We start from the raw sequence: 61,888 nt of genomic DNA, 5'->3' as shown, positions 1-61,888 counted from the left end.
ATATATTTGTATACATGTGTGTATGTAGAATTCCTCATATTAACTTCAGAGGGCAATTACAAAAGCATATATGTATTCATATATATGTATGAATATGTGTGTTTGAGATTTTTACACAAGCTCATTACATTAGACTGATTACTAATGAAATCCTTGAAATGATTATAGAAGCATTTACATTATTTCTCGTATTTCCACAGACTCATCTACAAGGTTTTAAAATAGATTACAAAAATAATTTTTATGAGGTAAAGATTCAGGGTATGTGAAATTTGAACTTAGTTACAAAGAAAAAATTGATTTAAGCAATCAGGGGAAGCAAGGAAAAACACTCAAGTTAGAAAGGAACGTGTGGGAAGAAATGTAAGTGTGAGAGAAAATAGCATGGCCAGGAAAGTGTGAGAAAGCTCATCTTTCTGGAGTGCAAAGGGCATGTGAGAGAGTCATGTGAGGTAAGGTTGTAAGGGCTTTTATGAGTCAGGTTATGAGTGTCCTTAATATGCAAAATAGATGCATAGATATTAGGGCTGATTAGTTGAAGAAAGGGGAATTCTTCAAATTCATAAATGCATGAACATATTTTCTCAATGACTTACCTCCTCTCACCTTCCTTCTGTACCAGAATTAGATGGCAATGTGCTCATTGGATCAGATTCCTGGCTCCATGTTTGGTATAAATAGAAATAAGTGTGGAACTACTTAGTTCCCACAAACAGTTGGTAAAATTACTATAGCATCACCTCTTTATCTCAGGCACATACTGACCTCTGAGGGACCAGAGCCTGGAAGATAAAAGATAGTATCATTGAATACATTTTGCCTTCCAAGTAGTTGGTTATGGAGCACTCTGGAGGAAGAGGGCAGAAGGAAAGAATGATGCATGTACAGAATATACAAACACCTGCATGTAAGTGCGTGATGCTTTCTGCCTAGCTTCCCTCCTACTCTACTGTCTCACCATGCACATTTGTGTGTGGGCGTTCACATTTACAGTTGATGGCCCGGTCTTCATGTCTCACTGTATTTCTCAGGTGCTGTTCACAGTACTGTTTGCAGGTTAAAACCTTGAAGTATTTACCAAGATACTGTAATAAATGACAAGCATGAACCATCTCTAAGACACAACTGCTTTCCTTTTTAGTGATTGACATTTTATATTTCCAAAGGAGACTTGAGCTTCCACTACTGTTGATAAGGTGAGGCCTACAAGGCAGAGTGAGTCAGCGAAGAGAGTGTGTGGAGTCCCGAAGCTGCTGCTACAATTTCAAATCTGTATTTTTATGTCCAACTATATCCTTAGAAGGCAATCTAGTCTGTAAAGAACTCTTGCTTAAAGGATTATTGTTCTTAGAATGATAAACAACTTTAAGAAATTACTTTATCTTAAGGAAAAAAGGTAGTGTTCATGAATGACTATTGTCTCTGCTATTAATAAACTCTACATAGTGATTTCAGAGTGGATATAAATATAGAAATTTCTATTTTGAGGTAATGGAATTCATGCTCTAAGGCAGTGCTGCCCAATAAAAATGGAATAAGAGCCATATATGTCATTTTGAAATTTGTACTGGTTTAATAGCTACATTAAAACAAGTAAAAAGGAACAGATGAAATTAATTTTAATGTTTTACTTAACACTACTGAAAAATAGCAAAATAATATATCCATAATATTATTTCAACATTTAATCAATTAGCAATATTAATAAGATATTTACATATTTTTTAAAAATTAAATTCTCTCACTCTGGATGATTGGACTGTTGTTCTGTACACCAAAAAGTTGTGGATTCAATCCCGGTCAGTGTACATGCCTGGATTGCAGATTCCATCCTGCTTAGAGCACATACAGAAGGCAGCTGATCAGTGTTTCTCTTACATCTATGTTTCTCTCCTCTCTCTCTCTCTCTTTCTCTCTCTCTCTCCTTCCCTCCCTCTCTCTAAAAAATTAATAGAAAGCATATCCTCAGATGAAGATAAAAATAAATTAAATATCTAAATCGAGTGTGTATTTGATATTTATAACACATCTCAATTTAGACTAACCATATTTCAAGTGTTCAACAGCCACATATGGCTAGTGGCTACCATATTAGACAAACAGCTCTAAAGTGAGAGAGCTGAACACATGATTATGGCATGCTAGCTTGAAGGAACATTTGAAATTGATGTATACCTCTGTGTTCTAGTCCTCAGAGCAACATCGCAATGACATTCCCCACAGAAGACTTTTTTCAGATACTTAATTCATTTAGATTTATCTACATACTTACCATGATTTTTATTCTTTATTTCTTCTTGAATTTCTGAGTTTCCCTCAGAGGTAAATTTTATTCAGCCTGAAAAATATTCTAAGTGCAACTCTGTTGGAGATGGATTCTCTCAGTTTTTGTTTGTCTGAAAAATGTCTTAATTTGATCTTAATTTTTGGACGGTATTTTTTTGCTATGCATATACATAAAATTTAGATTGATATTTTATCTAAATCATTTAAATCTAGTATTTTTGTTTTTCTTTTGCTTGCGTTGTTTCTGTTGAGGAGTTAGCTGTCAGCCATCAGGCTAATCATTGCCCTTGTAAGGTAATCTGTTTTTGTTTTTTTCTTTTAATTGCTTTCAAGATTTTTTTTGTTTGTTTTGGATTGGTTTTCTGCATGATTTTCTTTCTTTCTTTTTTTAAAAAATCATCGCCTGAGGATATTTTTATTGATTTTAGAAGGAGGAAAGGAGAGAAAGAGAGAGTGACTAAAAGAAAGAGAGAGAGAGAGAGAGAGAGAGAAGGAGAGAGAGAGCAATATTGATGTGAGAGAGAAACATCAATGGGTTACCTCTCCTGATAGGAGAAAAAACCTGCAACATAGATATATGCCCTGACTAGGAATCGGACCCTCAGCCTTTGGTATTTGGGAGGACACTCCAACTAACTGAGTCACAAACCAGGGCAGCATGATTTTCAACATCAGTTTTACCATGATGTGAATAGGATGTTAAATTTTTAAAGTTTTTTCCTACTTGTGCTTTGCATGGCTTCTTGACTATGTAGCTTGATTTATTCCATTTGTTTGGGAACATTCTCAGCCATTTTCTCTTTAAACATAATTGCTATTCCATTCTCTTTCTGTTCTTCTTCTGGGATTTTTATTATAATTATGTTAGACTTTTAAACTATATCTCTTTACAATTCTTTTTTTTTTGTATTTTTTTATTCTTTAGTCTCTCCACGCTTCATTCTGAAAATTTTCTTCTGACCTACATCTCAGTTTACGAATTCTCTACTTAATCATCTTTAATTTACTATAAGACCTGTTCATTGAGATTTTAACTTTGCTAATTGTCTTATAGTTGATCTGGAATTTCTACTTAGTTTTTTGCTAAAATTTGAAGCCTTATCTTTTATGTCTTTGAACAAAATAAGCTTAACTCCAAATTTAGAGTTCCTATGGGTCTGTTTCTTTTTGCTATTTTTCAGTAGAGTTACTTTTCTTTGTCTGCTTCTTTCCCTCCACGTCACTCCCTAGCAATGAGTTTAGAGATTTCCCTTAAAGGATTCTGGGGAAGAGGATAATGTTAAAATTTCTACAGAGGATTTACTTTTTCCTCCACCTGGAATCTGGGAATACTGGCAAGTTGGGGATCATCTTACTCCATTTTCATGTATTGAGATGATTTTAGTTGAGCTGTGGTTCCTGCAAGTGCTGTACACTACACTTCACACTTATCCTTATCCTTATCCTTATCCTTATCCTTATCCTTATCCTTATCCTTATCCTTATCCTTATCCTTGACACTTATCATCTGAAGGTGCATTTTCTTTAAAGTCCCAACTAAAAGGAAGGGGATTCAACCTCCTTTGGCAGGCTCTGGACTGTTTCTATTCTCTGCCGAAGGCCCCACTGATTCTCTCACCCTTCCTCTCTTAATTAAGAAAAAAGAAGGTTGGGTCCTAGCCGGTTTGGCTCAGTGGATAGAGCATCAGCCTGCAGATTCAAGGGTCCTGGATTGGATTCCAGTCCAGGGCACATACCTCGGCTGCAGGGTCCTCCCTGGGCCAAGGCCCTGGTCAGTGCTTGTGCAGGAGGCAACCCATCGATGTGTTTCTCTCATATCGATGTTTTTCATGTTTCTCTCTGTATTTCCCTCTCTCTTCCACTCTCTCTAAAATCAATGGGAAAATATCCTTAGGTGAGGATTAAAAAAAGAAGAAGAAGAAGGATGGAAAGTGGTCACAGAGCTTGGCTCACTTTCCTGGTTTTCTTTTGTACGTCAAGGTCCTGAACTAGTAGCTTTTCACTAACGTGTTAGCTCTCCCATATCTTAAAGCAGTCGTTTTGCCCAGTTTTTCTAGTACATTGCAGAGGTCCATTTCAAATGATCTAGCCTACCATTCTCCCTGTAATTCTTTCTAATTCCTAAAACCAATGTTATTGTTGCCCATGTTATGATCAAATTTACCTCACTTCAGTGGCAATTTATTTACTGTTGGCTGAAGCTGATCTAACAGATCAGAGCAGAATACCTGTGGGCTAAACACCATCTTTTAAAAATATTCATAGTTTTCTCCCCCAACATTTAACTTTAACCAAATACACCTCAAAACTTTGCCTATTATTTTATGTTTTGTTTGAGATAGATATTTTTCAGTTATATGAAATGCCTCCAAATAACTTTGGTTTACATCTTGGGATCATGATATATCAGTAAAATATATGTCAAATATTAACTTGTGCAGAGCCCAAATGATACTTTTTCTAAATATTATTCAATATGAGGAATTTTCAGTATAGCTTTTGAAAATAATAATTGGCAAGGTTTTTTCCTTCATGTATACTTGTTTTCTAACTGCACTGTTAGAGCTTGTTTTAGCTAATTTGTGTGTGTGTGTGTGGGGGCGGGGGGGTTGACTTTGGTTATTTTGCTCATTTACATGCCAGGGAATAAAATGGTATTTGAAAAAGAAAAAAAAAGAAATGGTATTTGAAAAGACTGAAGATCAACTACAGAAGTAGATTTCTTGGAGTCTAATGAAGATGTTCAGAGTCCATTTGTAAGTGCTTTAGATATTCAGAGAACTTGATATACACCCCAGTCTCATCTAATTTAGAATTGAAAGAGATGTGATTCATCTAGGAATTCATTCCTGCTTCCCTTACTTCTGAGCTCCCTTAGCTGGTGTGGCAGAGGCAGCCTGCACACCACTTCAGATCCATGTAGTTGCCTTGCTCTCTGACAGGAGGTGTCCCTGCTTCTATCGAGGAACGGGCTTATTATGGCAGCTGCTCCCTATTTCCTCCTGTTGCTCCTGGGCATTCCTTAAAGCACCAGCTGACCCAGGGGTGGGCAAACTTTTTGACTCGAGGGCCACAATGGGTTCTCAAACTGGACCGGAGGGCCGGAACAAAAGCATGGATGGAGTGTTTGTGTGAACTAATATAAATTCAAAGTAAACATCATTACATAAAAGGGTACGGTCTTTTTTTTTTTTTTAGTTTTATTCATTTCAAACGGGCCGGATCCAGCCCGCGGGCCGTAGTTTGCCCACGGCTGACCCTTCCTCAAGGAGCACCTCTTGCTTTGGCCCTGTGGCTTCCTGTTACTGAGAAGCAAGATACCAGGGCATCCATTGGGAACCAATTGTAGGTGCAACCCATAAGTGTTAATGACCTTGGGGCAAACTTTGAACAATGGGAGGACTGATAGATAAATACTTACCTCTTCTTCCATCATAAAAGAATTGTTTAGAGCAGTGGTAGGCAAACTGCGGCTCACAGCCACATGCGGCTCTTTGGCCCCTTGAGTGTGGCCACGAAGTTTCAATGGCACGGTAAGCGCGTGCCCGCACATGGTATTTTGTGGAAGAGCCACGCTCAAGGGGCCGCAGTTTGCCGACCCCTGGTTTAGAGACTTAATAGCTTTATGACTGCATACTGGAGATATCTCTCTTGTAAAAATGAGCAATCTGCTCACCATGAAGCTGTGTCCAGCATTACTCATATTGATCTCCTTCACCCTTTCGCTCCTTGTGCCTGTTTCTGGATCTACTCCTCAACAAAGTGCTAGCACATCTGCTTTTGCCTGGAATTCTGTTTCTAGGGAACTGGGCTAAGATAGGCTGTATCAGCAACATAATGAATATTTATGACTGTGATACTGCTAGCTCTTAGTAGACTAATAGACTCTTAGTAAACACATGTGGAATATTGATTACAGACTTACATTTACCAGCAGATATTTTGATAAAGTTGTTTAGCCAATTAAAGTTTAAAATGGCAACAAGAGCAAAGATTTAGTGAGAATTTACTACCTGCCAGACGTTGATAAATGCAGTGTTATCTCTTTTAGCCTTCCCAACAGTCCAATGGATGGGTGTTACTATTTACACAATTTTTACATATGAAGAGACAAAAGCTTTTAGTAGTTAAATAACTTATTTAGAATTATGAATTAGTGTCAAAATTGGATCCAAATGACACAATTCCAGAACGCATGTTCTTGACCACAAACTGTACTGCGTATCCAAACTTTTCTTTTTGTTTATATACGTCCATTTTATTTAGGTAGGTTTATCATACTATTATTTATTACTGTAGTAACTTCTAGAAAGGACATCTTGGGAAGGCACATTTTTCAATATCTTCATCTACCTACTCTTTCTCTAACAAAGCTTCTTTTGGGAACACTTTTGGTCCATGTCCCCATTTATATTAGCATTACTTTTCCCAAAGTGTTAACATTCTCATTCTCATTCTTTTTTTCTTTTTTTTTACATTTGTGTGTGTGTGTGTGTGTGTTTAAAAAAATATATTTTTAGTGATTTCAGAGAGGAAGGAAGAGGGAGAGAGAGATAGAAACATCAATGATGAGAAAGAATCATTGATCGGCTGCCTCCTGCAAGCCCCCCACTGGGGATCAAGCCCACAACCTGTGCATGTGCTCTTGACAGGAATTGAACCTGGGACCTTTCAGTTCTCAGGCCAATGCTCTATCCACTGAGCCAAACCGGCTAGGGTGTCATCCTCATACTTAAAGGCAAAGTGAAAAAGAGTGTATAGTTGTTTCTATGAGGGATGAAGAAACAAGAGGAATAAGTCAGAATTTTAAAAAATTGTATAGTACTGAAATTTGAGTTATAAATTCCAAGAAATATGTATTCACTGGCCCTTATATTAAGAAGTAGAGAAAGTTTCAAAAAGCTATTCCATTTTATATATCAAACATCATAGAAAATATAAAAAACGATTAATGTTATTGCTACAACTAGTAAATAATACATCTGTTATTTCAGGTTAATTGCCAAAACCAATAAACTGATATTTTCCTGAGGGAAAACAAATGAGCAAATTATAAACATTATTTTTCTGAAGCAATGAATGCAGTACAGTCATATTGACTTTATTTTATTTTATTTTTTTAACTTAAAAGCATTATTTGAAATGACATCATCTTTAGCAAAGTACCTCTAAATGAGGAAATGGATGATATTTAAATTACAAGTAAGAAACACTTTTGAAATCCATTTGACCAAAATGGATTCTAAGTAGGGAAGCATTCATCTCAGTAGGAAATCTGACAAATCAAGTATTTTCATAATTAAACAGTAACACCCAACAAGTATCTATCTTGTGCTTATTATCTACTAGGCACAATTGTAGGTGCTAGGAAAATGGCAGTGAAAAAGACAAAATCCCTGTCCTCATGAAGCCTATATCTACTGAGGGAAATTAAAAAAAGTGAAATATATATTTAAATTGAGATAAATACTGTAAGAAATAATACATCAATATGAGATGACAGCCCTTGATGAGGTGGTGATGGTGGAAATCAGTCATTTTAGCCAAAGTGGTCAGTTTAGAGAGTCTAGATTCCCAAGTATAGGATGTTATTGATGATGAGCATCTGAAGATTTACTCTTAAGTGCCATGAACTTCTGCAGGTACGGATTAACATGGAATCACAGAGACTGAAAGATTTTCCTAACTCACCTTGTCTAATATCTTCATGCTAGACAACATTGAGAATGGGAAATCCAGCCTGGCCAATGTTGCTCAGTGGTTGAGCACTGACCTATGAGCCAGGAGGTCATGGTTTGATTCCAGGTCAGGGCACATGCCTGGGTTGTGGGCTTAATCCCCAGTAGGGGTTGGGCAGGAGGTAGCTGATCAATGATTCTCACTCATCATTGATGTTTCTATCCCTCTTTCCCTTCTTCTCTGAAATCCATTAAAAAGAGAGAGAGAAAGAGAGAGAGAGAGAGAGAGAGAGAGAGAGAGAATTCCAGTTGATTTTACTAGTTTTACAATATGGTCATGAGCAAGGCTAGTCCTCTAACCCAGGCTTGCCAGTTCTCAGTTAAGTATTCTTTAGCAATTTCTTATTTACTCTGTATCTGTAAGAATAAAAGAATATGATTCAACTTCATATAGCCACAAAGCTCCTAATATTACAGTCTTTGGGTCTTTATTTCAATTTCTCAGTCTTTCCCTGATACTCTATCGAAAATTGCAACCCTAAATGTTGGGAGATAATTCTCCACAAGTTGGCTTCATTTTGGAACATTGCACAAGTCACTGCTTTTTGTTCCAGATTATTCTTTCAAGAATGTCCTTGAAAGATTAAAATTGTGTCACTTCCAGAGCAAAGAGCAGGTTTGCTTAACTAGGGCCTTGGAAGATAGTAACAGTGTCATCCTTTTGATCAAAGGGTGTGTGGTCAGATCCTTAAGCTCAAGATTTCTGTCCTGTAACACAGCCCAAGTTTGAAAGTAGATCGTGTTAGGGACTCCTGGGCTTGTCTCCTGAGTGAGTCAGGCTTTAATATGACTGCCTCTGCTCTTTGATGTCCAAAGCTCTCACTATCCAAGTGCTTACTGATTGGTTGGCAGGGAAGGAGCCTGAGTCTTAACGGCCCAAATAGTGGTGTTATGACTCCTTCACTAGCAAGGGTGACTAATAAATCTCAACAAAATTCAGGGGCCTGCTCACCAAGAAAAGGTTCTTGTTACTCTGTGGGTAGATTCATACAGCTCAGTCCCTCTGTAAGTCAACATTTGTTCTCACAGCTCTGGTCAATACCTTGATGGAGTTGTATTTTTACCAACCTTTGGGTTATTGCCACTGGCCTACGTGTTTGGTCTGCTACCTGGAAAACTAAAGGTTGGCAGGAGTTGGCTGATTAAAGTCTTTCTTTGGGGCCACAAACTCTGGAAACAAATCCTGACTGGACTGTCTGGGTCACTGGTATAGATAGCCACAGTAAGAGTCTGTTCTCTGATTATACTAACTTGCTTCTCTCTCTTCAAAATGGTAAATTGAATCATCAGGGTGATTATTCATTCAAGGATTTAAAGAAACAACACCAGTAGATTATATAGGACCTAAGATCTCAGTGAAGATCTCTCCAAATGAGACTACTCTTTATAGGGTATATGGCAGAGGGATAACTGACTTACTATGTGCACCCTGTGGGAAGTCGTTCCTACCCTGGGGATCATCCATTTAGAAAAGGTGAAATTACCAGTAAATTGGTGCCTAACTTTAGCTGAAGTGATTAATGACATTAGTTTGGCCCTGGAAATCATTTAGGCTAGCCTCAACTCACTGGTCAGGATGGTTATGCATAATATAATTGCCCTAGACGTTCTCCCATTGTACCTGGCTTAATGCCTTAGGCAAAGTAGAGAGATCATCAACAACAACAAAAAACTTTAGCAGAAGGCTACCTGACTTTCTTGGGTAGACCTTTATGGTTTGTGTGATTTGTTCATGTGATTGGGTCTTGGGTATGGGGTGGCATGTTCTAGTCATTTTGTTGGAGTAGTCTTAATAAAATGCTGTATGAGATAAATTGAACACATTTGATAAAAGGAGGGGTTGATATTATTGGGAGATAATTCTCCATGTGTGTCTCATATTTCTGTACATCCTCTGACTGAAACACTGATAGCCTTTTATTCTGGACTATCTTTTTAAGGATGTTAGTATAGCTAACAGTCCTGGAAGACAAAAATAATTTCAACCCACACAGCAAAAGGAGGCATGATTTCTTCCAATATAGAAAAAGCAATGTTCCCTCTGGAAGAAAGGTCAGACAGGTCCACTGCCTGTTGTAAATAATTTGGTTTCCCTGTGCTTGGAGTTCCTGTCCTATACTGTAACCCATTGTATGCATAGGCATCACTTGGCCACCTTCTCATCACCTGTGGTAATTCAGTCTTGAGGAAATGGTGCAGTCTGATACCCTGCCTGCTGTGAGTAACACAATTCTTTGTCTTTGACCCAGGAGTCTTGTGTCCTGCTGGCATCCATGAAACTATTCCAGCTTAATTTTTTAGCTTGCAAATAGAGTATATTCTCAGACCCTTCACAGTTCTTGACAGTGCCCTCCCTGCCACTTTTATGTTTTCTTCCTAGCATACATCACCATCTAATATATCATGCTTAAATTTGACTTATTTACCCTGTTGATTGTTTCTCTCCCCTAGCAGGGAGTTTTGTCTATTTTGTTCGCTGCTGAGGCCCTAGTGCAGCGGTTCTCAACCTGTGGGTCGCGACCCCTTTGGGGGTCGAAAGACCCTTTCACAGGGGTCGCCTAAGACCATCGGAAAACACATATATAATTTCATATTGCTTTTGTGATTAATCACTATGCTTTAATTTTTTTTTTTTAAATCTTTATTGTTCAGATTATTACATTTGTTCCTCTTTTTTCCCCCCATAACTCCCCTCCTTCCAGCTCCCACCCCACCCTCCACCCTCACTCCCCACCCACTGAGTTCATCCATAGGTGCATGATTTTTGTCCAGTCTCTTCCCGAATCTCCCATTCCCCTTTCCCCCCCCAAGAATAGTCAGTCCATTCCCTTTCTATGTCCCTGATTCATTATAGTCACCAGTTCATTCTGTACATCAGGTTATTTATTCACTTGATTCTTAGATTCATTTGTTGATAGATGCATATTTGTTGTTCATAATTTGTATCTTTACCTTTTTCTTCTTCCTCTTCTTAAAGGATACCTTTCAGCATTTCATATAATACTGGTTTGGCGGTGATGAACTCCTTTAGTTTTTCCTTATCTGTGAAGCTCTTTATCTGACCTTCAATTCTGAATGATAGCTTTGCTGGATAAAGTAATCTTGGTTGTAGGTTCTTGGTATTCAGCACTTTGAATATTTCTTGCCATTCCCTTCTGGCCTGCAAAGTTTCTGTTGAGAAATCAGCTGACAGTCGTATGGGTATTCCCTTGTAGGTAATTGAGCCTCTTTCTCTTGCTGCTTTTAAGATTCTCTCTTTGTCTTTTGCTCTTGGCATTTTAATGATGATGTGTCTTGGTGTGGTCCTCTTTGGATTCCTTTTGTTTGGGGTTCTCTGCGCTTCCTGGACCTGTAAGTCCATTTCTTTCTCCAGATGGGGGAAGTTTTCTGCCATTATTTCTTGAAATAGGTTTTCAATATCTTGCTGTCTCTCATCTTCTGGGACTCCAATGACTCTGATATTAGTCCGCTTAAAGCTGTCCCAGAGGCTCCTTACACTATCTTCACATTTTCGGATTCTTTTTTCATTATGCTTTTCCAATTGGGTGTTTTTTGTCGAATCTTTGGTTTGATTCTTGCACTCCTCTGGTCTGCTATTGGGTATAATATTCTTTATTTCAGTCCGTGTATGCTTACTTTCTAATTTCTTTATCGTAGCATCGAGGGTCTCATTAGTTTTCGTGAGGCTCTGCACAAATTTATGGCAAGCCCTCAAAATTGCGATTCTTAGCTCCATATCCTCCATTTCTGTCATGTTTTTTTGTCTCCGCATCTTTTATGCTTTCTTGGTGCACCCCCTTGTGGTCTCTGTGCGCAGTCTTGTTCTAGTGAAGCCTTAATTGTTGTAGTTAACACTAGAGGGATTTGACCAACAGGCCGACTGGCGGTGGAAATCAGCTGTGGGAAAACTTCAGTCCTCAGGGGAGGTGCTAGTCCAGCCCTTGCCTGAGGCGGTCGGCAAATGGTTGTGCACAGGGTTTGGGCGGGGCGGGCTCAACAGGGCGGTGGGGGGGGGGGGGGAGGGAGCAGCTATGGCCGCTCTCAGTCCGTCCCCAGGGGCTCTGCCTCTCTGTCCCAGCAATCGCTGCAAACCTCGGAGGGGCCGTAGCCAGACAGTCCCGCTTCTCCCGTTTGAGTCTGGGTCCCTAGAGACTCGCCCGGATCTGTAGCCCAGAGTCTGAGATTCGCTCCTGATTGAAAACGACAATCGCGCCCTCAGCCGCCAGCCCGCTTTGCGCGCGCACCCTCACCACCGCACCGCCGTACCTTTAAATTTTCCACACTGCGCCTCCGCTGAGCGTCGGAATGCTGTTGTTTTTGCTTCTAGTTGAAGAGACTCTCCTCAGCCAGCCTTCCCGTGGTTCTGGTTGATGTCCGCTCCGACTTTTAGTTGTATTTTTGAAGTGGTTGTCCACGGCGGCAGTCTCCGGTGTTTTACCTATGCCGCCATCTTCGATTCTGGCACTATGCTTTAATTATGTTCAATTTGTAACAATGAAATTGGGGGTCACCACAACATGAGGAATTGTATTAAAGGGTCGAGGCATTAGGAAGGTTGAGAACCACTGCCCTAGTGCCTAGAACAGAGAAGGTCTAGAGTTGATAGTTCACAAATACCTTTGAACAAATGAACTTGCTTATTGCATCTTCAGCATCCCTGCAGGCAGAAAGTAGCCAAGTAAAGTATGCTGTGATCCAGCTTCATGATTAATATTGTTGATAATATTTATGGGTGAACAGAATAGTATGTATGGACATGAGCTGATTTAGCTTCAATTATGCACAGAAAACTGCATTATACAGCATGAACTCTTGTATTGTCTTCATTTCTCTGAAACAAGTTGTCTGTATAGCACTTGCCTTATCTTTTTTATTATGTTTTAGAGGAAGAAGTTGGCCGACTACCTGGAAAGGTTAAGCCTATTGGTGCTCTTTGTTATCATCACTGTCTGTCTCCTCTGGGTCTCCTCCCCCTTCAATATTATTTTTCATCTTTTGTCCCTTCCTTTTTAACATTATTTTCCTGCATCCTACCAAATGGCCATTTGTCCCTTGTCATTTGCCTTAAAATCATCTACAACTTTTTCATCTCTGTTACCACCTTGAATTTCTTTTTCATTGCTCTTACTATTTGCCACTAATTTATCAAAAGGGTGGTTTATGTTAGATGTCATTTCCTTTCTTAACATTGACTTCATTTTCAAACTTTGCTATCTGATTCCTTCACTCACCACCATAGAAAGTGTTCTGTAATGATCTGAATTTACTAAATCCAGAAATCTCTTCTCATATCCCTTCTTCCTAAAATACTTCACAGTTATCCTAATTCCTACCTACCCACTACTTATTAAAATTCTTTCTCTTCTTGTTTTTACCATATAAGGTGATCTTATGTTTATCTTCCTATATAATGATTGCTTTATTTGGTATTTCTTTATTTCTCTCTTTCTCTTTGGAGAGAGTGGAAGGGAGAGGGAGAGACAAAGAGAGAGAAATATCGATGTGAGAGAGAGACACATCAATTGATTGCCTCCCATATGCTCCCAGACTAGGACTGGAGATCAAGCCTGCAACTGAGGTACGTAACCTTGACCACAATTGAACCCAGGACCCCTTCAGTCTGTGGGCTGACCCTCTATCCACTGAGCCAAATTGGCTAGGGTAGTATTTCTCTTCTTCCTTATTTAACATCCTAAATATAGATAGTTATCCATTAATTCAACAAATATTGATTGAGTGCTTACTGTGTTCTAAGAATTTAGGCTGCATTAGTGAACAGAATAGTCAAGGATCATGAACTTACATTCTAACAAAGAGTGTTGGGCAATAATAAGTATAATAAATAAGTAAAAAATTACATATCATGTTAAAAGTCATTAGAAAAAAAGAAAACTCAAGCATAATAAGGGGCATCCTGAGTGTGGGTGAGGTTGCAAAGGTTGGAAGCAGAAAGCATGTATTATCAATAAGGTTAGGCCTCATTGGGAATATAGTTCACCAAGGACTCAGGGGCTCATCTCATTTTCTTCTTACCATAGCCCTTGGGGAGCTCATACACTTTAAAGTCTATAACTAGCAGCTCTATGCTGGTGACTTCTATATCTGTAACACTACCTCTCCTCTGAGGTGTGGTCCTGTTTAAATCTTAGCATTATTCACCAATTCAACAAAGTTTTGAGCACCTACACTGTGCCAGGATTTCAAAAACATGGCAAAGATAACAGTCAACTCCCTGCAATCCAATGAACTCATACACTAGGAAATACTGTGATTTAGCAGCATCGTTTTAGAATCACCAGAAGGGCATTACCAGAGAAGTAGGCGTACTAAGAATGGCCATGGAACTCACTCTTAGGGAGGGAGTCATGGAAAAATTCCTGGAGAGGGTGACACTTCATTTGAGACTTAGTAGGAGGTATCCTAAGGCCTATTGCCCTATCCCAAATGCCATAACTTTATAAATTCCATCCCAGTTGAATAATATCAGTTCTTTCTTTGACTCTCATCTCCAACCCAATAGCACTTACATTTTCTTTCATTTCTTGGAGAGAATCTTTTACTACAATGCATTACAGTCATCCATGTGTTTTTCTCTTCACCAGACTTTAACGGCAAATCTATGACTTACTCATATTTGTATCCACCGTGTACACACGTGTATACACATGGTGCTTGTTTGTGGATTCAAATTCTGCAAAGACGTAAGCTAATGAACCAAGTGGAAAATGAAAAATTGGCATGTATTTTTGACTTCCTTGTATAGAGGTCCAAATGTGCTCAAAGGTAAGGAATCTTATACAGTGTAGACAAGGGTATAAGTTTAATATTAGGAATACGAAGCAAAGATTTCTAAATTTTCTCTTCTTTTGGTTCATTCTCCTCAGACGTTCCATCATCACTTACCCGAGGAAACCACACTTTTTGCCGAATCCTTGACTATTCCAAGGGCTTGCTCTATAACAACCATTTCTATGTGATCTGGCGATTATAAGTTGCAGGTTAGGTTTCTCTAGGCCAGACCAATGTCTAGGATAATTTGCATGGAAATTGCCGTGATTATATAGCTCTATTTCAAATGACTATGTCATATCATAGTGGTCATTATGCGTAGTAGCTGAACATGAAAGTAACCCTATGCTGGCTTTACAAGTAGTATCAGTGGCATAAATGACTCATCTTAGAGAAAAGTACTTAGGCATAAGTAATTATTTCAAAAGGTATATTTTATTTGCATAAGGACCTATGTAAGATGGCCACATTAAAAACAAACAATTTGCCGAAACCGGATTGGCTCAGTGGATAGAGCGTTGGCCTGTGGACTGAAGGGTCCCAGGTTCGATTCCGGTCAAGGGCATGTACCTGGGTTGCGGGCACATCCCCAGTGGGAGATGTGCAGGAGGCAGCTGATCGATGTTTCTCTCTCATCGATGTTTCTGACTCTCTCTCTCTCTCCTTCCTCTCTGTAAAAAATCAATAAAATATATTAAAAATAAATAAATAAAAACAAACAATTTAAACTGTCACCATCCGGCAGCATCTATGTGTCGTCCCCCCCCAACCCCTCTCACCAGAGCATGCACAGTGCTGTGGAGAAGTGTCGGTTGTACTGAAGTATTAACTCCTGGGACTTCCCCATAGCCTGGTCAGCCTATTCCTTGCCTGCCTGGATGTATGTCAGGGTTGGCTGTAGCTCCCTGTACCTTCTGAGTACCAATGACCAGAGGTTTTTCTTGCTTTAGAGCCAGAATCGCAGGAGTCCATATCTAAGTCCCAAGTTTGGTGAACTTAAGATAGTAGGGGAAGAGGCATAAAATGATTTCTGTGACCACCTTGGTGTTTAGAAATTCATGTCATCTAGTGACCTGAGTAAAATTCTCAGTTCTTGAAGTGATCAAGAGCATTTTTATTTCCTTAGTGTTGTCTCCATGAAGTACCAGTCAGAATTGAGATATTAAAAAGTCAACACAATTTCTAGAGGGTGAAGTTATCTGATATTAGAGAGTCAATGGAATGTTTAGGGGCTTTGACTTTGGATTCAGACAGAGCTGTATATCAATCCCCAGTAGGCTATCCACTAGCAGGTCCTTTGGACGAGGTGTTTCATTTCTCTAAGCTCTAGTGCTCTCACCTGAGAAATGGGGTTGTTAATGGGACCGGTTTCATAAGGTTGTTTTGAATATTAACTAAAATGATGCTGCTTTAAAAACATCCTTATCTTCCAGACATTATATATGGAAATATGTGTAGGTGAAATCATAAGAAGGTTCAGATTTACTTCAAATAGTACAGATGAGAGGAAATGTGTGGGAATATAGACATAAGTTTATTATTGGCCATGAATTTGTAATTATAGAGGATGGGTTATGAGATACATGGGAGTTCATGATACTGCTTTATTTTATTTATCTTATTTTTTAGTTAATCCTCACCCAAGGATATTTTTCCATTAATTATTTAAAGAGAGTGGAGGGAGGGGGAGAGACACACAGAGAGAAACATCAATGTGAGAGAGACACATCAATTGGTTGCCTCCCTCATGTACACTGACCAGTGACGGGGATAGAGCCTGCCACCGAGGTACATGCCCTTGACCGAATCAAACCCGGGACTCTTCAGTCTGCAGGCCAATACTCTATTCACTAAGCCAAACCGGCTAGGGCTGATACTATTTTATTTAATATATTATTGAACTTTTTCATAATTGAAATGTTTTAAAAGATAGAAGATAATGAAAGTAAAGCTCTTAGCATAGTGTTTGGCACATAGTACTGTATTAAATAAATGAATTATTATAATATTCATCTTCATAAAGTAATGGTTAGCATCGTGGAAATAGTGAAATAGAGATCAATGTTTGTCACCTTTAATATGAATGGTTCTAACTTTTCCGAGGTGTTTTTTTAATAGGATAACAATCAAGCATGTTCCTGCTAGTTATGAATTTTTTTCTGTTAATTGATTAAAAGTATAGCTACTTTGTTATTTATCACAAACCAATAAAGGACCTACTAAGAGCTATTTTTTCAATCTTCTCATACCCAAGTCTAGTAGAATGGGTGAAAATAAATAAAAAAAAAAACTAGGTGATTTCTGAATGATATGACATGATTGTAACAAAATTAAAAGTAACTGCAAAATTTTAAGTAAATGAAGAACTTTTTTTAACCCTCCCCCGAAGATATTTTTCTATTGATTTTTAGAGAAAGTGGAAGGGAAAGGGAGAGACAGAGAGAAATATCGATGTTAGAGAAGTACATTGATTAGTTGCCTCCTGCACAAGCCCCGTCCAAGGCCCAGGCTGGGGAGGAGCCTGCAAATGAGGTATGTGTCCTTGACCTGAATCAAACCCGGGACCCTTTGGTCTGCAGGCCAGCACTCCATCCACTGAGCCAGACTGGCTAGGGCTCAAGAACTATTTTTATTTGCTTAATTAGGAAAAAGAAATTCAATAATTACGTGCTAGGATTAGCACAACTATATCGAGGTCTCAACATTGTTAACAGAAATATCTAATGTTCATTGTTAAAATCCATCTCTTCTTGTTCCTATGGGGCTATGTGCAGCCCTGTGCCCAGGCCAGAGCCCTGTTACCTCCCGAGGCTGTTCAGTATTGCAGGACCGGTTTTCCTCTCCCTCTTTGGATACCCGTAGAGCTCTTCAAATCCCCGAAATGACTGCTGAACCGCCTGTTCCTCCTGCCCTCGTGGGATTTCCTGTCGTGTAGTCGATGTCTCCTCCTCTAAGACAAAAACCGAACTGTGAAACACACACTTCCTGTAGGATTTCACAAATCCTTCTTTTCGGAAATTTTCACTTTTTCTCACTGTCTGAAAGTCAAGCAAATCTCTGACACCCATGTTCTCCAATGGTCCTGCCCCTTTCTGTGACTTCTGGAAATAATTATCTTTGCACTTCAGAGATGAAAGCTTGGTTATATATGTGAGAGACCAAGCAGATGTGGCAGAACAGATTACGCTGCACATTGTCTCATGTCACAGCTGTACAGCTGATGGAGAGCTTGCCTGTGATGATGTCGTTTAGAGCTGTTAGCAAAGATGGTTCTTTGGAGAAAGAGGATGAACATCCCTTCTATCGCATGATCTAGCCGTGAAACCTCGGTGCATGCGTCCAAATGATTTGGGGCTTTTATTTTCCTTTTAAAATTTATATAAGTAAAACATGGATACAAAGTAAAGCAAAGTAGGAAATAGACAGCAAGTGTTTAGAAAACTCCCTTTGCCAGTAGCCACAATGACACAGAAAGCAATCTATATATATAAAAGCCTAAGCCACTATTACAACCAGTCAACCGAATGACCCGTCGACAGGTCGCTATGACATGCACTGACCACCAGGGGGCAGACACTCAATGCAGGAGCTGCCCCCTGGTGGTCAGTGCACTCCCACAGCCAATCTCCCATAGCCGGCCAACCTCCCGCAGTCCCTCCCCCTGGCCAGCCCTGATCGGCCCCAATTGGGACTGAGCAAGATGGCCCTGATCGGTCCTGATTGCTGGCAAGGCTGAGGGACCCCACCCGTGCATGAATTCTAGTTTTTAAATAAGAAACAATTGTGCCATTAGTTTAATAAGGAGTAGAGTGTATCATACTGTGACAAATACTTCTCATTATCAGATTTTTTTTTTTCATGGAGCCTATGATTAAAAAGCATTTTTAATCTTGCTTTTTAATTCTCTAAAGAAGACTTTTTTGTTCTTTGAAGAATTCCACAATTCAGATAGTAACCTGCAACTAGATAGTGCTTTACATTATTCAAATAATCTCATGTCTACCAGGTGACAAGGTAATTTTAAAACTAGTTTTAAAAATGTGATGCAGAGTAAGGAAGCGTTCCATATGTGCCCCTCATGTCACATAGCACGCATCAACCCTCCACTCTCATTCCTAATTCACGATGGTTGCAATGGAATGAAATGAATCCTGTTTTCTCAAGGCTGCAAAGAAGAAGGAAGAAAAACACATGTAGTTCTTGATATCTAGATGAGAAATCTCCTGGTGAAGTTTGAGGACCTGGTGGCCGTGCTTCTGGAGGGCATCAAAACTTTGACTCAAATAGCCAATCTAGAACCCTGCAAGTCATGATGGACCTTCAGGAGTTCAATGAAAGGAGGACAAAAATTCATTTTGATGGAAAATGAAGTTAAAAAAGTATCAAACACCCGTGTGTGTGTGTGTGTGTGTGTGTGTGCGCATGCAAATGGATGGCAGGATTCATATTAGAACTGTGTATGGATCCTAGTCTGTTTTACTGTGTTCACATTAAAATAAACATTATTTCTTGTGCTTGGTATTTAAAGCAGAAATGTAGAAAAGGTTTATATTTTATTAATTTTTTATTATTTTATTTTTATTTTTCAAGTAAAACTGTGCTCTCTCTTTAATTCATGTTTCCTTCTTCGTTGCAAGTAGGTCCCCACCTCTCATGAATATTGCATCTGAACAGACTGAACCAGAGCCAGTCTGAACACAGGCCCCAAACCAGGGCTTTTGGAATAACACGAACAGCAAAACCAGCTTCTTCTTCATGTAGAAAGGTCCTATGAGCAGGTGGGTCCAAAGCTCCACTCTCTAAAAAGAAAACCTGGAGCTCAATATAAAAATGGAAACCAAAATGTATCAGATACGAAGCATAGTGCCTCATTTACTCAAAGTCAAGATGGTTTCTGGAGAAATAAGTATCTGATTATCTGGCCTCTTGTATGAGGAAGGGCCCCATGCCGGGAAGACGTTTTTGTTTCTATTTCATTTCCCAAACCGGTATAAAATCTACTAACAGGGAGATAATGAATCAGAATAAATCAGCTCACTCACAAGAGACACTCCTAGATAATGATTTTGGTTGCTGAGAGTATTCAGCACATTATTTCAAATTGGCAAACTTAGAGGTAACTTCAAAGGAGAATTCGAAAGAGGCAGCCACAGTCACTGGTCGAGTGATGTGAGATACACAGACAGTTTTCATTGTATATGTCAAGGGGCCCAAACCCCTGATCATCAAAATAAGTTATTTTGTACATTACAGCGCATGGAACAATAGAGGGAAAGACTTTCTTGGAGAGTGACCGAAAGGCATTTGCAAAAGGTTCATCTCACTCTGAGTGGAAGGCCTGGAGCCAGTGCTGCAGCATGGCCTTCATTAGCTTCATCCCTTCTCTTCTTCCGTTGCCTGGCCTCAGTAGGAGCTGCCTTTTCTAAACGTTCTGCAGGCTTCTTCTCTTCCTCTTCCTCCTCCTCTTCCTCATCTTGGGGATAGAGGTCTGGGTACTTCTGCATGCATTCCTGCAAGGCCTGGAACAGGTCTGCACAGTCAGATTCCTTGAGATCCTCCGTGCTGTAGTGGAAGCAGGAGAAGGCTGACTTGAACTGTTCCCCACAGGGGCCACCAGCCATTCCCGCAAGGCAAGGGGCAGTTCCCATTAATGTCTCCATTCGGCAGGATCAATCCAGGCTCCTCGTATGGGTCATTGGGATCGTCAGTCACCAGCTCTGCACTGCTTGGAGGTTCATGGTCTTCTTTGGTCACAAATATGATTCGATCCTTCCCTTCCTGCCCGCAGTAGGCCATGGCTGCCGCCCAGCGCTCAGACCTCGCCATGGTTCACGCCATGACCTCTTCTCGGGTAGCTTATCGATTATTTTAGATGGTTGATGCCGGGCGCTCACACACTTCATGTGCATTTTAAAAAGGACCTCCCTTGCCACAAGACTTGCAGGGTCTGTGAGCACTTGAGGATTATGATTGAGGGCATTTTGCATTTTCTAGATAAGTAATTTCACACTACCTCTCAGTTCCTGAGCGTGGAGGGACTGCTTTGCTCTATTCGATCACATTCTGACCAAACTGGAGGCCCTGCTGAACGGGCACTTCATTGTAAAATTATCTTGATGTCTTTCAGGAAAGGCTTGTGTGTTCCACTTTTGAGCTCATGTAAACCTTTCTCTCTACTGTCCTTTAGTCAGTTTCTCCAGTACAGTGGTCATTCATGTCTCATTCTCTTTACATTTCCTGATGACTTTACATGATCATATCCTCCTGAAGAATCGATTGGTATTTTAGTGGGTGATTGCCACGTATGTGTTGCCTAGATAGAGCAGAGAGAGCATCATTCATGTACTTGGAAGAACAGAAAGATCAACCTGGTCTCTGCTATTACTGTCCAAAATGTATAAAAGGATCCATAGTCCATAACAAAAATAATAACTACATTATTTGGGGAATTAAGAGACATTTTTGGAAGCATTTAATGATAGGATCGATCTTTATCTTTCACAAGTTTAAATGAGAATTCAGCCAGATTTTCCATGGAAGCTCCTTTATTGCATAATAAGTTATATCTGCTCTGGAATATTTCTGAGCACTGAGACATTTAGCATATCCTACAAGTAAACAATTACATTTTTAGTGAACGTTTTAATGTTCTACTGTGATGAAAACTGTTAGCTACTTTTTTCTTTGGCTTGTGGTTTGTCTGCAGTTTGTAATATCCCTTTCTGGAATCCTAGACGCTCTCTGTCACCCCTTCTTTCAAAGATTTAGAAGCAATCCTATTGGGAGGCGTAGAAGAAAAGAAGGACAAACTTTAAAAATAAAAGATATGAAAATAATTAATTGTGATGACCCAATGTATCAGGAACTAGATAAGAATCCTTTTTCTTTTCAATTTCTTTTCTTCTTTTTTTCCCTTTTGTTTTCCTTGCATACCCACCCCATTTTTAAAATGTGAAAGTGTGACTAATGAAAGACCTAAGAAGCAGCATCTAAAAATGAGATTACTGGGTAAGACTTAGAACTCGGCATATTATATAACACATTCCCCAAACCTTACTCTATTCACTGATAATCAAGCCAACATACCCTACTGAAAAATAAGTACATGGTGCTGTATAAAAGCAAAAACACATACTTTTATGTATTTGAGATTTCAACTGAACTGACACTAACTGAAATGGGAGCTGGTTTTGACTGACATTTGGTTTGACTGGATTTTTTAATGAACTTTTAAAGCAATTTGATGGATGATTGTGACATTTGTAGGCACAGCACTGGTAATTATAATAAAATGGGGAAAACAAAAAAACCCCATTATTTATAATTGAAATATATCTGCATGTTCCAGTCTGAGATGAGTATATATTATATAATGTAAAATTTGTTTTTAAACTATATTTTAAATATATTTTTTATTTATTTCAGAAAAGAAGGGAGAGGGAGAGACAGAGAGAGAGAGAAAAACATCAGTGTTGAGAGAGGATCATTGATCAGCTGCCTCCTGCATGGGATTGAGCCCAAAACCTAGGCATGTGCCCTGACTGGGAATTGAACCATGATCCCCTGGGTTGACGCTCAACCACTGGGCACACTGGCCAGGCTAAATTTTGTTTTTTTAAAGGGGGTTTTAAAAGGATAATAAAATCTGGCCTTGCCGAAACCGGTTTGGCTCAGTGGATAGAGCGTCAGCCTGCGGACTGAAAGGTCCCAGGTTCGATTCAGGTCAGGGGCATGTACCTGGATTGCGGGCACATCCCCAGTGGGGAGTGTGCAGGAGGCAGCTGATCGATGTTTCTCTCTCATCGATGTTTCTGACTCTCTATCTCTCTCCCTTCCTCTCTGTAAAAAACCAATAAAATATATTTAAAAAAAAAATCTGGCCTGGTAATTTTTAATTACTTTGGCCATTCTGAAATACTTTTATTTCTGAGTAAATCACGAACAAGACATATATCTTGGGTAAAGATGTAAAAGCTTGGTTGCACTGATGTTCATAAGTCACAATTAGAAAAGTCAACAAAATCAAAGAACTACTCATAGAAGAAAATTTTCACATCTTTCAAAACTTTAAATATATTTAAGTGACACGTGAACTCACTCTTCTCTCTTAAAATTTATTAATTTTTTAATCATGAAAGATAGTTGTAGCAGGATAATAATTTTGAGTTGTTGACAGAGATAATTTTTTCTTACATTTACTGGATCCAGGTGTCTTGGCTCCCATGACTCCTCCACTCCTCCAAAAAGTAAAGAATCCACCTTCATAGCTTTGTGAGTTTTGAAAAAGATTCTTGCAACCCAACACTCTATTTGTATATTTGGAAACTTGGGTTTGGGTATTAAAAATAAAAGCTCTGAGGAAATTAAATTCAAGTACATTTCTTTACCTCGTAGACAATGTTGAGGTGGAAGGTAAGAGAAGAGTTCAAATAGGAATTTAGCAAGTTGGATGCACTGAAAAATAATACTGAAACTAATTGACCACCCTTGACCCTTGGCAGTGTGTCCAGGGCATAATGTGATGGAACTGCTTTGGAGGCTTAGGACTAAAGAGAAGAGAGGCCTTGCCCCTCACTATTCAGGTAAAGACAGGATGACAGAGAGCCTCACTGCAAAGGCCCTGCACCATTCCTTCACTTGTTGACTTGAACATGAGAAGGTAGAGTTGCCTGCTTAGTTTCCCGTAGTTCCAAGGTAACCTAGGAAAGCATCTGCTCACCCAAGATTAGGGCACAGAACGAAAGCATGAAGAATTAGGGAGGGAGGGAAGGACAGAAGGTGAGATTGAGTTTTGGGGATTTTTCTGCAGATGGAAGAAAAGCCAGCTGAGAACTAGGAGTGCTTACCTTGCTGGAAACTGGATGAGTCACAGTTACATCTTAGCAGGTGCCAATATTAAGGGGACCTGTGTGATGGTCAGGTGGGGCAAATAAAAGAGAATGTCAATACAGAACAGGGGCATGTGACACCTGAGAGGTAGCGGGTCTCTTCTGTCTACCGTAAAGGTAGCATTGGCTTAAGCCACCTAGGGTTTAACACCAATCTCAGGAAGAAAAAAGTGGAAGGGATGCTATTCTCAATTAGTTCAAAATCAAACCTGAGATGATTGAAAAAAATAACAAATTGGATTTCTTAAAAGTGACTGCTAGATGAGATAAAATGGGGCCTTGATTACTACAATAGTTACATTTTTACACTCTTATTTTTGTGGCTAAAATTTATACCAGCTCCATATCTATACTTTATTTATAGATCAGATCATCTTTTATTTGTTTTTTTTTTGCAAAGGCAGATGAAAGAGAACTATGATGCCAGCTTATACATGAAATAAAAAAGAACAATAGGAAATCACTATTAGCAAGTTTGATGTACTGAAAGTAATTGACCAAAATATATATATATATTTTTGACATATTGCACTTTAGTTTGAAGTACAAAGCCATAGAAATTGTTCCTTCTTTGAATTCATTTTTAACAATTTGGAAATTCCTCCCAACACTGTAATTTTTTTAATGAAATAAGGATGATATGATACTCTTTTTCAACACATGTACTGAAACGTTGTGCAAAAGGGTTGAAATGGTTAATATCAGGAGTAAAAAGTTGTGATAAAATTAATCATGTGTGTTTTATTCCATAAAGATGCATGTTTCTACTTATGTGGTTAATCTATGAATTGGTATAGTTGTCATGATTAATGGCTACAAAGCATAAAACCCATTTTGGTATAAAACTTGCTACTGAAAATGACAAAAACAGAAATAATTTACTCAAGAGTTAATAAAAAATAAAGAACGACAAAATCAGAAATAAACTATTCAAGAACTAAAGCAGTCATTTACATGTTTAATATATTATACTAGAGGCCCGGTGCACGCATTTGTGCACCAGTGGGGTCCCTTGGCCAAAACCAGGCTCTCCGACATCCTCCAAGGGGTCCCGGATTGCGTGAGGGCACAGGCCAGGCCAAGGGACTCCATTGGTACACAATCTGGACTGGGGAGGGACGGAGGAGGTTTATCATCCAAGGAGGAACTGCAGAAGAATCCCAGGGTGTGTCCGGCCCATCTTGCTCAGTCCCGATTGGGTGGACCCCAGCAGCAAGCTAACCTACCAGTTGGAGCGTCTTCCCCCTGGTGGTCAGTGCACATCATAGAGAGTGGTTGAACAGCCTTAGCATATCATTAACATATTATGTTTTGATTGGTTGAACAAACAACTGGATGACCGAACACTTAGCATATTAGGCTTTTATTATATAGGATTATACTTATTACTAGAGGCCCAGTGCATGGATTTGTACACATTGAAAGGAAATTAATTAGAAGAATATTTTAGAGGCCAGGGAGGGACTGCAGGAGGTTGGCTTCAGGGCATGTCCAGCCCATCTTGCCCAGTCCTGATCAGCCGGATCTCAGCAGCAAGCTAACCTATCAGTCGGAGCGTCTGCCCCCTGGTGGTCAGTGCACATCATAGGGACTGGTCAAACGGTTGAACCAATGGACACTTAGCATATTAGGCTTTTATTATATAGGACTAGAGGCCCAGTGCACAAAATTCGTGCACTCAGGGAGGGGGTCCCTCAGCCTGGCCTGTGCCCTCTTGCAGTCTGGGAGCCCTTGGGGGATGTCCGACTGCTGGTTTAGGCCCACTCAGGGGAGCAGGCCTAAGCCAGGAGTCAGACATCCTTAGCACTGCATTGGAGGTGGGAGCAGCTCCTGCCACCGCCACTGTGCTCACCAGCCGTGAGCCCAGCTTTTGGCTGAGTGGTGCTCCCGCTGTGGGAGCTCACTGACCACCAGTGGGCAGCTCCTGCATTGAGCATCTGCCCCTTGGTGGTCAATGCATGTCATAGTGACCGGTCATTCCACTGTTTGGTCAATTTGTATATTAGCCTTTTATTATATAGGATTATATGTAAGTAATAGTATAATAGATATGTATATGTATATATGCAAATACATATTATAGATGACATGTTATATTAATAATGGTAGTTATTTAGTATGTAGAAGATTGATTTTAAATAATGTTAAAACTAAATGTTAAGGTTATGAAATTAATTTACAATTTTAATTGGTACAATAAATATAAATTTATTTATAGCACCAAAGTTTTAATTAACAAAGTAGAAAAACATAATTTCAGTGGGACTTTGTAGAGAATAGTAAGTACACTAATAGACATGCTGTTGAGTGTCCAAAATAATAACTGAAGCAATCATCAATAGAGTAATATGATTGAAAATTACTTATATAATATCTCATCTACATAAGTGATGATGAAATTAAAATTCATACTTTAAATCCTAAAAAATGCAACAAACCTGTAAGAAAGCTATTTTCTCCTTGGTTGCTTAACCTAAGACCATTATGGTTTCAAAGTATATTATAAAAGAGGAAAATTAAAATGGGAGAAGCTAAAATTCTAGTTTTTAAACATATTTCAAACTCATGTGCACAATAGCTTTAACGTTAGCATTTAAAACCTGGATGTGAGTGTCTCATTTTTGCTTTTGTGCCAACTGAAAATATTTGTAGCTGCATCTGGAAGATGTAGGGAAGGTTCAGCCATTTGATTTATGAATCCTACAAGTGGAGTGTCTAGGGCAGGGGCTTTTAATCCCCAGTAAAGTCTTTGAATTCATAAACATCTTGCAAAACCCTATTCACATACACAGAAAGTGTATTTAATCAACATTGGTTTACAGGAAGTGGAGCAGAACAAAAGCAGTTAGTGAATAATTAGGGCTCAAATACTCAAAATCGGGCAATGTTGTAAAGTTGTGTTCTACTGTGAGTATTCTCTTGTCTGAACTCCCTTTTGTTTGAATTTGCCTTAAATTTTAGCCATAAAGGCAAGCATCCAAGTTTGCTGAAGAGTTTCTTGGGATATGAAATGTCATGGTCCTAATAACTCTTAAACACATTCCAAAGCTTAACTCACCACGATTTTTGTGTTTTATGAGGGCACATTTTGCCTGGTAAAAAGTGCCATTCCCATCAGATGCCTCACACATGTCTAGATATCAGCAGGTGTTATGAGTCAGCAGGTGAACAAACACATTTGTGCAAGTTGAAAGTTTTTCTATGGATGAAGGCAACCATGTGGTCAGCTGGTGGCTTCATGGTGGGAATATTCCCAGGATGTGTTAAATATATAGTTGGGTGGGGATGGGGCAGCCAGGGTTGCAAGAAAGGGAATCATTTACTAGCTGAGAATCAAATAAGTATGTTCGCATGTGTGTGGAATCAGACCTAAGTCCTTTATTTGGATGGAGAACAGAAGAAAGATAGGAAGAATAAGAGTGTTTTGATGGGAGTTAGTTCGACCAATTTCCAGATGGTAGGTTAGGTCTTCAGTGTCATTTCCTCTGCCTCTTTCCTCTTTGCACTTTCCACTTGCCTTCATTCTCTGGCCTGGATGAGTAACAACACCAGCGCAGGGCCTTGGTTTCCCATGTTTATTAGTCAGGAATTTCACTATCCTTAGTTCATCTGTCCTAGAACCTTGGGGTATAGTGTAATGAGAATGGGCTCAGAACCTGGAGGAAGGGGGATCAGGATTGATGTATGGTTTGACCATTCCTACAAGACCTTGAGCAAGATACCTAACCTCTCTGAACTTAAGTTCGTCATTAGTAAATTGAGGATTAACCTATATTTATTCCTATACCCTAAGGTCACTAAGGCTGGTTATATATCACAGAACACACTGAGTGTTTAACTCAGTAGTCTAGTACAAAGGATTACTCACTTAATGACAGTGTTTCTCTTTTTATCACTCCAGACCTGAAACACTGTTCCATGTCATAAGTACCTTATCCCATCCTCCTCAGGCCCAGAAATTATTTTCTTGAGTGAACTCAGTGCCCAGCACCTCCCCCTGTCCTTCTAGCACCCAGCTCCTTCCTGACAACTTCATAGTCCTACATCAGGTTCTGCCTCAACTTGGTAACTGGCCTTCATTTGAGGTCAGGTATCTGGGTGGTCTGTGAGAAGCACTGGTATAGAGAACCTTGGATATTTGGGGCAGCAGAGAAGAGGAAGAAGAGGGTAAAACTGAAAAGACTAGAGCAAAGGAGAATAGACTTTAATGGGCCTGTATTAATCTACTAGAGCCGCTCTAGCAAAGTACCACAGAATGGGTGGCTTAAACACAGAAATTTATTTACTTAAGAACTAGAGGCTAGATGTCCAAGATCAAGGTGTTGGCAGGGTCTGAAGCTTCTGTTTTTGGCTTATAGATAGCAGTGTTTTACTAGTATCTTCACATGGTCTTCCCTCTTTGCCTGTGTCCTCATCTCTTCTTACAATGACACCAGTCATATTGGTTCGGGGCCACCCTAATGACCTCATTTATCCTCAACTCTTAAAAGATCCTATTGCCAAATGTGGTCACATTCTGAGGTACTGGGGTTAGGACTTCAAGCAGCACATGCATTTTTGGAGAATCAAATTCCCCCCAGAACCAGAGGCTGAATAACATGGGGGAAGAGAATGGACCAGGTACACTTTGGAAGAGGTGAAAGGCTGGTCAAACTTAGCCTGAGGACAGTCTCAGCAGGGGTCTCAGCCAGAGAAGTCATAGTCCAGTATGTAAGTAAGTGAAAAGCTAAGCATCTCAAGAAATTTCCAAAGTGGAAGTAGCAACATAGTTTAAATTCTTCTTTCTCACCTCAACCTCCTGCGTGCAGGGTGGTTTTCCTTTACATCCTTTCTGCTCATTGCAAATTTTCTCAATCCTTACCCCAATGGGATCCTACTCTTTTGTCTCTTTTATCTCACTTCCCTGCCTGGTTCTGTTGCCCCACTTTGTTCCTTCAGAGGGACTCAGCCATTTTCAGTATAATCAATGTGTTCTCTGTATCTTCCCCAGTTCTCTTTTCATTAGCATAATAAATGAACCCCAGAGCTAAAGATGCTATGTAGACAAGGGAAGAGATGAGACTTAAGATCTCCCGCTCCCCATCCTCCACTCCATGGGGCAGAGCAGATGTCATCCCATATTATTGATAAACAACTGTTTCAACCACTGTTTGTGAATATTTGTACTTGATGCTGACTTGGTTGATAAATCTTCCCTTGGGAGAGTTTGTCTCTGGACATAATCAAACTTATAACTACTGTAAAAGCCATTTCCATGTTCAAAGGAAAAACAGCTGTATTTGCTCTTCATTTGACTTCTTAGAAGAGGAAAATCTTAACATTTAAAGTGAAAACAATTTAAGAAGAAAAATAATACTTTGAGTTCAAATAATTACTTTCTTTTAATTTTTTTATTAAAGCACAAATTATTTTTCCACCAAATGTAAACTGGGGTGTTTGAAGATTATTTTCTCATCCTACTCTGGTCTCCTTCCAAATAACAAAAAAATTAGCCACCCAAATTGTAGATTTCTACCAGCATTTAAGGAAGCCTCTACCGGGTGTTTTTGCTTGAATTGTGAGGTAACTATCTAATTTTTATACTGACCCATCTCATATTCATTAAAAGTATTTTCTGCCAGACCTTGTACTTTGAAAATGTACTTTATTTAATGCTCATTTTATTATCTGGCAGAGTATTGGTCTAAAAGTTGAACAGAATTTTAAAAATCAAAGCCGTTATTGGGGAGTCAATGGAGAATTTACTTATTGTTCACATTTTGATACTCACTGGAAATATCCTGTTATCTTGAGGTGATTAATACACACTTTAGTGTTTCTAAAAAGTTATAGATTGTGTTTTAAAGTAAACATGTCATTTCGTGATTGTCCAAAATTAAAGAAAAAAACATGTTTCTTAGAAGGTTAGATAAACACATTTTACTTGATCTGGCATTATTTTATACACATCTAGAAAACACAACTAGTAGCATGTTATAAAGGAATTGTTCTCTACCTTAGTAGACATATATTTTAGTTTAACAATATATGAGTGCATTTATAATGGACAAATTTATTTAAGACGATGACAGTGTTCATTGAATTAATTTTTGATAACATAGCAGTTGAAAATGTAGTGAGAAGGTAATATCTCAGGTTTTGATAGTGTATTAAGTAGCATAATTTTAGAATTTTAATGATGTTGACACTGATTATGTTGTTTATATGAGCGATTTGTGTGACTTACTTGTATCTTTTCCTTGACAAAATGATGCATGCCACTGTCAACTTTAAAATTTGCTCTTTAAAATTATTATATCTCATTAAATTCAGCTATTTGAGTGGCTGGCAGAGCATTGTGATTGCTCATATACATTCTTTCTCAAAGCTCAACTTTATAGAAGAATTTATAAAGATGATAAAGAGTGCCTATACTTTTAGGAAATGAAGGGAACAAACTGTTTGGATTAAAGACATGTTATAATTTAAAAATGTTAAGAAGAGTCTTTTGGGTATGAATATATATAAAATTGTGCTACAGTGTATAGAGAAGACGTTACTCCAGATTTGCAAATATTGGTTTTCTGTTTTTAAATACTTTTTAATTTTTTAATTATATTAGTTTTGGGTGTTTTATCTAGTCACCATTCAGTTTTTCATTCTTTGTATGTGGTTTGATATATCTTTATCTCTATATCTATCAATCATCTATCTATCTCTATATCTATCTATCTATCTATCTATCTACAATCTTAATAACCAATAACCATTAGATGTGGCAACATGTCAACATAGGGACATGTTTGTTCATATTTACAGATATAAAACCTACCAAATTGTTTTTCTCATTGATATAGAATGAGGTATTTTCTTACTGTGTCTTTTTACAATAAAATGCTTTATTAACAAAGGAATATCATCCCCATGGGTCAAGTGGCCCGCCCAGAAATACCTCGCAGCCTCAGAGCCCCTCGCTCTGACTCCAACAGGGTGTGCATGTGCCCCTCGCGCACCTGGGCCTTTCACGTAGGGAGCCGGTCCTGCCCAGCACCTTGGTGACTGGCTGGCTTGGTAGGTTGCACATGGCTCATGTCCATGATGGCAGTGCGGTGGTGGTCCCACAGAGACTACTTCTTTTTTTGGATTAGAACTTTAAAAAAAGAATTACTGGCTTGCCTTTAATTAGTTTTAACCCCTAAGCCTTTTAAAATGGAATCAATCAGAAGGCAATGGTGTAGGGAATACTTTTCCAACACTTCTCTTGTAAACTCACATTTTATTCTTCTTTGGGGTAACACAGTCTCTTCACTGTTTACAAAGTTATTGCTGAGTTGCAAAAATTCCATGTTTTTTTCCTGTATCCCCCATTCAGTCTTGGCCGCCACATTCAGGCGGAGAGTGTGGGGACCCTTTTTTCTTGCATCTGCAGCGGAAATCTTCGCAGCAGCCAGTAATTGCTCCAGGTTTGCCAAATAAGTGTGCTGATTAGAACTTTTGCTCAACTAATAAATGCACTTTCTTTCTTTAAATCTTTAAGGTGAATTTAACTTAATTTTTTCCCCATGAGACACCTTTAGAAGTAGAGAATACTCCTTTCTGTTCTTCTGGGGAGATTGGTTTCGAAACCCCTTTCATTCGTTTACTCTTGGGCAGGGGCAATAAAATGTAAAAAGTATTTCTGGGGACTGCTCTGTCCCTGGGCACCTGTGAGGCACTGTGATGTCCTAGCAGGGCTGTGCACGTCGTGCACTAAATTAGGACAGTCTGTGCTTTGATGCTCTTAACTCTCTTCTCTCCTCTTCATTTATACTCTTGTTTGGTATTCTGTAGCCTGAAATATAACCAGATCCTCTCTCTGCCCCCTCCTTGCCCCAGTGAGTTTGTCAAACTTTCCCCAACACTTTCTTCCATTTCTCAAAAACCGCCAGCCATTTTTCTGTCTCTGTTATTCTTCAAAACTCAGGTCTTACCCTAGCCGGTTTGGATAGAGCATTGGCCCACGGACTGAAGGGTCCTGGTTTGATTCTGGTCAAGGACATGTACCTTGGTTGCAGGCTTGATCCCCCGCCCTGGTCAGGGCACATGCAAGAGGCAACCAACTGATGTATCTCTCTCACATTGGTGTTTCTCTCTCTGTCTCTCCCCCTCCCTTCCACTCTCTCTAAAAATCAATGGAAAAATATCCTTGGGTGAGGATTAAAAAAAAGAAAGAAAAAAAAAAACACCTCAGGTCTTTACAACAAACCTTATTTATCTTATTTTCATATATTGGAATTACTGATAAAAAAGAATGTTAAATTCTCATTAGCGTCTTTCTTTTTATTTACCCCTTGTTTTAAGACTGCTCCCTCCCTCCAAAAGATCCCAGCCATGCATATTATTGGGTCAAAAAACTATGGCAAGTGAAACTTTATTCCCCGCAAGTGACAATGGATTGCTGTGCTGCTTGAGGTCCTTGTCAGATGCTGGAACTCCTACTTATGCTACTGCCTTTGGAAAATATAACTGTTAAGACTGATTGAAGATACTGAGATAACATCCTATAGCTGAAATACCTCCTCTGCATCAATTAGATGGAAGTAATTCACTGCAAGTCACTCAATGGACAGGCAATAGTCATGCAATTCCCACTTCTTGTGTAGCTTAGGAAAACATGGCAAACAGAATTTATTTTATTAAATTTTTATGAGTTTATTTGAACCAAACTAACAACATATGCTGGGGAGCAAGATCTCAATTATTCCCATGACATTCAAACTTTAAAAAGTAAAGGTATACAATGATCAATACAGACGGAGGCACACTTCTAGGTGTGTGTGTGTGTGTGTGTGTGTGTGTTTGTGTGTGGTCAAGTGCCACGTTTGACCTATGTGTGTACCTTATTGTAAGACCTTGCAAATGATCAAGATGCTTCACAGTGTGAAATCCCCTCCCTGGATGGCAGTTCCGGACAGGACCAGAAATCGTGTAGTCAGACTGCACTTTGATTTTTAAAGAGGATCCAAAATTCTTTTGTAAAAAGGTAAAAAAATAAAATAAAATTAAGCCCCACCACATTGCTGTGGTCCTTTAAGACCTCCCACATGGCTACTCTGACTGACAGGCCTGACATCCTTCAGTATTCCCACAGGATTCCGGCTAATTACTTAGAAACAGTTAAGCCCACCAAAAGCCGACCAGTAAACAGGAACGTATGTGAGGAGTGATCTCATCCTGGGTTTCTCAAGGAGACAACACAGACATGGAAAAAGAAAGAGGCAAAAATAGTAATTGATGGATTTTATTCCAACCATCTTTCCTCTTCCCGCTCTGCCCCTCTGTTTTGATCTTTGGGATTTCAGAGTAAATGCATGCTCTCTGAAAGATGTTAGTGTATGTTCACGGTACAGGTATTTGATTTATCACTGAACTTTATCAGGAGTGAATGAATCACATTTTTAATAGGCAGCATCCTAGGCTGATAGTTACACTATTGAGAATGTCTTTGGAAAGCTGAAAAAAAAGCTTAATTGTAGGCAGTTGTTTGGGGAAAGATTTTTTGAAGGCAGCGGATGATGGTCTTCAAGACTTTTTAACATAGAAGTTAAAAAAAATTGCCAATCTTTCTTTTGTGTGTGCGCCTTAACAGTTCTTTCCTATCTAGACGTGTCATACAGATATTTTTCATATTATCTTTAAAAATTTGAGCTTTGCGTTTTCACATTTATGAATTCATAATCTAGATTTTATTGTTGTCTGTGGTGTGAGAGACTTTAAGTTCATTTTTTTTTCAGCTAAAAGAAAATAGGTCAGCAGCATTATTGCTCTCATGATTTGTTAGATGAAAGCTGTGTGTAACAAGCGATGCTTCCATGCACACCTGCTTCTATTTCTGAACTCTCCAGGTTGTTTACATACCTGGAGGCAGACGACCAGGATTCCCGTTTCAGCACCACCTCTCACGGGCAGTGTGGTCAGCTGGGCTGTGTTAGTTTTCAGGTCCTCTAGTGGAGAAAATCATGACTAGATTCTTGGGTGTTATGTGTGCAGGCTGAGTGGTGCTGGTGGAGCACAGGGGGCTGAGGTGATGCTCTGGCTGTTCTCCAGAAAAGACACACCCTTTGAGCATCCAGTAGGGCTCTTTCGGACGTTAACGCTTGAGGCGCTGCAAAGAAACCTCTGCTCTGTAAGGAAAGCCTCCCAGGATGCCGCTGCCTGTTGACTGGCACTTCAGTTATAAAGATACTGTATACTCCTTGCATCTTTTTTCCCCAAGTGTATATTTCAATTTCCCCATTTGTTCCCTCACTGTCTCCTATAGCTGTTTTTATTTTTATGTTTTGATTGTTTGTTTTATGTCTCTGTCTCTAAAATGATCAGTCTCCCTCCTTTTTGAAGGCCAAAGTGAATTCGCTATCTTACCTGTCAGAGCTTACATATAAGACGCCATCTCTCATTTTAAGGTTGTCACTGCAAATGGAACAAATATGTATTTATACCAGTGAAAACAAGTAATTCTCATTAAAACAAAACTTCTCTCTATTCTACTTACGAGAAAACACACACACACACACACACACTAAAAACAAACAAAAAAACCCTACACAAGAGATTTACTTCTACCATTTAAAAAATTCTTCTGCATGTTAAGTATGATCATTTCACTTAAAGGTTCATTAATTTTACATTTTCATACTTCTATCAAAGTATAGAAAGTAAGCATATAAATATCATACAATAATAATTTTTCTTGTCTTGCAGTGGGAAGGGCTGAGGAATTATTCACTGATTTTATTTGCCAGTATTCACATACATGTCAGAATATATAGAAAAATATCAGAAAATAACAAATATAATTCTTATTTATTTTTTTATAATTTACATACCAAATCTAATTTTAAATATATTTTAAAATCGATTTCAGAGAGGAAGGGAGAGGAAGAGAGAGAGAAATATCAATGTTGAGAGAGAATCATTGATCAGCTGCCTCTTGCACACCCCACACGAGATTGAGCCCCTAACCCTAACATGTGTCCTGACCAGGAATTCTTATATACTTGCACTAGATGCTTATTTAATGAAAAATATTTATAAATGTAATATGTACATTTCAATATTTTAAATTAAACATTAGGAATCCAATACCTTTGTTAGTCACATTTTCTCTATCAAGTATATTATTTGAATTACTAGTCATTATATTGACTTTTTGAAGAAAACAGTCAAAAGCCCAGAATGGCTGGAAGTTTTAGTAGCTGAAACTTACTGGAAATTTTATGTGACTGGTAAGAATAAAGTCATGTTCTGTTTGCTCCTTCTGACTCAAGCTCATTTAATGAATTGAGCAAAACTATATCCCACAAAAATATAATACTGAATTAATTTCTGTAAAACATCTAGAAAGGAATGAATATATTCTTAAGTACTAATTATGGAGATAAGTTCACTATTAGCCCTCTATATTTTATAGATAAACCAGTAATATCATGCTTGCTAATCTCCCAGGAGGTAGGTATGAGCCTTTTTCCTAGAGTTTACTTTATGCCATGAGGATTTACACCTTCTCCTCTGAAATAGAATTTGTATATCATCTGTAACAGGGTGAAACTATGCTACAGCCAGAAAAAAGGTAGAAGATGAACATACTCAAGGACCAATCTTTCAATGAGGCTAAAAAGCATTCCTGAGGTTCTTTAAAGTTTCAAAGAAATATGATTTTTGGTAAAGATGCATGGAAAGATAGAAACGTGTCAGAAACATTAGAGTGACTCTAGATCCTAGGCCTTGTAAAGTCAGAATAATTCTAATTTATTATTGTATGATTATTATTTAAATTTTTAATTTTGCCATAACTACAGTTCTAATTTAGCTGCAGTAGCAGCCCCCCCTTACTTTGTCATTTGTGTTTTTTACCCAAGAGGGTACCTGTAGCTTTCTGCTACCACCTCTTTAGTTTCTTCCATGTGGATCTTACAGCCATACTCCCCCATAACCAGAGGCTTTCCCAGAGGAAGAATAGAGAACAAGGAGAATCAAGTAACCTAAGTAAGCAGAGACAAAGATCTTCAAATAAGGTTTTAAATTATATTTCCACACTCTGAAAGACAAAGATGAAAAAGAAACGTTGATGGTAAAGAATAAACTTAAAGGTAAAATTGTGGTAAAAATCAAGTATTCATGAATGCCAAAACCTGAAGAAACTGAAAATAACTGTTACCCTAAAGATATTTTTTGCTAAGAATGTAGCAAAAAAAAAAAAAAAAAAAAAAAAGTAAGAAAAAGGGTGGGAGAATTATGAGCAATGTCTAATACCCCATATTAGATGTCATAAATGGGTATGATTGGATTAGCCTGTCCTATCAAATTGGTTAGATTATCTCATGAAGATGTCGCAAAGGCAGGCGACCCTTCTTTTTTCTTTTAAAAAATATTTTTATTGATTTCAGAGAGGGAGAGAGAGAAATATCATTGATGAGAATCATTGATTGGCTGCCTCTTGCACGCCCCCTACTGGGGATTGAGCCACAACCCAGGCATGTGCCCTTAACTGGAATCGAACCCGGGACCCTTCAGTCTGCAGGCCAATGCCCTATTCACTCAGCCAAACCAGCAAGGCCAGGTGACCCTTCATATGTCTAGTTTCTTCAGAGAGCCCTTTGGGTAAGCCAGTCCTTTGTCCAAATAGCCTGGTAGAGATTATACAGCATGAGGAAGGACATCTTTCTGTGGCCATTATCCAACGAATGCGGATGTGAATAGGACACTTAGAATTTCATGGATTAGCTAGAACAGGCATCAGTGTTGGAGATATTTGCTATCAATTTAATTAAAAAGAGGTTTAATGAGGCAACTGTGTTACTGAAAATAGAAATGAAATAACATTAAGAGAGACATGAGGATGAAGCCTGGATTGGATTTGAGTTGAGCCAAAGAGAAAGGAGAAAGTTATGCTGAGGAAAATATGAGATAGATTTTCTTTGTTTTGTGACGTTTTCTTCCAATTGTATATTAGTGTCATCCAGAAAGAAGCTTTGGATATTGGACTTTAAGTCTGACACAAAGATCTGTAGGAAAAAAGTAACAGCACCTTTCTTAGGGAAGAAAAGAGGAAAGAGAAGGAGGAACATTTGTACCAGAGACAAAAATATTCAAAAAAGATTTTACTTTAATTTTCTCTACTCAGAAAGACAGGAAAGGACAAACTTAAAGGTAAAATTGAATGATGAAAACCAAGTCCTCATAAATGCTGTAGGTGGAGGGGTTGAGAATAATGAGGTTACCACAAACATGTGGTTGGAAATGGAGCAAGAGAAAGTTTGGGGGGAAAAAATGGTAGAAGCCAGTGCCAGCAGCCGGGGGAAGGAAGGCCTACTCTTGCATGAATTTCATGCATCGGGCCTCTAGTTCCTATATATTTTTGTTAAGAGGAATATAGCAAATTAAAAAAATAAACCCTTCTTTCCAATTGGGATAGCTTCTACTATCATTATGAAAAAACTTACCCAGACTGAGTTCTGTGCATTGACATTGAAGAGAGTTTTCTTAAGAAGACTTTTTAATGCTGACCTCTACAATAGCCAAGTTTTATGTTTTGTTTTGTTTGTTGATGAGAAAAGCCATGTTGTTGTACATGCACAGACCACTTTCTAATGCTCTTTAACCTTATGCCATTTGGACTTGCCTCTCTGAAGAGAGATATTTCAGTAAGTGGCCCATTACCGTTCCATAGAGGAAGAGCCTCATTTTTTTCCACAACCACTGAACCCCTTGTGAGACGTCTCTGGAGTTTGTACTGATATAACAACCATGAAGCTCTTCAGCAAATGGCAACTCTAAACCAGAGCCTGTTCCAACCCTCAATCATGCAACCCCCAGCTCGCAGCAGACATTGTTTACACAGTGGTAATCAACAGGGTAAATTTAGAATATCCTAGAATAAATTATGATAAATTCCCTGCTTTCGGATGATAACTTAATGGAGCAGACAGTGACTATCTCCACAAGAGAGAGTGAATTGATGAACATTCTCTTCAGGGAACAATTAGGATAGAGCTCGTTTGCTGTAAAATTCAAATGCGTTTATTTTCAATGAGCTTGCACCCATTTCTTCTCTTTTAATTCCAAGTTCATGTTTTAAAAGTTAAGAGTAACTGTGGTTTTTGTAGGTCCAGGAATAAACTGTTTACAGCAAGAGAGTAATGGGGTCCTGTTGGGAAGATGAGCCTTTCTTGTGTCCCTTCTTCCCCCTGTGACCTACTGATCTCCAGGAAGAATCCCGAAGAGTGTGCCAGATACGCAATTCTCAAACACAGTCTTCTTTTCTCTATAGTTAGGGTGACTGGCTAATATCCCTTCGCATCTATCAAAGCAATTTTTTTGTAACTTTCTTGGAATTTTATTTCCACATGTGGGACTGAGTCGTCTCTATGGAATTCACAGTTCACCTTTGACTTCAAAATCTGCACCAGCAGCTTTGAGTGAACAAATAGCAGCCTAGCAGATAGATCGAGTTTATTTCCATTTCCATCCACCTTTGATCCTTTTCAATTCCCTTCATGTCAACTTAACAATTTCATTTTTTACTCTAATGCCTTTATCTATTTGATCAGAGATTACATTTCTCACAGTGTACATTTTTTTTCAAGCTAATTTTTTTTTTTAATTGAGATCATGGAGCAATGCTTTTCTTATTTTCAGTTCTTAGTACCCCAGATTCTGGTAGTTGGAATAGAAGCTGAAGGGGATAAAGTCAATGCTAATTAAACTTATCTTTGGTGATAACACATACATTCATCCACTTTGGAAATTACTGCTGTTTCTTCCTGAAGCTCCATGAAGCACAGGCATTTCTTGTTGTGAGTGGGGTAGCAGTTTAATTCAGTGGTTAGACAATTTTAATCTGGACTCAGGCAGAACTGGGTTTTCATATCCACTCCACCATTGTGTGGTCTTGGTTGAGTTACTTAACCATTTCTAAAGAATATTTACAGAATGGGATTAATAACACTGACCTTGACCAAATGCTTGAAATGTAAATGGGAATAATAAATCCAAAGAATTAGGTGGCTCCTGTTAGAATGGCCACCATCATTCAGGCAAGAGATAATACATGCTGGCGAGGATGTGGAGAAAAGGGAACCCTCATACACTGCTGGTGGGATTGTAAACTAGTACAGCCACTATGGAAACAGCATGGAGATTCCTCAAAAAATTAAAAATATGATTACTACATGTTCCAAGCAATCCCACTTCTGGAAATATATCAAGAGGAAATAAAAGCACTATGTTGAAAGATCTCTGCACCCTCATGTTTATTAGAGACACAATTTTTGATAGCCAAGATATGGAAACAATGTAAGCGTCCAATAAGTGAATGATAAAGAGGCTGTGGTATATATTCAATGAAATATTACCCAGCCATAAAAAAGCACACATACACAAGAAAACCCAGCAATTTGCGACAATATAATGGAACTTGAGGCCGTTATGCTAAGTGAAGTAAATTAGAGAGAGAAAGACAAACACTATGGGATATAAAAACAAACAAACAAAATAATAAAAACCTGCTGAAACTGGTTTGGCTCAGTGGATAGAGCGTCGGCCTGCGGACTGAAGGGTCCCAGGTTCGATTCCGGTCAAGGGCATGTACCTGGCTTGTGGGCACATCCCCAGTGGGAGATGTGCAGGAGGCAGCTGATCGATGTTTCTCTCTCATCGATGTTTCTAACTCTCTATCTCTCTCCCTTCCTCTCTGTAAAAAATCAATAAAATATATTTAAAAAAAAATAAAAACCAAACTCATAGAGAAAGAGATCAAATCTATTGTTACCAGAGGTGGGGGCTGGAGGAAGGAGAATTAGAGGTAGTCAAAAGGTACAAACCTCCAGTTATAAGATAAATAAGCACTAGGGGTATAATGTACAACATAGTGACTATAGTTAATATTTATATGTGATGTATATGAAAGTTATTAAGAGAATAGATCCTAAGAGTTCTTGTCACAAGGAAATTTTTTTTTCTTTTTTTTTGCCTTTTCTTTTTATTGTATCTGTAATGAGATAATGGATGCTAACTAAAGTTATGGTCAAAATTATTTTACAGTATAATGTAAGATAAACCATTATGCCATATACTTTAAATTTGTAGTGTTATATGTCAATTATATTCCAATAAAACTGAAACAATTTTTTTTTATATTTTATTGATTTTTTACAGAAAGGAAGAGAGAGGGATAAAGAGTTAGAAACATCGATGAGAGAGAAACATCGATCAGCTGCCTCCTGCACACTCCCCACTGGGGATGTGCCCGCAACCAAGGTACATGCCCTTGACTGGAATCGAACCTGGGACCCTTCAGTCCGAAGGCTGACGCTCTATCCACCAAGCCAAACCAGCTAGGGCAACAAATTTTTTTAAATATATTTTTTATTGATTTCAGAGAGGAAGGGAGAGGGAGAGAGAGATTGAAACATCAATGATGATGAGAGAGAATCATTGATCGGCTGCCTCCTGCATGCCCCCTACTGGGGATTGAGCCTGCAACCCAGGCATGTGCTCTTGACCAGAATTGAACCTGGGACCCTTCAGTCTGCAGGCCGACGTTCTATCCACTGAGCCAAACCGGCTAGGGTGTAACAAATTTTTAAAAAGAATTTGGTAGTTAATGAGTACTCAACAAGTATTAAATATAATTACTACTTTTCCATTTTCAATTCATAATGACCATGTTCCTCTAAGTTATTTGTGGCCTCTTAAACTGTTTCTAATAATTGTGAGCTGGTTATAAGAAAGTGGTATACAGTAGAGGCAAATGTACAATACAGTACATGTGGAAGTTCTTTGTAAACCATAAAGTACTATGTAAATATTATTATAATCATGAGACTATTTTATAAGTTAGGTGAGTACTTTAGCAGAGCATAGCATGTTCAGAAGAAGTCATTTATTCAATAACATCATTTACTAGTACTATATGCTATAGGGTTTATAAAATACTTTAAGGTGTCACAATTTTAGAAGAGAACTAAATGAGTAAATGCATATCTTCTTTCATTAGGGAATAAGAGAGAAGAAAAGGAAGAAAACTCAATGAACACCTACAAGCGACCACATATTACACTAGGTATCTTACCTGCAATTTCTCTTTTGGTCTTATAATAACTTTGGAAGGTCAACATTATTTTCACCATGTATTAATGAGTAACTTGATTTTAATGAAAGTTAAGTAACATGCTTAAGGTTGCATGTGGCAAAACCAGCATGCTAATCCAACCATCTGGAGTTCCAAGTCCCAGACACTCTGTTGTCTCCCCAGGGTAACATAAATTTAGATTTACTCAAATGATAGAGCCAAGTAAACACTCTACCTGGCTTTATGAACTGCATCTAATATATATAAACTAGGGGCCTGTTGCACAAAGAGATTTGTGCAATAGGCCTTCCCTTCTCCTGGCTGCTGGCACTGGTTTTCCTCTGGCACCCGGGACCCCGGCCTTCGCTCCGGCTGGAGCCGCCTTCTGTCTTCCTTCTTTGCGGATCCGGCTTGCCTTCAGTCTTTGCTCCACTGCTTGGAGCCTACATATGCAAATTAACTGCCATCTTTGTTGGTGGTTAATTTGCATATTGTACTGATTAGCCAATGGGAGGCGTAGCGAAGGTATGGTTAATTACCCTGTTTGTCTATTATTAGATAGGATATATATATAAATATATATATACTAGAGGCCCAGTGCATAAAATTCTGGCACGGGTAGGGTCCCTAGGCCTGACTGGTGATCAGAGCTGATCAGGACCTTCCTTCCCCCAGCTGTTGGCTGTTGGCTGGGGCCTTCCTTCGTTCTGTGCCACCCCCTGGTGGTCAGCACACCTCATAGCAAGCAGTCAAACCCAGTCGGTCAAACTCTGGAGGGAACAATTTGCATAGTAGCCTTTTATTATATAGGATATATATTTAAATTAGATATATCATGAAGAGATAGCATGGCCAGAGCAAAGTTACTGGTCCAATAATTAAGGTATTTTAAATCAAGTTCCTGTTTTGTCCCTGACAATGTGTCTTTGATAAGTAATGGAACCTCTGAGGGCTTTACTTTCTGAACCTATAACTGGATTGGAACTAGATGACTTCTCACATTTTTTGAGCTTTAAGTTTTTGTGACAGATTCATCTATATTATCAAACTATCGATAGTTTGATAATTTAAAGATTAATTAGTAGATTACATCTGTGCCCAAACTTTTTTCTCAATCTAATTAATTTAAAAGAACTATTTATGTTAGTGGACCTTAACATATCAAAAACACTAGGAGAAATTAAAGGGAATAAGGCTACTTGTGTAGAAATGATCAATTTTCTGGATAACTCACTACTTAGAAATCTCCATCACTTAGTAAAGGGTTCACTTAGGGTTCTTTAGCATTTAAAAATGAAACTGCTACCCTATCAAAAAGATTTAATTTTTTTCCCAGTAATATCAACAAGAACATAATCTATTGTTGATTAGAATAATTAGATCAGAATGATAGACAGTAAGACCTAAAAATTGCTTTATCTACTTTTTTCTCTTTTTTTTTTTTTTTTTCATTCAGCAAACATTTATTGAGCCTTTAATATGTGCCAGGTGTTGGGGTCCAACCCCAACAGGTCCAGGGGTCCCAAAAGGTGTGGACGGAGTCGGAGAAGAATGAAGGACACGGAGGCTGCATTCAGTTGATCAGCATAGCGAGGTTCTCCCACCAGGTTCTGTAGCCAGGTTCTGTGTAGGTTCTTTAGACAGGTTCTGTCACCAGGTTCTGTAGCAAGGTTCTCCAGCCAGGTTCTATCCAGGTTCTCCTGCCATGTTCTGTCTAGGTTCCCCAGCCAAGTTCTATAGCAAGGTTCTGTCCAGGATCTTTTGCCATGTTCTCTCACTACTTCTGTCTCTAGGTTCTGTCTCTAGGTTCTTCAGCCAGGTTCTCTCACTAGGTTCTGTTTCTAGGTTCTGTCTACTTTTTTCTCTTTAGAACTGAAAGAACTGAGTGTCAAAGAGAATCAAAGATTTGCCCAAATTTACATGGTGGTTATTGATCTTTAGATAGAGCCTGAACCAAAGTTCTGCTCTTTAGACATCATATTCACAGGAACTCTTTCCTCAGCCACCACTTAGCTTCAGCTCTCTTCTCTCCCTCCAATAAATTGCCCCCTTGCTTTGCCTGAACAAAGGCTCTCACACAATTTTATTTTGTACCTCAGCACCAAATTACCTTCCTCAAAACCCAAATACCTCTATTCCACTGCTTTATACCTCTAGTGCCTCTCACTGCCCACAGAGTACAACTAAAATAAGTTCTATTGAAAGCCCACACAGCCTGGCTCTATCTTCCTCTGTTAGTATATCTTTCTTTTTTCATCTCTAGTCTACACAAGTTTCAAGACCCAACAAACATACCTTCTTCACTCTGAAGCCTTCCTTGATTCCCCCTAGTTAGAGTAGTGTCTCATGCTTGGGAATCCCCTAACCTTATAACTCTCATATAACAACTCTCATTTTTACATCATACCATAGTTATTGGCTTGCTTTTTAAATTTCTTTTGCTAGAATGCAAACTTATGGGGTATGGAGTCAAGGGTAAAGCAATTAGCATAAGGCCTGGTGTTTTGAAGATAGTCAATAAATACAAATTCTCCTTGAATATGTTCTTTCCCTCACACCTCTTCCCATCTCTCAGACAGAAAGAATTCAGTCATATGGGTTAGTGTAGTCAGCGAACCTCTGGAATCAAGCACACCTCTGGACTCCAGCCTCTGGGCTGACTGCTCCTCCTTCATGCACTGATGATGCTCCTATTCACTCCCACTGGTCCATGCCCTACTGGCTCTTCAAGATCTGCGTAGATCCTCACTCCTTCCCGTCCATGACTATTCCCACTGTCATTTCCCCTTCCTCTGAACTCTATCAGCATATATGGAATGCTTTAGTGAATTGGTATTTATTTCTGCATTACTTCTGTCTTTAGGAAATTTTTATCTGTCCAGTCTCCCCAAATTCAGGGATCTGTCTTATACTTCTTGTACTCCTCAATGCATTTTCACAGAGGTAATCAGTCAAAATTAGTTAATTTAAAGTATTTTTATGATTTTGTATCTACTGATGCACAACTGATTATTCTGAAATAACTTGCCAATATTCTGTTCTCCTGAAATAGTTATGAAAGCTCCCCAAAGCTACTTGGTACTGTATTTGGTCTTCATTTCGATTTCATTCCTCAGCATTTATAACATATGTCAGTTATAATATGAGGCATGTAAACCCACTAATAGGAGAAGTAAACATGAATTACCATTACTACTTTCCATAACTATGGCCCTATAAGAAACAGGAACAATTTATCATGAAAAAGGGCATAGACCTCCCCATCTGATTCTTAGTTCTGAGTCTTTATTCCCTTCAACCAGCGGCCTAATCAAAGTTGTAAAGGAGCAAAGGACTTTCCATGGTCACCTTTAAGGCACATTTTGATGTATTTGGCCTAGAAGTTCTCTTTCTAGGAGCTTGGCCCCCAATGGGGTTTTAAGACTGAAAATACTCACTTTGAAAGAAATGATGAAAGAAAAATATCTTTTATATGGTTTGGGAGATTGGGGACACATAGGAGACGTTTATAAGTCAGTGATTGCATGATATGTGTGTTGGGAGGTTGACAAAAGATCAAGAAAACTTAGAAACTAGTTGTTTGGTTACTAAAGAAAACTGAGAAAAAAACAGTTTTAGGTATAATTCTCACTAGGAAATCCTAGCTGCAGTATCTTATTCAGGTATCTAGAAGTATATTTGCTTGCATTTTCTTTCCCCCTTTTTGTATGAAGAATTAACGTTGGTTCAATTTTCTTCCTCTTTCATCTTTTGGTAAAACTATTTTTCATTTCTCTGCTATTATTTTCACACATGCACATGTATTAAAAAATAGTACAGTTTATCCCATTGCCATATTTTAATCAGTGCATGGGTATTATTGGCATTCATGGCCAAAGGAGTAATAACTCAAACCTGATTTTGTAAATATTTGATAAGTTGGGAAGACCACAAGCCCTGAAGACTATGTCCTCCTTATAAAAATATGAAGTGATAAAATATATGGCTTATATTATAACAGTTTAGTTTCAAGCAAATAAATCTCCATATTTTATATTTCAAAGCCTCATATTTTTATGTGGTATAATTTAGAGAGTCAAGTTATTATTGAAAAATAATGCAAGATTACACACATATATATGTAATCTCCTAAAGTTTACTCTTGCTTCCCCTCCCTCCCCATTCCACAGTGCTCTCTACACTAAGAAAAAAATACAAATGGAGTAACCATGTATGTGAAGGAGAACTTTACAAGCAGATAAGTCTTCCACTGTTGAAACCCTGCCAAAGCCACACCGTGCTGTTTATATTCAAGGAAGGAGCGGTTATCACTTGACTATACCACTCGGGCTTGCCACATACCAGATAAAATTAATGGCTAAGAAATTCAACTTGACTTTAAAACAAAACCTTAAATACTAATACCTGATCTTTATCAGGCCATTATAGCAAAAACAACATTTCTGTGCCAACTGCCGATATTTATTCATAAAAGAAAGGAGTTGTACTTTGACAATCACATTGCAGACCAATAAAACCGCAATTTAAATCACTCCTCCGACAGTGTAATTTACGTTACTGCATTATGCCCATAACATGAAAAGGATGAAACATATATGACTATTCAAATATGTGTTGGATTGGACCATTAGATTACAGTGATGCTGGGGCACATCTCCAGTAACTTTTTACTGGAACGTTTTCATTGCACTGTTGAAGCCAGTTAAATCTGTCCCATTGGTTTCCTATTTCAGTGAACTGCTGGATATTTAAAGGGCAAATATTGAAGCAGTTCCCACAGTGGTACAACGAACTACCCAATTTCTAAAATTAGAATCTAATTATCAAGTGGAAAAAGCCTGGAGCACATACACGTGTTATCTAAATTAGGTAGTTTTATATGAAATAAATTTAAAATGTGAAAAATATTCAGCAGTAATTTTTAAAGTAAATTAATATCAACAGAATAAGCTTGACAGATATTAATATTTTTGTCTTATTAGGTTGCATCTTTTAAATATTTATACTTATCCAAAATAACGATAAGACCAATTTTGAATGCAAATGCATTAAGTTTAATGTATATATCATGATATATACATTAAGTGCAATGTATATATCATTATCTTAAGTATTACTCTTTAATGTGTGAATTTTAAAATACTTTTATAGTTATACTAGTTTATGTAGATATTCTAGTTTATAAAGACAGTGAATTAACTTTAAAAAGAGACACTAAGAAATTCTTTGGTTGAAAAGTGTGGTAATTACTTTTTTCCTTTAAAAGAGTTTGTTCCCAACTGCACAACAGTTTAATCATAAAGTTCAAACACAGGTCCATTATAAAGTTAGACACTAGGTGGCAATACAAACCCCCAAACTTTAAAATCCTTTCTATCTCTAAAAATTAGAAACAAAAAAACAGTGATATTCCCATTACTTGTCTATCCCATAATAGTCCTTTCTTTTTGATGAAGAATTACATTTCAAGTGAACCAAAAATTTCTTATGTATATAACACAAAATTTGGAAAATAATGAGTACATTTATTAATATAGTTGTCATATATGTATTTAGCTATAAAAAAGCATTGATGACAGCATATTTGTTCACAAACCCAAAAAAATGCATTAACATTTTGTTGTACCAAAATAAGATATGTGCTTTTATTCACCCATCTGTGTATGAGACATAAAATGTAGTTGTAAAATATCTTAATATTCATCATTGGATACATTTTTAGCACTGCATTTCTAATAAAGTGGAGATTTTTCTTTTAAAGGGAATAGTGAGCAGTAAGCTTATTGCCCTTTAAGATGATTTTCTTAAAATATGTTAACTGTGAGGAAGAGAAGTATTAGTATTCGGCAGTAACTGTCATAGAGCTGCTCTGAGAGTGCGTTCAAATACTTGTGTAAAATGACATGGAGGATTTCAGTGAGAAGGAAGGGCCGAGTGTTTGCACAGTGAGGTACCAATTAGAATGAATATTTATTTTCTTGGCTAGCTCTACTGTATCTTCACCAGCACAGTGACTTTGTCCTGCATGAACTGGGCTGACTTATCAATTCAATTTTGGGTTCAATTCAACATGCTGAACTTAATGTACTGGTCAGAATTTGGAAATTTTTTTTCTAGTAAAGTGATTATAGATTTTTTTTAAAGTTAGGTAAAAGGCTATGTTTTTCAGGTGGAGTTCATGATTATTAGACACTCATTTCAGATTAAAGGAATCTAGAGATATGGTAACTAAATACAATGTGTAATTCTTGATTGGATCCTGGATCAGAAAAAAAATAAAGTATTGAGAACTGTACATTAGATAATAAACTTCTTGGGTAAGTTATTATAGTTTTTGTTAAAAAATGTTCTTGTTCTTAGGTGACATGTGCTGAAGTAGTTAGGGTTGCAGTGTTATGTCGACTGTAATTAACTTTCAAATGAATAAGCATAAAAATATATAAATAGACAGAGGAGGAACACAAGAGCAAATGAGGCAAAATATTAGAAAAGGATGAATCTAAGATATGTTGATATTCATTCTATTCTTTTAACTATGTCTTTGAGTTTGATATTTTTCAAAATAAAAAGCTGGAAAATGATCAACTTCGTCTCTGGAAATGCAAAATAGAAAATAAATAATATTACTATTTTTTTTTCTTTTCTACTTGCCCAGAACAAATATGCCATTTTCTCTGGATGAACTGTAATCCAGACATTTTAAGGTTAATATTTACTTGATTTCTCGTAACTGAAAAAAAAAAATTTGTCTTATGGATAAGATAGGAATGATTCTTGTTTCTGGAATAGGGGGTAGGAATGAACATAAAACCTCCTGATATTTTATGAGAAAATTCACCCTCTCTAATATACCCCCAGCTGCCCCAGGCTAGGCTTTTGATACACAATATGCTGTCAGGGGTGAGTCATTCCTCCTGCAAATTGAAACTGTGCTTCTAAAGAGAATTTTCTAATCCAAATCAGAGCCTCTGCCTCCTAAGTGATGTAGCTTTTATAGTGTTATCAGTCCAAAAAATTTCCTCACAGAATGTATGTTTATAATAATCTCATTGTCAATAAACAGTTTGAAAGAAAAAGAATTTGGAAGATGAAGTATGGGATTTGAGCACCATATTTTGCTATGGAAAATTTAAACTGGCTTCTGGGAGATCATTTAAATGAAGGAAGCTGTTAACTCTCACATTTTTTTTTTTGGTAACACCGTTACAAAACACTGGCCAAATAGCAAATAAATGCTGTTTGTTTTCCTGGACTCTGCCTTGTTAAAAAAAGAACTTGAGACAAACACAGTAAAGGAGAATACTTAAGATATGAATAGTTTGAAAAAGAAAATTTTATCTCTTTGTTACATTAGCACATATTGGGGCAAAAATGAAAAATCGAAATCCATACGTCAGGCTTTTAACAAATGAATAGAAATTTAGTTTCAGTATCTTTCACATGTCTTCTGAATGGAATGCTAGAAATAAACATGTAGTTTAAGCTTCATTTGTTGAAATGGTAGGGTTTGAAGTACATACTGACAAATAATTGATATATTTTCCGTTCATTTACACCTTTACTTAGCAAACATCCACAAATGCAGTAATATTTTAACAGCAGGTAAATATATTTACTTGTAGAGCCATTTAAGAATAAGGGACTTTATCTCAGATGAATAATCATTTTCCCCAAGATGCCATTCACATCCTGGTATTCCTACATGCATTTATTTTATGACTTTATTATTTTTATTAGGTTTCTTAAAAATTGAGGATAACTCCGTTTCAAAGTACTGCCGCATCATTGTGTTTCTTGTGGCTCTAAATCACTTTCTGAGTGTGAACAAGGTACGTCTACTTACCCCCGCAGTTGGACTTATCTGAAGACAGCATTTTTTTCAGGAGCTAAACACATCTATTCTACATATCAGATATACACATTATCATGTTACGTAGGACACAGTGATAAGTTAAAAGGGAGAACAAGACTTGAGGATAAAGCCATAATGGTTTTGAGAACATGCTTTCAATTATATTTAAAAACTGGCATAAAGGACTTGTGTAAAAAAACTTCAGCATGTTACAAACCACAATGTAAATCTTACATCAGAATGCTTATTTTTTAAGACAGTTCCACAATGCATAGGGAGGGTGAGAAAACGGGAAAAGTATCATATGACCTCTTATTTTACAGTTAGCTTGTTTGTTAAGCACAGAGAGGAGATTATAATTTATACCTTTTAAAAGACAAAATTCTAGCCCTGGTGGTTGTGGCTCAGTTGGAGTGTCGTTTCATACACCAAAAGGCAGTGGGTTCAATTCTCCTGCAGGGCATATCCCCAGGTTGTGGGTTCAGTCTCCTATTGGGTACGCGCCATTTCTCTCTCACTTCGGTGTTTCTCTCTCTCTCTCTCTCTCTCTCTCTCTCTCTCCCTCCCTCCCTCTCTTCCCCTCTCTCTAAAATCAACTTCTGGATCTTGAAACTACATGTGTGCTTTTTGCCAATTTTAGGCTGGCTGCACAGTCTCCATTGGTCAAAAGAGCACCTCCCGTTCCATCACCCCCGTGGTGCTGTTGCTGCTTCCTGCCAGTTCTCTACAAAAGCCCAGAGTGAAGACAAGTGTCAGCTCTTACCTAAAAGCACACACACAAGATGGGGGGCAGCACAGTGGAATCCTCAGGGGCTCCTCTCCACATGGGGCTGAGACACCTGGTCCTTAGAGACGTCGTGTGGAGGACAGTTGATCTTAGTTGAGGCAGGAGACTTAGCTCCGCCTTCTATTTTGAAGACATAGGATATATTTTCTGAACTTTAATACCCAGTTCAATAGAGAGCTTGTCGTTACCCAGGTGAAGGCTGGATTCTCCTGAGAAGGCCATTCCTTTCTTTCTGTGTGGCCATGGCCTACGGGCTTCCCTACAGCCCACGTGTCCCTGTCCCTGTGCCCCAGATTCCCTCCTCATGCAGCAAAAACAAACTCCCCTGCATTCCAAGCAAAATGGAAAGAAACGGAAGACTTCGAAAAGACTTTGAATTGCTTAGTGGAAGTCTGAACTCTTCCCAGACGATCATTTTGGATTGTTTACCAACCTGAAAGGTAGTGATTGCAGATAAGAAAACTGAAAGGGGCCCTCGGAACTGCGGCCGGAGGGGCAGTTTTGAGGAGCGCGGTTTGGGGATGGCTATGCCCATGTTAGCAGTTCATTTTCTCATGTTGCCACTCACCTGGTTTCTAGGCTTCTTCTGTTTGCACTCAACATTCACTGTGCATTTCCTGTGTGCACACTTACACGGCACTCTGGGTATACATTTCATAAGGCAGCAATCGGTCTGACTTTTCCTTCATCCTCTCCTCAGCCATACAGTTTCCATATTCAATGCCGAGTGTGGACCCCTCTCCAATGACAAAATCATTTTTTAGAAACACATTTTAGTTAGAAATATGGTACCATAAACCAAAGGAATCGAAAAGCTAGACATTTAAGACATGATATCGGGGCGATAATTATTTTTAGCCAGGTAGAAATTCCAGTGTTTTTTAGTGGAAATTCACAGAAAATTTGCTATTAAGCCACCGCCACCTTTCAATTTTGACCAAGGAAAATACAAATCATTAACTAGTCAAAGATCATTGGGTCTTTGTTGCCAGTGACTAATTATTCCTTGATTAGAGAATCCTCTTCTATTATTGTTATTAATGGGACAGTAATTTTTTTAAATGGCATGTCTTTAAATTTACAGTATCCTCAGGCTGGTGCTTCCCCAACTCCTTGAAGTGAAAAGCTACCCCCAAACGGTGATGCTCTTCAGAACGCCAGAAAATATGACATCATACAAAATAAGAATTTTTTTTTTCCTTGCAGAAAATCTGACTACATATGATGTATACAATTATAGCCCTGACTCACGAGTGTATGGAAACAAACATTCTCATGCTAAGCTTTTAGGCTCATATTATTTGGTGCTGGTTATTTTTTGGGGTCCTTTGCCGGCAATTGCTAGCAGTTGTATGTTTTAAAAGCTTAAAAAAAAATCTGTGAATAAAATTTGAAATTGAAAACATATTAGCCACGAACAGTACATCTTTCTTGAGAAATGGGAAAAGACTGCTGGTATTTTGCCAGGAGGAAACCTTCGTCACCATTGGGATGCCAGGGCCCTGCAGTGGCTTTCTGGAGAATGACTCACCTGGATGGTTGTTAGAATGTGGAAAAGAAACAGATGTGTGTCCAGCAGAGGTGACAGCTCTGCGAGGCTTCTGATTGTATCTTGGTCCTTGGTTTTCATCACAACAATTATTTTGAAGATATATATGTTTTTTGCAGTGAGGGAAATCAGTAATTCCTTTTCCTATCACGTTTCGTATCTTCTTTATTATTTTATTTGTGTTTGTTTTTTGGGGGGTTTTACTCTGATCCCTCCCATTGAAGAATGAAAAAAATCACATTTTCAAAAGTTGAAAAATAAAGTATAAAGTAAAATGCACAGCAATGTGCCTCAGGTATGTATTAGGAAAAATTGCCTATTATTATTAATTACTTTCCATTCAACTATATATTCTTCTATGTATTTATTTTCCATCTGTTCTTGTGTAATTGTTCTTTTTCCAGTATCGTCCCAGTAATCCACTCCAGCCCAGCTCAACTGTGACCAGTTATTGCAAACTAGAGTCATTAAAAAAATTACAGTGTAGAACATTTGATCTAATTCTCTGACATTGGGTCCTTGTTCCACTACTCCATAACCAATGATCAATTTTTACCATTTTAAATGGGGGAAGATGAATGTTTTAGTAAAACTGAATTTAAAAAACCCTGATGTTTTCAATGAATGGCCGAGTTCAGTTTCTAGCTTTCACCTTTAACTCAGGAAATATTGAGTCCATTGAGGGAGTAGTTTAGGCTTCAAACAAAATGCAAAAAGTCCACAGAGCCTATTTGCAGAAGTTCTATTGAAAGCAGTAGCTGGGCTATTGCCAGTGTAATGAGCCCTGATCAAAAAGAATTCAAGAAAGTTTAAAAAATGAGCTTTACTTTAAAAGACAATAAAAGTAGGATAGATGGAGGCTGCAGGATGAAGGAGGAAATGGTCACAAAAAGAAAATGTTTCACTCTTTATGCCTTTTAATGCATTGCCTTACCTTATTCATCATGACATCAGCATTTGAAAGTGAAACCTAGGATTCATATTTTTGCCATATTTTCCCTTTTAATTTTGCTAGGAACCTTCTGCAGTTCCACATTGCGAGCATTTATAATCGGGGAAAAATCCAATATGTAATTTTAAGTGAAAATGGAATGAAATAAAAGAGTGAACTCTAATACATATCATTGTTGAACACAGATTTACTTCTCACATGCTTTCATCCTACCTTTTTTGACGGGTTCACTTTATCTTTTTCACAACGTCTTTCACTGTCCATCAAGCCCGCCTTTCAGTTCATCCTGCAACAAACTAAAAAAGCTCCATTAAACTCAGCTGTTATGAGAAAAGGACGTTCATAGCTTTTAAATTTTATACATAGAGAGAGAAAAGTAAACAAAACAAACTATGCATTAACAGAATTCTAGTTTGTTCATCATTATGATAAAGAAAAACAATGGGTTCTCTATGTCTTTGTCTTCTTCCAAGAGAATTTCCTTCTCCGTAATTGAGAATGCTGCATATGTTTTGAATCCAGAGACTGCTAGGAGTCACTGGGGTATCTTTACCATCCTGAGTAACCATACGCATGGAGCTCATTTCCATAATGTACAACTTGAGAGATGCTTTTGAAAAATAATTGCAATGACTGATCTAGTATTTGTTCTTTTGTGGGCATGGAGCGATTTGTTTTAGTTGTTTAGGTTGTTTCCACTTCTAAGATCTTAAATTTTACCATTGGCCAAAGTATCAAGAAAGTTGAAAAGCAAACAAGTTCTACAAAAAGTTGGTATCTTTAAAAAAGTGGGGGTGGGCGGGGAGAAGAAATTAAATGATTACCCACAGAAGAGACTCTTAACAGAGATGATGCCTCATTTATGTTGATGTAAATCTACTATAAATAAAATAACAATTTAGAAGATTCTGTGCAGAGAAGGCATCATATGTCATTCAGATGACAACTTTGTCTTCATGACTGTAGTTTACAGCTGCATTTACAACCAAATAAAGCAGATGGTGCCTCCGTTTATTATCAGATACAATTAACAAAATAAGTTTAAAATGTATTATTCAAATGTTAATGAAAAAGCAGCCCCACTTAATAGATAGAGAATGGCCCATGAAGGAAGGCAGTGTTTATTTAAGTGGTCACAAAGTTAGGAACAGCTTGTTGGACTTTAATGCAGTGAACTTTCCAGATATTACTTTGAATCCATGAACATGAATTTTGATCTGAGCAGAACATACTTATCTGAGTTTTGCATTAGAGTTCATAGTCCATTGGACTAAGCTAACATACAATGTTACACTGTTTACATACATAACTCAAAGCACGAGAAATTTTATGTAGTCTTTACAAGCTGGCTGAGTGGCACTTAGCAAATAATTTAGTAGTAATTTCCCACTGTCTCTACAGAAAATGATAATGTTTCATCCTTTCCTGTGAAATCTTTGTCAATTTAGGCATTTGCTGGAGATACTACATCATTGATAAGACCTTGGATGAATGGAAAACTTGCATGTTCAGGTGCATATAATGCTTTCAATCATTTTTTTAATCGTCGTTAGTATTTTCCCTTCAGGTTTATAAAATCTGCATCTACAGCATGTTTTAATAATATAGCTCCTTCGGAAATACTTCATTATCAGCATATGTGACATCCTGACACATATTAATCATCCTCAGTGGCAATATTTGTCAACCTGAAATATGGATTTTATTTCTGTCTTAAGAAATAGGTTAACTAGTGTGAGAATATTAGAACATGGGAACCACTTTCTGGGAAGCAGTGCAGATGGATGAAGCCAATCTGTTTTTGATATTTGTTTTGGGGGCTTTCTTTAAAATGTGATTTGCCAAAGAGCTCCGAGGATAGGTGGCATACACTTACTTACTTTATTTAACATGTAAAATGAAAACCAGTAACACAAGTGATAGGAAGAAGATGGCTAAAAAACAATTTTTTACTACTATCAATAGCTTAATGTCTAAGCCTTAAAATGAGAGTATAAATGAATCGATAAAACCTGCCAAGTCCTAATCATTTCAGACAACAAACGCCACACTGAATTGATTCTATAATTATCCAATAAATGTGCAAGAGGGGAATAATCAATTGATAGTATTTTAATGTCTTAATCAGTGAAAAATGTGCACCACTTATTGCTTTGCTTTATAACTTAAAAATGACCCAAATCAGCGGGGAAACTCTTTAAAGGAAAATGCTAAAAATATTCCTTAAAAACACAGGGCGAAAGCTGACATTTCAGATTTAAAAGAAAGTTACATTTGGCAAGAGCCTGACTCTCATGATGTGTTAGTTATGTTTAACTCTGGTATTTTTTTTTTTTTAACAAATGACTAAACCTGAACCCTGCATTTCGTGGGCCAAGACATCATCTTTTATGACACATTTCTACACAAACATACTCCCACCAAGGTCATCACTCACCTTCTTAAACACCAGGGGAGCACAAGCCAACATTTTAATTTACGGAGCAAATTTATACACAGGACTACAAGATACGGAGCTCCTATTGAGGGCTGCCACTAACAGGAACATATGGAGCAGCTCACGGCGGCTGGGAAAGTCTTTTCTATTTTGTCCATGCATTTCCACTCACGTTCTTACACCCTCTTAACCTCCTTTCTCTCTGTAATGGTTGTAACTAGGGCCGGTACCCTGCTTGGAAGAGCCCAAGGAGTTGTGATTCAAAATAGAAAGTGCTGGAATAGTGGGTCCTTGTATCTGAAGCAAAAGGGGGAAATGTGCATAAGAAATATGAGCAAATAAATTGGATTTAATTGGTATATTCTACCAAGAGTCTATTCTGGGCTGCATCCAAATGTATGACCCTATGAAGTGAGGAAGAAGGCAACATTTACTGCTACTAGTTTTTAAAGTTCCACAACTTAAAAATATTGGAACTTTTGCTACATGTAGTTTTTTGCATCTAATGTTCATCTGAAAATTTCTTTCACCAGAAATAGTTTTTATCCATTTCCTTCTTTCTTTCTTTCTTTCTTTCTTTCTTTCTTTCTTTCTTTCTTTCTTTCTTTCTTTCTTTCTTTCTTCCTTCCTTCCTTCCTTCCTTCCTTCCTTCCTTCCTTCCTTCCTTCCTTCCTTCTTTCCTTCCTTCCTTCCTTCCTTCCTTCCTTCCTTCCTTCCTCCCTCCCTCCCTCCTTCCCTCCCTCCCTTCCTTCCTTCTTTCTTTTCTTTCCTTCTTCCCTTCCTTTTCCCCCCCTTATTTTATTTTTTCATCACCATTTATCCCCCCACACCCTCTTCCACCTCCACCCACCTCCCTTCTCCCTACAATCACCACATTGCTGTCCGTAACAATGAATCCTTTCTCTTCTCTCTCTCTCTCTCTCTCTCTTTTCTTTTTTGCTCAATCTCTCCATCCTCCTCAGCCACTTCCTCCCTTCTGACAGCTTAGATCTCTAAGAACCACATTTTCTTTAGTAAAACAAGGAATACCAAGTTCAGAGATAACCAAAACAGGTCATGAAGAAAACAGGGCAGGAGGCAAAGAATAAAAGGTTTGTAGAAGAATGAAGGAGAAGAAACAGTTAGAAAAATCAATCATTCACAACCCAAATGACCACTCATCTTTTCCATTTTCATTTCTCTTCTATCAGTCTTGCTGCCCAAAATAAAGGTGGCACATATTTATGATTGAATAATTCAAAAGGGTACCACAATCTCCTCACAGGACATACATTCTCCCACCTTCAGCAAGTTCTGTTTCATAAAGATAGATAGTGACAATATTCTAATGTTGCCTTGATAGAGTAAGAAAAAATTTTTAAATGATGCTTGAGATCGAGGTGTGCATATGAGCATGTGCACATGTACACACATGTATGTGTGGTCTTTGTTCTCAAGGGTCTGGCTCCTGTGCTCTGTACTAATGTCCCTTACATGATAGTCTTCCTCTTCTTGTTCTGAGTTTCTAATGATTTAATACTTCATCAGATACTTATTGAATAAATGGGTAGACAATTTATTTTATAAGTAACATAATTTCAATAGAAACACCATCATTTTGAAGTGGTTCTTCACTTCTTCCTCCTTTCTTCCTGTAATTTTGGTTCCTACGTAGAATGAGAAAAAGAAATAGTGATGCATTTTCTTGAAAGAGAATAACTGGCTCATATTTATCTGTTCATTATTCAACACGATGCACTGAGTTTCTGTAAGGAACTGGGCATGGTTCTAGCCATTGGCTTGTGAAAACCACTTTTATAAGTGCCTCTATTAAAATGCTGCCCTTTGGTTTGTAGGTTCTCCTTAATAGTCTGATATTTGTGTTAACTTGCTCTCAAATTTTACGTGCTTCCTTGTTGTTTCTGGTCTCTCTCTCTCTATTTTTTTTTAAATAAAATTTTCTAAACTATAGTCTGTTGAGCACCAGTATCTTGTGAGATGTTAGTGGATAATCTTTAAAAATCCTGTAGTTAAATACATTTTGGCATGGTTATGTACTCTATAACTTCCTAGGAGATATATAGCAATATTGAAATATTCAAAGTTCTGAGAAGTTATGCAGCCAAGCAACCAGTTTATCTTTGTCTAATCTAGTATTTTCACACATTTTTGAGGTTTGATTGCAAACTGATTTTCAGAACACCTATGGTTATGTTATGGTTAACAAGTGCCAGTGGGTTTACAGAAGCATAACATGAAGCATGACAATTATAATCAGAAGATGTAGCTCACTAGTAAGTAGGTAGGTAGATGGATGACATGCAGTAAGTTGAGTGAGGCATTATTACCACTAATTCAGTCTTAAAAGCCAGATTTAAAAGTGAACAAATGCATGTCAAAGGCAAAATCGTATAAAATTATTTTTTGAGCCATTATTATGCTTAATTGGCAGGAAATTTATCTTCTTTGATACTGTTTTTTTCCCCATTTTTAAGAGAGGGAAAACTTACCCAATTTATGGGGTTCTTTGGAAGATTAAATGGGAAATGTTTTAACATCCAATACAGTGCTTATTTCATTGGAACAATTTAGGAAAAGGTCATTTTCTTTCTTTCCTTCTCTCTGGCCTAGCTTCTTGGCTTCTTATAGGAAACATAAATATCTATGGCACTGGCTTTTCACCTAAGGAAAATTTGGTGAGAAAAGAAATCAAAATGTAAAAAATTAAATTACAATAAAAGAGATTTATTTTAATAAACATTTACATTGTTCTCCTTATGTGTTAGGCAATATTCTAAGTATTTTAGAAAAAATTAACTGATTTACCTCTTGCAACGACCCTATGCAAAAGTGCACTATTATTATTCCCATTTTACAGATGAGGAAATTAATGAATAACATTTGTATGCAACAGTACAAGAGATGCTGCTAGGAAATTGTTATTATAGAAAACACAGCATGGCTTTAAAAAAGCAAGCAAGCAGCAAGCATGGTAGCACATAAATACTGATTAGAATTTAAATATGAGTATCAAGCTATAAAGAAACTGGGATGTTAAATATGTCTATAGAGAAGAGGGATGGAGGAGAGCATGTGGCATACGCATATTCGTGTGTGTGTGTGTAAATCCTTCAATATGTAATGCACATGGTAAGTACTTCATATAGAGTATTCAATATTATTCCATTATCTGCATATCTTGGTTTTCCAAGGGATGATACTTTGGAAATTTGGGGAAGATCTATTAGTGCGAAGCCTCTTCCCCTCTTCCATTTGAATCTTTGTTATTTCACTCTCCAGAATTTCCTCTAACTCCCAAAGGATCATTCTTTTATTGATGAAGACCCTGTAATGGTTAATTGTCCATAATCACACAGCAAGGAAGGGGCAGAGTCAGCATTTTGTACCCAGATCATTAAAAAGCAAACCAAGCAAGTCCCTCTCCTCCATTACATTTGATGTCTTACTTTGGGGGCTCACTCTACCCAATACTTATTCTAGCGTGCTTCCCACCATGGAAGCAATAGGACTACAGAATGGTGGTGAACTGTCAAATGAAAGGCCATTAGAGATACAGTGTCTGTCATTCTCCTTGATGGGGAAGGACAGAGAAGCTGAGAGGGAAAATCTTGCAAGGACTAGAAGCCATTTCCAGCTTCAGGGCAATTAGTTCTGCATTGCTGTGAGCTTTGGATTAATTTATATTAAAGTAAAAATTGTAAAATGTTCCGATTACATAACACAAACCTCATAGCATGTTTACTACATAATTTGTGTATACTTTTAAAAGCCAGAAAAGGCATTACGTAACTTAAAATCCTGGCCTTCGTTTTCTGTAATTTGTCTCTAGGGTACAGACCAGGTTCCTTTTTGCAGAATTCCGAATGTTCTGATGACTCAACAAATGGAACTGTTTTGATCTATCTGGACGGTAAGCTGTGGGACCAGTTTGAACCATGTTGGAAGTAGACAGATAGCATGAAGATTGCAATAATGTGCAAAATAAAATTTCTATAATTAGGTAATCTCTTAATAGACCGTCATATATTAGGCCTGTCAACTGTTTCCACTCATATGGCATGACAGATTTCCTTTCTGCCTTTTCTCTGTTTCTCAATTTAAACATCATTTAAATGAAAATGAGTTTTAAATTTACTGAAAGACCCAGAAAACCTAGATAAATACAATAGTAAAATGTGTTTTGTAAGTAAAATGTGAGGCTGAAGCTTTGTGTTCCTGACTTTAACTTAGTGATGTATAAGAGTGGCAAATATAGAATTTACTCACTCTAGTCTCTAGTCTTTAGGACTAACGACTCCTTGTCTCTGATTGTAATTCTACTCTGTGGTTCAAGTAAGAGTTAGTTGCTTGGCTGGGACTTTACTATCATGAATAACTTCTCTCCCCAGTAGGGTATTAATTGTTACAAAGACATGTGAGAATAAATGCAGGTTTACTTTTCAAATATTTCCTTTAAGTATTCTTTTTATATATATATTGGTTTATTCCTTTGGTTATGACAACTTTGCCTAGATCCAGCACTCCAAGTGGAAAGATCAAAGAACCCCGGATTCAAGGCCTCACTGTGGTCATGATGAGCTCTGTTGCCTTGATAGGTTACTTTCCCTCTTGGGACTCGGTGTCATTGCTGAATTGGTCTTCCACAAATAAAATGATCTACCTGAAAGGAGAGAAAAGAGAAATAATTTAAGCAAAACTCAACCATGCCAAGATTGCCAAGATTTGAACAAGGTGCTTCACAGAGGAGATTATTCAAATGGACAGTAGCCTTATGAAGGCCTATAGAGCCTCATTAATCATCAGAAAAACCCCACAGTGTACATACCATTCTATACCACTTAAAATGGCTAAAATGAAAAAAGACAGCTTCAAGTGTTTGTGAAGCTGTGGAGCAACTGGAGCTCTCATGACCTGCTGGTGGGAGTGTCATTTGACACAATCGCTTCGAAAACTACTCAGCATTTTCTATGAAAGTTGAAGATGTGCATCCCTCATGACCCAGAAATTCCACTTCTCGGTACACCTGCAACAGAAATGCATAAAAACACACACCAAAAAGGCAAGCATGATTCTATTCAGAACAGCATTATTTGTAATGCTGTCCATCAGCAGTAGAATGGATAAATACACTGTGATTCACACAATTGAATACTATATAACTATGAAAAAGAATAAGGATCTGATATGTGCAACGACGCATATTACTCTCACAAAGGTAGTGTTGAGCAAAAGAAGACAGAAATAAAAGAGTATCTATTTCATGAGTCCATTTATATAAGTTTCCAAAACAGGCCATTTAAGGTGTTTGAAGAGGATGGTGTAGTGACTGGGAGGGGCTGCGAAGCGGGCCTTCTAAGATGCAGGTAATGATCTATTTCTTGATTTGGGTGTGATAACTTGGGAGTATTTATTTTGTAAAAATTCTGTGACCTGCACATGTACGATTTGTGCACTTTGTGTATGTATGTAGTACTCCCCTAAAATAATTTAATTAAAAAAAACCCTAACAACATTGCCTAAACCACATGGCCCTTCAAACTCTGCCAGGCAGATTCGCTAATGATGACTCAGTGCACAGTGGTCAGTAGATACCAACATAGATTCCATGGCCCACATTGTTTAGGTTCTCAATCAGAGAGTACTTTTTCTGTTGCTTGCTTAAATGCTCATTATGTGTGTGTGGTGCTAGTAACTCCATCTATAATAAACCCCTTAAGGCAATATCCCTAGGATCTTTATTTTTTTTCTTCTTTCAGTAATTACCTCTTGTAAGATTGGCTAGTCCTTATCAAAAGTGATTCAGCGACTCTTCTGTGACAGCTATTACTGGCACCCAGAAAGAGCTGAGATGTTTTGGAAGCAAAGCTTGCCCCACTGTTTGATTTACAGACTCCGTTTTTGGAAAGCAGTTTGTTTTATTCTTTATATCATTCTATTATTTATATATGGCTTCAGAACAAGTGAAGCATATAGTCTGGTTATTGTCAGGATGTGGAAGAAGCCAAAACAGTGTGGAAATGTAACTTTGTAAATTCTTTCATGTGACAGTTGTAAGCATGATTTTTCAGAGTGTGTATACAGTGTGCTTGGATATCCTGTCTCAAGGAAGAGGTGCTGTCACCTTCTAAAAGGAAGAAGAAATAGAATCAGCTCTGGAAGAATGCCAAAGTATGTTAGGGCCACCTCTTGGTAGTGCCAGTTTATTCAGTTTACAATCTCCTGTGATTCTTAAGACAACATGTCAGAGAAGCTGACCCTGGTGTTCTGAAAGATAATTCTGCTTAGAGAAAAATCTTGATTATTTTCCCCCCTCTTTGATTATTGGTTGCATCTTCGTGGCTGAGTAAAAACAGGGGTTTTAGCCCTGGCTGATGTTGCTCAGTGGTTGGAGCATCACTTGGTGCACCAAAGGGTTGTGGGTTTGGTTCCTGGTCAAGGGGATTGCAGGTTCAATCTCAGGCCCTAGCATTTGCTGAAGGCAACCAATAGATGTGTCTTTCTCACATCAATGTTTCTCTCTCTCTCTCTCTCTCTCTTTCTGTCTCTCCTCCTTCCCTTCCACCCTTCTGCTCTCTGGAAAAAATATCCTCGGGTGAGGATTAATTTTTAAAAAAATAGGGGTTTTACAGGTTGATGTGCCAATGTGGCAGCCATGCAATCAACTGCAAAATACCACAAGTTCGAAAACATCACTGGTGATTGACATTCTTAATAGACTCACTACACTAATAAAATTCTGATTCATCAAATTTGTGCTTTGTGAACTATTTATAGGTAGATAATAATACTTAATTTTATTACTGATCCTTGTCATATTCTTAACAACGATCTTTCCAAAAACATTTTTTAAAACCAAAGCAGTCTTCTACAACACAAAACTACAGAAATTTTAAATCAGAAAATTATGTTGCACATTGATTTAGACTTAAAATCTCCTGTACAAACTTAAAAAGACTCAGATTGTGAGAATTTGGAAACAAAACTACCCAGCCGAAATGCCGTCTTCTGTTATTCTCTTATGCCAGATGGACCACAACTATGGGCTTACTGTAAATATTCCGTTTCCTTGCAAAAATCATTTCATCATCAATGTTCCCAACAGATGCAATGCGTTTCCATTTCTTTGTGAATTCTAAATAATGAGCACAGGTAAACCTTTGAGGTTCAGCTTGGCTTGAACCAGGATCCACATGATTAAATGCTTATTCAAAACTCTTTCATCTAAAAGTCTTACAAGAAGGCTTGTTTTTGTTTTACTGCCTTCCTTAAAGTGTTTCAGTCTTTCCAGTTTGACTTCCATCTCATACCAAAAGGTGAAAAGACATTGGAAATGATTGCTCTCTCAGTGAATTTCAAAAGAAGTTCTGGGTTTAATTTTGAGTAAACATTTGGCTTTGTTTTCAATTTTCTAAACCTGGATGGCTCAGTCTTTTGAGGTCTCCTTATAAGAGATATATTTTTATCATTCTGATGATAACTACTTTTGCAAAATGAATGGGAGAATTGAGTCAATTATTCACA

General features: G+C 37.9%; 1 pseudogene; it reads right to left on the bottom strand.

Moving 5' to 3' along the window:
• Positions 1–20,128: 20,128 nt before the first annotated feature.
• LOC139011397 (mitochondrial intermembrane space import and assembly protein 40 pseudogene) lies at positions 20,129–20,609 on the bottom strand (annotated as a pseudogene).
• Positions 20,610–61,888: the final 41,279 nt, after the last annotated feature.

The sequence above is a fragment of the Myotis yumanensis genome, unplaced genomic scaffold (genome assembly GCF_028538775.1).
Source record: "Myotis yumanensis isolate MYYU_CA2020_CCGP unplaced genomic scaffold, mMyoYum1.0.hap1 SCAF_5, whole genome shotgun sequence".
NCBI classification, from domain to species: domain Eukaryota; kingdom Metazoa; phylum Chordata; class Mammalia; order Chiroptera; family Vespertilionidae; genus Myotis; species Myotis yumanensis.
This window is presented reverse-complemented; position numbering and strand designations above follow the sequence as displayed.